We start from the raw sequence: 72,089 nt of genomic DNA on the forward strand, positions 1-72,089 counted from the left end.
GACAACTTCCTCAATTTTGTTCTATAAAATGTTGAAGGCTCTATATTTTGGATCAAATCTCCCCTTATACTTATTAATGGCCTTAGTCATAGATGACTTATCTAATTTTGGCATTACTCTAACAAGAGTAGTCTCCCTAATGTTCCTTTCAATATTCAAACTAAATTTTCATCTTTGCTCAACTCTATTATATAGACTCTTGGGTAAAGAGTTGGCAAGCTCAATAGGGGTACTCTTGAATGTGGCCATCATTTTATACACAGATTCTTCAACCTTATTCATTTTTATTTTACCAAGTTTGTCAAACTCAATATGTGTGAACCTTGATAAATCAACATTATTTTTGATATTATCACACAAGTTGTCCAAATCAGAAGAGGGATTGTGGCTTACCACTTGAAATTGACTATTGTCATCTAACTTGGTCCTCTCCTCATCTAATTTAGCTAGAGGTATATGTTTCCTCCTTTGCCTCTGCTCAAGTTCATCTTCCTTAGTAGTTGTTCTAGCTCTCTTGCCTTTAGGTTTCTCAATTTCTTGAGTCTTCTTAGCAGTAGCTCTTGTGTTAGCCCTGGTGATAGGAATTGTAGGCTTTTTTTGTGAAGGTTTCACAACTTTATTGGGTTTTCTTGCTACTGGCTTCTTTTCTTTTCTATAGCAATAGGTGCTTTGTTCGCTTCTTCTCCCTCAACATCTTCATCAAATTACACTTCTTCTACTTCTTGGTCCTCACCTTGACCTTGTGTGAGAGAAAGTGGTGCTTGGGAAGGTGTATCTTCTTCATCATCTTTATTATCTTCTTCTTCTTCATCTCCTTCTACTTCTTCACCAAATTGTTCCTTGAGATTTTTCACAATTTTGTTTTTCTTCCTCATCATAGAAGTTGTCTTCAAGTCCATTCTGATTTTAGACTTGGCTACATTATAATTTCCAAATGCAATAGCCTTCTTATCTACTTCCTCTACTAGTAAAGCAATGATGGCTGCAGATGCCTCATCCACAATAATTTCATAAGACATTGGCTTGAGCCATCTAACCCTTGGAATGTAACAACTTGAACATAAGTAAATCAACATCAACCAGAAAAAAAACATCATGGAATTGTTTCTCTACTAGTGATACTAGTATTCTTAGTCTTTGTTTCATTGACTTCTTGAAGTCTTCAAAATAACTTGTCATTACAATCTCAAAATTGTCTCCAAGTTGCTCTATGTATTCTCCAATTTGTATTGCAAAAGACCTATTGGTCCTCCAAGAAACTTTGCCAAATGAGGGAAAAATTGTTCTACACATAGAAAAATATAAAAATAATTATTGAACCAAATTTACATTGTGCACTTTTTGTCTTTCATATGGCTCCCAAGTTTTCTGATAACTATTGGAGTTGTACCTCGACAAGGTCATAATAATGCTCCTTCTTTATTGTATTGAAATAACTTATGTGCAATGACTCTAACTACAAATGCAATTAGGGGATTAGTGATGGTATCTATGGTCATCCCTCTCTTGTTCCACACTTCCCATGTATTCTTCTCAATTACCTCTTTTTCATTACTCCTCATAGTCTTTGTTTTGTCTAGGGTAGGATACCCTATTACTCTTTGAATAATCCTCTTTGTGATCTTGATAGAGTTATCTTCTAACCATATAGAGTTGTCATGTATTATGTTGAGAACTATCTTAATCTACTCTGTCTTGAATATGTTAGGAAAATCTAGGGCATGGGTTAACCCTTTTCTCTCTACAATTTTATTTTCCTCTTTCAGTACTCTATTTTCACACAATTTTTTCCATACAAGTCTCTAATTTCCATGTCTCCTATACTTCCTACCTTACAAGTGTAGAAACACCTTACATCTTGTATCATTAAATCTTGTGGTGGTATTAGAGATAATATACCAGACGAGTCTCCTTTGTATGCAATATTAGGAATTTCCTAAACATGTGGTTGTTTAATCTAATTACTAATCAACTATACATTTAAAACCTCTTTTCCTTCCTTAACCACAACAATAGAAGAGCTAGGCACCATTACAACTATCTAGGGTTTGGGTAAATTCAAACAATGTAGCTCAACATATAATAAATACCTTGAAAAATCTAACGTTTGATGGCAAGTAGCAATTGAATTCAGTATGCAAGTGCTTGAATCAATTTCTCCAATTTTTCTTATGCTCTTTTTGCTCTCTTCAATCTTGAATAATTGCAAATGAGTCGAAAAATGACCATATAGCCCTTAAAACTTAACAATAAATTCTTAGTGCTTACACAATTGTAAGCTCAACTCCAATAGTAATTTTGACTCACTCGGCTTCCATGTAATTTCTACCAAGCTTGGCAACCATAGAAAGCTCATCCAAAACTATCAACTTTGATAGCTTGACATCAACTAAACTTTCACTCAACAACAACAATGAAACTTTTCATGCTTGGCAACAACATGAAAACTTACAGATTTCTTCCAAGTTCTAACCAATACTTTACATCTTACTTCATGCATATATGATCTTTTCATAATTGAATCCTTGGAATTGATGTATAATTGAACTTTGAAATATCAGACCTACACATACCTCTTGATTGCCTAATTGGGGGTCATGTGATCACCCGATCTATTGGATGAATTGATCCCATATGCACTTGATGTGCTACAATCTTCCTTTTTCTTCCATGTCTTGTTCACCTGCACTTTGACTTCTTCAACATCAACCTTTTCTTTTCCTTTATTGAATTCATTGCTAGGTGCTTTTGACCTTGTTGGATAATTTATGTTAATGTGACTAGTCTTCAAACAACTAAAATATGTAGTTTGACTCAACCATCTATGGTAGTCACTTCTAAAATGTGTTCTAATGGAATTTTCAGAAATATGTTCATACTCTTAACAATAGTGATAACTATACCTTGTATTGTAATCCCAATTGTAGGTTTTATCCATATGGTTTAAATTAGCTTGCTTGCTTGATGACCAGTTAGGCTTGGATTTGCATGCATATGCTCTATGTCCATACTTCTTATAGTTGTAGCAATAACCTTCAAATCTATGGGTGCTTTTAGTCTTGATCTTGCATTCATGTATTTGATGTTCTTGATTGTTGCACTTATGATAGTTATTCATGAATTTCATCTAAGGGTTATGATTTGCATTATTGCTCCTACAAACATTTGTTGTATGACCTATCTTTCCATAATTATGAAAAGTAGGTTTGTAGTTCTTACCTTTTTTGCTTCTTTTTTTACCACTTTTAGATGATTCTCCTTTTTCATTACTAGTGTAACCCAATCCAGTATTATCACTGTTAGATCTAGGAGATCTCATCAATTTCTCAAAGTACTTGATGGCTTTATTAGGTCTATTGAAACTCTCAACAATTTTTTTTCTCTTTTCAGATCATTTCTTAGTTGTTCATTCTGTAACTTCAGCTTTATTATCTCAATATCCTTTCCATTCAATTCATAATTGACAGTCACCATTTTATTCATTATTTCCAGTTACATGTGAGCAATCCTATTTACTTCTAATGTCTTCTCTTCTAGTCTATTGGTCAGTATCCTTTTGTCATCTTTAATCATGTCTTTGTCTTCCTCAGCTTTCTTTTTCTTCTTAGTCACTTCACATAGTAATATTGATTGGACTTCTTGTTCTATCTTGAGATTTTTGACCTCTTTAGCTAAAGCACCATTCTTTTCCTTCAAATATGCAATTGTTACATCAAATTTGGTTGAGTTTCCATCTACAAACAATTTAGTAGTTTCTTCCTCTTGATAATGTGTGTCATTCTCTTCAATAGCTATCTCTTTTCTTCTCTTCAATGAGTGCTTCAAATCATCTCTTGTTTCATTCAACTAATGTAGGGAAAGCTAGATTTCAATCTTATGATTCTAAATAGTCTTTCCCAACTTGTAGATTTCCATCTTCAAGATATTTCCTCAAAGCTACAAAGCTTTCCTTTCTAGAGAACAAGGCTCTGATACCAATTGTTGGAAATAAAATAGGGAAATAAACTATTGGGGGGTGGTAGCATGAATCAGTCCTTCAAAACATTAACCATAAAATCATTCACCACACATTCATCTCACAATTTGCATGTAAACTAAAATAACAAACTAAACATGTTCATCCATAGCATGAAATCAAATAAACATTCAACACATATATGGCATAAGATATTTGGTTACCTAGAAACCCTCTAATGAGAAGGTAAAACTAGGGTGAAGATGACACTCACAAATCTTCAACACATAGTTGTAAATTGTATCCAATGAAGGTTACAATGTTTGATCATAAACTATGATCTACCCTGTGAAAGATCTACCCTATTAAAGGCTTACAAGATTGTTAGATCTTACGCTGTTAAAGGATTTCAACACCCTATTAGAAGTGTTCCTAATTAAAGAACTTAAACTTATAATGAAGTAAGCACCCTATTAAAGGATTTACAACATCCTTTTAGGACTACTCTATTAAGAGATTTAACTTATTCACCTATTAGAATGTCTCAGCAATGATCTTCCAATTAGCACTTCATTGCTAGATAAAAAATCACCTCTTTGCATGTATTATTGATCCTCTCTTATCAGATGTATCACTTTTTTCCTCTAACTTATTTCCTCTATTCTCCTCTAATTGATTTTACAATTCATATCTCAATTCACAATGCTTTAGCCACCATGAATTCTTTGTCTGTGCATGCAAAATTCTCTTTCCAAATAGACATTATTTGAGGGTTTGCCTTCCTTAAGAAGACTTTGGTGACATAGGGATGATTGAGATTCACCCATTTTTTTGCTTAATCAATTCCTTTAACTTGCATGTACTACATAGGGATCCTCAATATAGATTCATTCTTATCATCTAGAATCACAAAACAATCCTTAAGTTGGCTAAAAAATTATTTACATAAAAGTTTGTGCCATTACAAACAACTATGTCCAAAATTGTTTTACTCAGCACTTGAAGTCTTTGATGCTTGGCGTCCATTATATCTTCAATGTTGTAACTCAACCTTTGAATGACTCAGTATCTATTGATCACTCGGCATCTGAGTAACTTGGCATCAACTGTCTGCTCGACACTTGAGTGACTCTACACTTACTAGTTTCTTAGCACATACTGTATATCTCACTCAATATAGACTATCTGAAAACTTATGCTCAGCATACATTACTTGTTTAGAATGAACTAAGTTCTATTTGATAAATGACTTAAGTGTATTGTCACTCATATGTCAAAACCAATCTGAGATTAACAAAGGCACCATTGAGACATTCGCTTTCCAAAAGAGAAGCATTTCAAAATATTTTCCTTTGCCTTGGCCACTTTTCCTTATATATCTTTGAAATGAAATGTTGACTGTGGATCAATCATTTAGTGATGCCTATCATGGGCCTAGATTAACTTCTTTATAACATTGTGCCTGGTACATACATGAAAGCCTAATATGTCATGAGCACACACAAACAAGCAACTGTTAGTAGCATGTGCATATATCAAGATTTAAATCAAACAAAGAACTACTAACTATCATTGTGTTTTACTACACTAATACAACTAAAAGAAAGAATCCCCATGCAACCTCAGAGCAGCTCAACAAGGGCACCCAAATGAGACCTTGTTGGTGTGCTCAAGATTGAGGGATGTGGATGTGCTCTCCTCAAACACAACTATTGAATCCCAAGATGATGAAAATATGAAAATGAGTATGAACCTATGCTAAATGAGTGAATAACATCTCAAGAAATGGCGATAGAAGCAACCATTCTAGAGAGAATTCAAGGATAATGGAGGTGGATGCAAGAAAAAAAACTAAGTTACTAAAGCAAATGCAAATGAATCTAAATCAACTACCAAAGGTTAGCATAATGCATAAAATCTCTAAAAAGCTCTAACATTATACTAACATGATAAAAATGCAATGGAGGAGATGAAAATTGCTTGAGGCAAGGGCTTTATTTATAGGCTTGAGGGAGACCTTGAGGAGGTGGCATCTATGTGTCATCCACATAGGTTCCACAAGGGAGACACATGGGCTAAAGGAGAAGCCATGAAAAAGTCAAAATAAGCCTTTATAATCTGGGTGGCTCAAAGTGTGCTCACACATGTGTGAGCAACCTTGGGGAAAGGAATGGCAGGACAAGGATGTAGGAGTCCTTTTGGAGAAGTTAATGAAGGGGGGGCTCCTAGGGATTGATTTGTTCACACATGTTTGAGCAACCACTTAGGGGATAAAAAGTGGTTAAAAGGGAGGTTAGGACTAATAAAGAAGATTTAGCAATTGGTAGGCTTAGAAAGATGAGAGTGATGGGTGGTAGGCTGGGTTTTAGGTGGGATTATGATTAAATCAAATAGGATTTAATTTAACCATAGGATTAGAGAATTTAATAAAGTGGAGGAAATTAAATAAATTGAAATTTATTTAAAAAGGGGATTTATGGAGCATTATGCATTACATAAATTTAACACATTAGGGGAAAGTATTGAAATTAAATTTAAATACATTAGGGAAGTGAACCTATTTAATTAAATAAGTAGAGGAACATCATATATATACTTAATTAATATATAATTATTTATAGTGTCAAGGAAAATATTAAAGAAGTTAATATAGGGTTTGGGACAATTTTTAGTGTCTACACCTGGGTCCCATTACAACATGAAATCTTCTGAATAGAGCACGAGTTGTCTTAGCTTCTAAAACACATTAGAAAAAAATTTCTTCTAGAGGATGAGTAGCTAAAAACATGAAGTTTCATCTTGTACACAAAACTAAATTCTAACTTCAGATCTTCGATATGGGAGTTTCTTAGCTTTATATCTTTGCTTCTCTTGGTCTTTTATCATGAATCAACTAGACATATACTTGAAAATGTCATTGTTAATTTGTCCTTTAGACTCTTTCTTAATGAAGTTCTCCAAAGATAGATAGTTAACGAAAATTGTCAGAATTCGTAGGAAACATGCTTATTTGAGGTAGTAACAAAGTTGCAAGAAAAGAAGGACTTTCTTCTCATCGAGAAGATGCTCCGACAACAACCTACCTAAACCTAGATCTTGTAGGACCTTAATGCAATGTAATGACAAGAATCTTGCATGGAGGTATAAGGGGAAGTGGAGCAAGGAAGATATGCAAAAGACACAAGGAAAATCCTTAGGATGTTTAATGAGAAGAGAGCCACCTAAGGACTATCTAGACAAGAAAATGAACATAATTGTAATGAAAACACATCAAGCTAGAATGTCAAAAGGCATGGACTAAAAGTATGACAACAAATAGAAATGGAAAACTTGATGCTAAAAGTGATGAAGACATATTCCTAGGTTATTCCACTAAGAGAAAACATTATAAGTGTTTGAACTCTAACACTAACAAAGTTGTGGAAAGTGCAAATGTGAAAGTTGATGAACATGCAAAAAAGAATGAAGTTGAATGCAAGAAAAAACCTAAAAACTATAATACATTCATATATGTCAATGAAGGTTCTCCTTGCACCCTACCCAAGCAAGAGAACAAAGCTACAAATAAACAACAAAATGGGAATGCCAAGTTGCAACATCTAGTTGTTGAGCAATAGATGGTGGGTGTCGAGCAACAAGAAAATGATGCCAAGGTAAATGTTGAAGGAGATGAGCATCAGGAAGATAATCCGAGCAAGCAGAACCTAAACCTGGACTTGAATCTAAGAGAAAATGAACTTGAAATAATTTTTCAAGATGAACCTATAGAAGAAGAGAGAAGGAAGGAACCTGTACTAGAAAAATATGTGAGAAGACATCATGCACCTAAGAAAATCATTTCTAATAAAGAATCTGGAGTCATGACAAGGAAAGGACTCAGAAGTGAGACATGTTTACTTTTTAAATTTGAACCCAAATCAATAAAATATACTTTAGAGCATGAAGACTAAATTCAAGCAATGAATGAAGAAATTGAGTAGATAGAGAAGAATAAAATATGAACATTGGTATCTAGACCAAAGGACAAAAATATAATTAGAACAAAATGGGTATTCAGGAACAAGTTGAATGAAAAGGGTGAAGTCACAGGAACAAGGAAAGATTGGTATGCAAAGGATAGGCACAAGAAGAAAGAATTGACTATGGGGAAACTTTTGCCCCTATTGCAAGATTAGAAGGAGTTAGAGTTCTACTTGCGTATTATGCTTATAAACCATTTAAGGTATATCAAATGGATATCAAATTCACACTTTTGGATATAATACTTGAAGAAGGAGTTTATGAGTATCCAAAAGGATTTGTAGATCCCAACAAGAAGAACATGGTATGTGAGCTACACAAGGCTCTATATGGTTTGAAACAAGCCCCTAGAGCATGGTATGAAAGGTTGCATAACTATTTGGTGAAGATTGGATTTGCAAGAACTAATGATAACAATAATCTATACTTGAAGACTAACAATAACAATGAGGTATTGTTATCTAAAATTTTTGTGGATGATATCATATTTGGAGGAAAGGAAGCATTCAACAAATCATTTGTTGAAGAGATGAAGAAGGAATTTTAAATGTTTATGTTTGGTGAAATCAAATTCTTTTTTGTTTTACAAGTATATCAAATGAGGAAAGGTATCTTTATTACTGAATTAAAATACATCAAGGAGATATTGAAAACATTCAAAATAGAATATTCAACACCAATTAGTACATCCATGGACACATGACGCAAGTTATCTAAGAATGATCATTCTACTAATGTGAACTAGACACTATATAGATCAATTATTGGAAAGAAACAATATGTTGTTCACAACATACTTGACATTGCATTAGCAGTTGGGATAGTTTCAATATTTTACGCAAGTTCTAAGGAGAATTACATGATGGCAGTAAAAAGGATATTGAGATATCTGAAAGCAACAAAAGATTATGGATTGTATTACAAGAAAAATGATAAGTTTGAACTGAAGGTGTTTACTTGTTCTAATTGGGAAGAGAATGTTGATAACATAAAAATTACAAGTGGAGGAGCATTCTTTCTAGCAAAGAGACTAGTTTCATGGACAAGAAAGAAGCAAAACTATATTTCTCAATCAATAGCTAAAGTTGAATATGTGGCAGCATCAACAAATTGTTCAAGTATCATATGAATCAAGAAATTGTTGAAAGGAATGAAGGAAGAGATCATCGATCCAGTTGTTATCTATTGTGATAACACTAGTTTTTATAAACATATCAAAGAATCTTGTGATGCACATAGAGACTAATTATATCTCTATCAAGTATTATTACTTGAGAGATCTAATTCAAGACAAAGAAGTGAGATTGGAGTATGTAAACACTAAGGAGAAAATTGTTGATATTTTTACTAAAGCTTTACCTAAGGATGATCATGAATATATAAGAGGTAAACTAGGGGTGATTCCCCTAGACAAGGCTACTTAAGCCTAGATGAAGCTCTGCATAAAATGTGTTGATCAGAACATCTTACAAGTTGATGCAGAAAATCCTACTTTAAGAGCTGCCTAAAGTAGTAGTAAAGGAAGAAGGATAGAATGTTGTATTAGTCATACACAAGATGATAGTATTGACATGAAGATATCTACATAATCAAGATGCATGAGATAGATAAAATGTCTTTGGCATTGTTATCAAAGAGGGAGATATTTTTTTTATTCAATTACCTATGCAATGATTAGAAAGAGGGATATTATATCAATAAGAAAGGAAGAGATGTTTCAAGAGATGTTGAAAAGAAGGAGTCTAATTGATTTCATGATTTGATATGATAGAGGGACCTTAAGTGTTTCATATCAAAACTGTATGGATGAGAATCAGAATGAAACTAAGGATATTAATAAAGATCTGATACTAACATAGAGGGAATTTTCTTGATGCAGTACATATTTTGGATTGCATGGTAACTAGAGGTGTTGTCATGAATGCTAAAGATGGAGAATGTTTGAAACTACAATTGGAACAATTGTTATTTTTTCATTGATGGAAAACCTTATTAGTAAAATAGTTCTCAATATAACTTAAGTGTCATATCTAGATTATTGTTGAAGAGTAATTGAGGAGTTGGACATAACAATAACACCTAGAGGAAAGGTTGAATTATGAGAAGAAACTACAATGGACACTTCATTAGTTAGAATTTGACAAGATAAAGTGATTTTTTAATCATTTTACAAGTGAAGATGATCTTTTATTGAGGCCTTTAAGAAGTGATCAAAGATTGACCAAATGTATAGGCTTAATTGAGAAAAAGAGTAGAAGATCTAGGAACTTGCAATGATTGTTGAGTGATGCTAGTGTTGACTTTGGACCAATATAATCCAAGTAGAAATATTGTCAACCAAGTATCAGTAATGATTGAGTGTCAGTATATGTGACAAACAAGAATGTTTGTAGCAGCTGAGTAATCTAGTGATCATTGAGTGTCAAAACACAATGTTGGACAAGACAACATTTTGATAGTTTATGAGAAAATCATGATTTCTAGGGATATGTAAAGCACATTGAAGATAAGGATGGATGACCTATAACATTTAAATAAAGAGAAATCGTGTTTGCATGTTTCTATTCAAGGATTCAAGAAGAAGTTTGGAGAAGTTTCTAGAACAGAAATAAGGAGACAAAATGTTGGAAGGATTTGATGAATCTAACCTAACCCTAAGATCTATGATGGTGTTCAAGTGGAAAAATATCATGATTACCTATTTAAGGAGGCACAAGATCTAAGTTCATGGTGTGAAGACCTAGCAAGGTTGGAGCAATTGTTGATGCTATCGACTAGTGAACTTAAGTAGGAGGCTGAAAAAAATTGTGAAGGGTGATTTCTTGAAGGGTTGCTGCAAGTAGGTGTGAAGACCTAGAAAGGTTGGAGCAATTGTTGATGCTATCGACCGGTGAACTTAAGTAGGAGGCTGAAAAAAGTTGTGAAGGGTGATTTCTTGAAGGGTTGCCAAGGGAATCAAAGATAGAGATGATAATGAAGGCTGGTTACTGGATCAACTTATGAACATTACCATGATCTATATTTGCAAAGTGAATTCTATTTTTTAGATAAAAAACTATTGTTATTTTCTAATCATTGTATCAGTATTGAAATCTTTTAATCAAGGTTGACCTAAAAGTAATATGTAAATACATTAATCAAGGCGGCATTCTAATGAAATGTTCTAAAGTCCTCTAACAAGGCCACTCCTAATAGGGTGATTAAATCCTTTAACAAGGTCACATGTAATAGTTTATTTTGTAACCTTTAATAAGGTTGGATCCTAATAGAGCTCACTTCAAAAGAATGATAAGATTGGTGACATGTTACTGGTGATTTTTCCCAAATTGGGTTTCCATGTTAAATCTAGTGTCAAACTTGTGTGGATGTTATTTGTGATAAGTTATTGTTAATGTTTTACATTTTGCAAGTCTATTACATTTTGGATAGTGGACTAATAGTTGATGTTCGTGATAATCTATTGTAGAGGTCAAGCTTATGAATGTTAAGATCTTAAATAGTTTAAGTGTTTGTTTGTTCAATTGGTACATCTAGAACTTGGATAATTGATTAAGCCCCCTCTCATTTATTCTAAATATTCAAACATATACATGGAAATTGTAATACTTCATCTAAGGATCCCTATACCACCTATATATATATATATATATATATATATATATATATATATATATATATATATATATATATATATATATATATATATATATATATAGGGTACTGAATAGATGCATTCTTTTTTTCTTCCCTTTTTCTTAGAGATGTTATCTTAGTCGAGAAATCCTCTTAGGTGGATGTCTTTTATTAATATTTCTCATCTTGATGATCCTCTTTCAATAAGTGATATATCATTTTCATGATTATTTATGTTCTTAGATTGTAAAAGTTAAGGCTCTTCATATGAATATATTTCACATTTTTGTTTTAAGGATATTTCCTTGTTGTGTAAGTAGGTATCCTCTTTCTCTTCCTTCTCATGTATAGTCTTTAGACATGATAAAGAGGGGGGGATACATACACCCTCGTTGTACATAGTCTTTCTTTCATGGGGTAGAAAATACAAATTTTGAGCATGGCTTGGAGTACTTGAGCCCTAGATGTTAGGTATGTTTTTTAAGTGACTCTCAAATCTATGCATTGTTACTTCATCCCTCTTTGGCACACACAAACACATATGCTAAATCTCATAATGGGTAACATAGAAAAACATGCTAAATCTCATTCGTGGATAATGCATCTAGACACATATATGCTAAATCTTATATTTGGGTAACACATAACAACTTGTCAAGTATTAATATAGTTAACACATTCAAGCACAACATGCTAAGTCCCATACATAGGTAACAAATTTTCACAAGATCGCACCATGGTGCTACGATAGATGTTGATCTATAGATGGAACTTCAGTGGGTTGACTAGAGTTACCACCATGTTAGATGAGTCAATGCCATCTTTTACGTTAACTTTCTTGGTGATTCATAGTAGGTTGTTCACTCTATTGGGCAAGGTAATCACTTTTCTCTCTCTTCTTTTGCTTTCATGCTAGTAGAGATAGATCCTGAAGCTATGTTATTAATGATGTTTCTCTTTCATTTCTTTTGTTATTGCTTATGGTCTTGTAATGGCTTTCCAGACATGATATTAGTGGTAGAGATGTTTCTTTAGCTGAGGTTTCTCTCGCTAGTTGATTTCGACTAGTTTTTAATACTAACCCCTTGATAAATCTTTTTGTCTTTCTTTGCACCCTAGTGCATGAATGTGGAGTTAGGACCCTTGGTCTTGGGGACTTGATCTCTTTGACCAAGAGATGTTATATCTTGATGCAATTCACAACATTCTTCTCTTCTTCTTCTATCTACTTTACACAAGTGTGGGTTGATCCATGCTCTTAAATTGGATGAACTCCAATTTAATGAAGGTTTTATACCTATTTAATGCAAGATCATCAATCTTCTTGCATCTCTCCTCATTTCCTCCCTTTTATGTCATTTTTCCTAGGTGGAATAGGGGTAAAACCTAATAGATCCTCTTTTAAAAGCTCACCTTTTCATGGTGTTAAGCTTGAGGTAGGGTCTATCCTCCAAGGTTCCCCATTTCTTTCATCTATCCACTTGGAATCTACTCTCTGCATTGAAACAACTATATTTTAGAATTTGTGCCTGATTTAGTGGGTTTGAGGTTCTGGGCCTTAGTAATCAGGGTTGTAGTACACCCCTAATTGGGCCTAATTTTTGGTCCTCTATTTGGATCTCATGTCTAGTTGGTTTTGGGGTGCAAACTTCTAGGCAAGTTAGCCTATGGGAGTAAGCTATTATGAGTCATTTATAAACCCTTCCATTTGCTCCATTTCTCATCCAAAAACATTCGATGATCAAGAACTCATGCTCAAACTCTTAAGTCTTTAAGAATTAATGCTATTTCTCCATTGAAGATCAAGGATTCATGCATTCAAGCTATTAAATGAGTTTATGCAAGATCTATCATTTCATCTTTCAAGATCTCCCTTTATATAGTCAAGATCCTTTGTCACATCTTCTACATTCATCCTCTCAAGATCTACATTCATCTACATTCATTCATATGGAATATTTCAAGAACATTCATACATGAAGGCTTTGATGTCACTTTGATTTCCTTTCTAGGGTTTTTTAAGTTGAGTTAGAGCTATTGCATCTACATACTTGATTACATTCTGAATTCAAGAGCATATTCATAGATTTATATTGCTTTTATGTTAGATCTACCATTACTACTTGCAAGTATTCTATTTTAATTATTTCCATTCAAGGTTAATTCCTAAACTAGGGTTTGACTGAAGTAACCCCCCCCACCCCCCAAAAAATAAAAAATCCTTTATTTTGCAAGCTTTAGATCTTAGATCAATGAACAGGTTGTAGATCTTGATATCCTTTTTGTCTTTTATAATCAGAATCAACATCAAACACATTTTATTAAGGTCACACTACACCCCTAATCATTAGCATCATTGCACCTCTGATGCTCTAGTTTTCCATTGATGCAACAATTCACTCCTAACAAACTGTTAAACATTTTTTGGGTTTTGTTCATAGCATAGTTTTCGGTAAAAAAAATTGAGAATCAACCCTTGTAGAGGCCATTTGATAGCTCATTTTCTAGTTTGTATCTCACAAGGTATTTCATCATCCTATCTTTAATTTCTATATACTTCATCATTTTGTCACATCTTTACATCTTAGCTCTATGGTGCATATCTTCTTTCTTAACCCCTCTTAAGGTGGATGTGAGAGGGAAATAAACGCGAATTATTCATTCCTTTTGCATCAGGGTTTACATTGATACTTCCTTTTGTATCGATCTAACCTAATCCAAGGGGCAGATCTGGGTCTTCCCACTTCTAAATGTGCTATGTGGTTGATTCCATTTTACTCCTGCACACCCTCAAGTCCAAATATTTTGATTGTGAAATCCTAACCCAAAGATACTTTGGTTGAGTGCACATGTTCCAAAGTAGCTTGACATCCAAGGCTTCATTTAGAGTGTTCCAATTTTTCAATCCTATACCACCTTCATGTTTGTTAGTGCAAATTTTATCCCAAGCCAATAAGGGAAGCTTATCCTGATCATTTGCTTCATTCCATAATTTTTTGTTCAATCTATTTTAAGATTTTTTTGGGAAGCTTTAAACACATCGTGTAATAGATTGGTAAAGCCAAAATTAGTGACTCTAACATTAGGATTCTACTAGCTAAAGATAGACATCTACTCTTTCATTGATCTATTTTCTCACATCAATCATTAATGAGATTCTGCCAAAGATTAGATTTCCTTGCACCACAAAAGAGTGGGATATTTAAGTATTTACAAGGAAAAGATCCAACTCTTATCCCCAAAATCCTATTGTTTTCCCTTTTTTTTTTTGTTGGGGTATAAAAGTATAAAATAACATATTTAATCCATTTACTTTATTGTCCTAATGCCTGACTATATCTATCCAATGTTTGGTGTATTATTTGTGTTTCTCTTAATGAAGAGGCACCAAAAAGAAGAGTAACATCTGTAACCTATAAATGTGAGATGATTTCGACATCTAGAGCCTCCTTAACACATTTCCAACTATCCGATCTTCTTTTTCTGGAGACTAGTTTTCCTAAAGCCTCTTACATAATCATAAATAAGAAGGGAGAAATAGGGTCACCTTGTCAAATACCTTTTGTTCCCTTGAATAAACCTTAAAGGTTGTCATTATTCAATACTAAAAAGTGTGGAGTACTTATACATGATTGGATCCAATAAACCGCTAGTTATAAAAATTGATACACTAAAGGACCTCTAATAGAAGAATTTGATTAATCTCACGATATTCCCTTTTGATGTCTAATTTTACCAACATAAGATCTATGCAGTCTTTGTTGAATAGAATGAAAAACTTCATGTGTCACAATGAAACCTCCATAAATGGATTATTTTGGTGCAAAACCACTTTGTTTTGGGGAAATAATAGAGCAGAGAACCTATTTCAATCGACTAGAAGTAACTTTATAAATGACCTTATAGACTGTATTGCATAAGGTGATTGGTTTGTAGTCCTTAAAGATTTAGAGGTTCTTCTTTGGGATGAGAGTTATGAAGGTGTTGTTCAAGTCTTTTAAAACAAAACCATCTGATCTAGATTCTTCAACAACTTCCCAAATACAATAGAAAAAGCCATTTGGAAATCCATCAACATCTTGAACCTTGTCCCTACCAATACAAAAAAGAGGTTTTACTTTTGTTGATGTCACAAGACTTAGAAAAATTCTATTTTGTTCTTCATTAACACATGGGTGAATGTTGTCAAGCACATTAGTATCATCTACATCTTGAACCAACTCATGTCTAAATCTTTAGAAAAAAATCTTCCCCTTTATGATGAATGGCCTCTTTATCTATGAGGATGTTTCTTGGAGTTTTTATAATGGAAAAACTACAATTAAAAGTCCTTGTAGCTTTTACAAAATTATGAAAGAATTTAGTGTTTTTGTCCCCTTCTTGTAACCAAGTTTCCCAAGATGTTTTCTTCCAAAAGATTTCCTCCTTCTGTAATGTCTCAAAATACTCTACATTTAATCTCTTCTCTTCTTCAAAACCAAAATTATCCATATCCTCCAAAGTCACTTTTTCATTCAAGGATTTCAATTCTTGTTTAATTCGCATCTATTGTACAAAATGTTCTTAAACACAATTGTATTCAATCTTTTCAATTGTTCTTTTATGAATTGTAATTTTTTGAGAAAGATTAAACCTTTGATACTTTCTCAATGTGGGGCCAATGTCCAACAATTATGAATTAATTCTTTGAAGTCCTCTATCCTCAACCACACATTCTCAAATTTGAAGGGACACTACTTAGCTGTTAGTCCTTCCATAATGTGTAGGCTAATTGGAAAGTGATTAGAGATACTAGTAGGAAGAATTTCAACACTAAGGTCCCATGACATTATGGGCCAATTACCCATAGTCAAGAACATATCCAATGTTTTTGCAGTGCAAGTGAATCTTATCTTCTATTTCTCCAGGTAAAATCCCCTGAGTGAAAGGTCATTTTGAACAGATCATCACTCACAAAGTTACTAAAATTTATCTACTTTGTACTTTCCCTCCCTATTCCACCTTTTTTCTATGGCAATCTAAGGAGGGAGTTAAATTTTCCATCAATCTATTTTTTTTTGTCCTTCTCCCTTTTTAAAATGTCAGACAATCTATTCCAAAGATATAGTAGGCCCAACATAGCTATCAAACCATAAAAATTAATCAAATATGAATCACCATTAAGCTACTTTGAGAAAATTTGAACCCACTTCCATGATTGATCAAAGGCCATTATATTATTTTCTATAATCTTAGAGTTCCATATAAAAATCCAATTTTTGAAAAGCTCATTGAGATTCAACAAAAGAACACTCCCAAATTTGAAAGTGTCTAGAAAACCTAATAATCTCCCCACCACTTAACTTGAATACTTGTAAAAGAGAAATCCCTAGGCGTGTTTCATTAAGGCACCACTTGATCAAATAAAATTTGTAGGGGTGCAACCTCAAATCCATGAAAAGACCTTCATTGCTCCCGAGCCTCAATCTCAATTTGGTTTGAGCAGATACACAACTAAGTAGCTCCAACTAGGCTATGACTAACTTTCTGCCACACTTGTTCTTGTCACCCCCGTTATATGTACCTTTCTTAGACAAGGATTGAGCAATAGACATTTTGCTAGAAAAGTCTACTTCAACATCTAAGCCCAAGAGTTCATCTCCACCCCAACCCTCATTTGTAATGTACTTTTTTGCATAACTATTGCTCTCATACTTTTCGACAACATCCTCAACATCCTTGTCTAGGTTGTGCTTAGGTGACAAAAGGACATCCTTGTAGATTATTGAATCTACTAGACCACTCTGCAGGAAACCCAAATCTTATAGTGGGGGTTTAAAAATATTGGAAAAGGAAGGGAAAATAATCCTATTCATGTCCATTACCTAAAACTGATATATATCCTATGCACAATTGGTGGCAAAGAGTGGGGGAAAACATCATGTGGAATAAACACCCTAGAATGGACAAAATTTAGGGTTAAGATCTTTAGAGAAGTATCAAGGATCATAGGATACCACATAGTAGTGTCAAGGACAAAGAAGCCATTCTAGATAAACCAAAATGGAGACAAAGACTCAAGACTAATAAAACTAAAGGGAATAACTAGTGGAGGAGAGGAGACCACCATAGATTTTCTATAAAAAAACCCATTCCCAATGGTCAAATCCTAGGGATGAGCAAGGGAAGAGTCTTGGGTCGAAGATTTAATCTACCAATTCCCAACCAATTAAAATTCTTCCAAACATTTAAGATGGTCCTTTGGCACACCAACCTAGTGATTTTTGTTTGAACCTACCATTATTTGTAGGAACTTATGATCCTTGTGTCAAACCTCCCCCTCTCTTTTGGTAATGGTTTGACGTAGAAGCTCACTTTGATGGTCTTTTTCTTTTGTCGTTATTGGGCACCCCCCTAAACAAAAAACACACCCATTGTATACTTGACAATAATCCATGGATTCTTTGGCTTCCACATATTATTTCCAAATTCCATCCCTAGTAACAATTTCTATCTTTTTTGGAAGATAGTGAATAGACTACCATAAGATACAAATTCTTGCATACATGCTAAATATTTTATTTCAATTGCTTTATTGTCTTCACATATATTTTCTCAGTTTGTCAATAATGACCTACAAGATATTCTCATTCTAGTTTCATGAGGCAAGTTACACAGTCTCACCCAAAGATGAACCTCATCTATTTTCATAGTTTTTTGGGTTGAAGTTCGGAGTCCAATCCTTAATGTATAAGCCTTTACCATCCATCGTACATGCTCCATTTTCTAGGTTGCACTCTTTTTCCTTTCATTTCATTGTCAGGTCTAGATGGTTTCCCAATTGAGTTGAGCAGTTGGACTATGAAACTCTTCCATTTCATTGTCATCTTTGTCGAGAATATGGTCATTTGCAGCGAAGATGCCCAAGGAACAAGCCTCAGGATTCCTAGTTGTCATAGCCTATGAGTAATCCTCTTGAGACAGATAAATGGAAAAACATTTCTCCTAATGTGGTAGGTGCTTATGATGGCTTTGTGCCAGTTAGGGCTCAAAATAGGAACAAGGGTCGAAAGAGGCCTCTTAAAGAAAGGCAGGACAATACCTTTAATAGATTTGAGGTTCTAGATGAGCTTAGCCAATAGGAGGTGAAGCCAAGTTTGATCAACTTGGATCATGGGCTTGTGGGTTTAGCTCAAGAGGATCCTATTATTGATTCTATTATGGATCCACTAGGGGATAGTGTTGACAATTAGATGTAGATTAGCAAAGGGAGACTTCTGTGGTGCAAGAACCCTTGGCCATTGTTACAATAGCAGGTGTGGATTCTCCGTCTATTGGCAACACATTGGTTCAAGCTCGACAGCGAAGGTTAAGCCTCCTCCCAAATTGGACATTCTACACAAAGATATCAAGAAGGGTGGGGCAGAAAAATTTGCTAAACTTGGCCGAAAAAAGGATGTGAAAAAGATTAAATTAGCTGGTAAAAATTTGGTGGAGTTGGGGGCAATTAAGCCTCTAGATTTTATTTTTTCATGCCCCTTGAAATGATTGTTCTATCATGGAATGTGTGGAGCTTAAACATCAGCCCTAAATAAAAAGTAGTTCATGAGTTAGTCAGAAGGCAAGGTCTTGATGTTGTCTTTTTGCAAGAAACTAAGTTATCTATTGAGAGTATGCAAGGTTTGATACCTAGGCTGTGGAGAAGTGGGGAGTGCCAATGCATTGGGGCTCATGGTACTTTTGGGGGTTTGGCTTGTCTATGGAATCCTCGAAAAATTTAGCCTCTTTGGTGGATTTCTTCTAAATCCTCTATGTCCTTGATTGTTACTAGCCTAGAGATAGGGGACGTCATATTATTGTCCAATATTTATGCTCCTACTAATTTCCAAGGAAAACAAGCTTTGTGGTCCCACATCAGGTTGATTCATAGCATGTTGCCCTTTCATTCTTGGATCTTGGCTGGAGATTTCAATGCTATTTATGAGTTGACTGAAAAGTGGGGTGGTACTAGAAGATTGGAGCTTTCTACACTGCTGCTTCAAGACAATATCAATACTTTGAATCTTATGGATATTAAACCTAGCAATGGTCAGTTCACCTAGAACAATTAGATGAGTTTTTGGTTTCTGGTTACTAGATTGGAGGGATGTGGTCATCTTGCTTTGAGATCTTAGATTGGAGAGGATCAGACCATTGGCCTACTAAACTTTCTATAGAGTCAACTCGGGTGCTTCATAAGCCTTCTTTTAGATTCCAACTTATGTGGCTTCAGGACTCATCTTTGTATGATTTGGTCTCTAATTGGTGGAAGAAAAGTAGACCAACCTATGGCACCTCAATGTATATCTTTGGTAAGCTTCTTCAATATGTTAAATTTGAGCTCAAACGATGGAATCATTTTCACTATGGGAATTTCTTTCATGAAAAGGTAGGGGCCCAGGTTGATTTGGATGATATCACAAGAAGGATAACAGAGGAAGGGGTAACATATGATTTGCTTCAGGACAAGGCTAGGGCTATGAAATTGCTGGAAGAATGGGAATTGCATGAGGAAATGTATTAGAAATAGAAGGCATGAATTGAGTGGCTTTAGGAAGGGGATAAAAATACAACATTTTTCTTCAACTCTGTGAAAGCTAGGAGACATGGTAACTTTATTTCTGGGTTGGTGAATGATACGGGAGAGCATCTTTCTTCCTTTTTGGAAATGTTTAGGGAGGTAGTGTAGTACTTTGAATCTCTCTTTAGAGAGGACTCGCAAGGGGGGTCTCCGGAGGAAGCCTAGGTTCTTTCATCTATCCCCTCTCTTGTGACTCAAGATATGAATCAGAAGCTCATGAGGGATATCTCACTTGAGGAGCTTGAAGGGGTTGTTTTTAATATGAAGAAAGGGAAGGCACCAGGTCTAGATGGTTTCCCAATTGAGTTTTTTCAAGATTTCTGGGATATCATCAAATTTGATCTCCTGGCTATGGTTCATGTGTCTCAACACAATAAGTAGATGTTAAGGGCTCTAAATGGTACTTTTCTTGCTCTTATCCCCAAGCATGAGGGGGTTGATAGGTTGAGTCAATTTCAACCCATCTCCTTATGTAATGTTATCTACAAAATTATTTCTAAACTTATTGCAAATAGGTTGAAGAAGGGGCTTGTTGGTTTGATCTCCAAGGAGCAAAGTGGTTTTGTAGCTGGCAGGCAAATTTTGGATGGGATTGTTATTGCAACTAAGGTCATCCATTCTATGGCCAAATCAAATGAAAAGGTGATGTTTATCAAGTTGGACATGGCCAAGGCTTATGAAAGAGTTAGGTGGTCCTTCTTGTGGTAGGTTCTTAGTGCTTTTGGCTTTGCGGAAGATTAGATTCAATGGGTTTGGAGTTGTGTTACTTTAGTTTCTTTCTTAGTGCTTATTAATGGGAGTCATTCAGAGCTTTTTGGGGCTTCAAGGGGCTTCATCAGGGAGACCCTCTCTCCCCTTATTTGTTTATCCTTTTGGTTGAAGGCTTGGGGAGATGGATTAAATGAAATGTGGAGTCTAGTTTCATTCAAGGTTGGAGGTGGGGTGAAGCCTTACCCCCACAGACTCACTTGCAATTTGTAGATGATACTACTTTGATGGGGATGACTACAATGAGGGAGGCATCTTATCTTCAAAGAGTCTTGGATGTGTATCTAGTTGCTTCAGGATAGCAGATTAATGAGGAAAAATCTTCCATCTACTTCTTCAATACTCCAGACCCTATTCAACATAGGATTGCTCACACTTTGAGATTTCAAATTGGTAATCTTCCATTAAAGTATCTTGGCATTCCTGTCTTGGTGAGTAGGCTTCCCAGGGAGTCTTGGCAAAGTATTTTGGACAAGGTTTAGGTGAAAGTTAATCACTGGACTCATCATTGGTTATCCTTTGCTGGACATGTCTAGTTGATTAAGTCAGTTGTGTAGGCTTTGCCCATTTATAGATGCATGCTCTAGGTTGCTCCTATGGGCTTTCTTAAGGATCTAGATTCTGTGGTGTGCCAATTTTTATGGGCTGGCTACTTGGAGACCTCCAAATGGAGTTTGGTTAGATGGGAAGTGGTGTGCAATCTAAAACAATATGGGGGACTAGGCTTGAGGCAGTCGGCTGTGACTGGGGAAGCGTTGGCTACTAAACTTTACTGGTAGTAGTGTAATGAGCAGGATAAGAGCTAGGCGATGATTATTTCTTAGAAGTATCTCCCAGGGATCCCTCATCTTGATATTTCTAGGTATCCTCTTGGGGGAAGGGATCTGTGATTTGGGATACTCTTAAGAAAGGGGCTAAGCTTATTAAGGATGGATTATTTTGGATTTGCAAGAGAGGGGTGGAGGCTCAATTCTGGTCGAATTCTTGGGATGGATATTCCCCCAATCACTTCTTAGTTTCTTAACCTGGTGATTCTTTGTTAGTGGTTTTTGGAGGCTAGTTGGTCACTAGTGAGTGACTTTAAGTCCTTTTTCCCTTGCAATCAGATGGATATAGCTAAGTGGAAGTCCCTAGATGAATGGTTGGTTGTTGATTTACAGGAGGAATGTGCTATGCTGCAAAATATCCTCTCTAGTAGAAGATGTTGTTCTCTCTGGGAGGATGATGTGCTTGCCTAGTATCCCAATCCTAAGGGGACATATATGATAGCATCTGGGTACAATAGGTTGATGTCTCATAAGATGGTTCTACCTGAAATGCAGTGGTGGAAGATGGTCTGGAACAAGCTATCTTGGCCAAAATATAATTGTTTTATTTGGATGTTGGCTTGAAATAAGTGTTTGACTTGGAAAAATATTCAGAAGAGAGGATTCCACGACCCTTCTATTTGTGTTATGTGTGGGGCTAATAAGGAGGACTCTACCCATTTGTTCTTTCATTTCTCTTTCACCTTATAGCTTTGGCATTTTTGGTGGGGTGTTTGGACAACTCCTTGCATCCATGCTTCCTCCTTGATTGAGTTTTGGCAGGGGATGGGTTGGCTCCCTTCTATGGCTCCCTTTCTGTAGGAGGTGTGGTTTGTGGGGCCTATCTTCTTATTATGGGAGATTTGGCTAGAGCGCAATCGAAGGATTTTTCATGGCGAACAGAGACTAGTGCTACAAATTTGGTAGAGGTTATTGGGCATGGTTCAAGAGACAGTGGAGGCTAAGTGTGAAGTGGAATTACCTTTGGGGAAATGAGATACTGAGTTGGTGGAGAGATTGGGGACTTTAGGGTCTTCTTTGGCCTTATCCAAGGCTAAGAGACGACGTCATGAGAAGCAAAAAATTGACAAGGTTGGAAAATGGCAGCTTCTACCCTATGGGGTCTTGAAGATCAATACTGATGGATCTTTAAGGGGCAATCCAGGTCTGGCTTGTATTGGTGGGATTGGTAGAGATTCTCTGGGCTTAATGATTTTTATATTTTCAATCTATGATGGGATTCAGACCATTAACCTCGTGGAAGGATTGGCTATTCTTAACACTCTTGAGAAAGCTCATGCTTTAGGGTAGAGAAGAATAGTTTGTGAATCTGATTCCCAGGTGTTGATCAACCTACTTATTGAACAGAAAGTGGCAGATGTTAATTGGCAGTTGGCTAGGATTCTGCAACAAATTTTGCAAATTAGTTCTTTGATGGAAATGGTGACTTTTGTCCATATTCCAAGGGAGTGGAATAGGGCAATTGATTGTTTGGTGAAATGGGCTTCCGAGCATGTTGAGGGATGGAGAATTGAGGATTGGGAGTTGGCTCCTCGGGAGCTCCGTCTTGACTTAAGGGGCATTCTTGATGAGGATATGGTTGAGAATGATGACAAATGATGGTGTTGGCTATTTTTATCTCTGTTTGGGGTTGGGCTTTTGTTTTCCTTGGGACCTTAGGTCCTTGATCTCTTTGTATTAGTGCTTTCTGATCTTTAATAAAATTTTTACCCTTTTATTTTCAAAACTATATAAATAAAAAATATTATATTGTAATATTGATTAAAAAATATAAATTCAAATATAAACTATTTTTCTTGAAAATATTATTTGTTTGGACATATTATATATAAACTTTATAAGATTTAATTATTATAAATGAACTTAAAAATCAAAGAAAATAAAAAATATCTAATTATATTTTTAAAAATTGAAAAATTGAAATAAAATAATTAAGCTGAGAGGCTCTCTATAGTGGAAGCATTCATCAATAAAAACATTTTGCCATTTTGAAAAAAATAACGCCTGTCTCTAAAATCAATGCTTTTAATATTTCTTCTGCAATTGATAGTTGAGACAATTGCTAAGTGAAGGGTCAGCTAGCAAAATGTAATGAACACAAAATAGTGGAAGAGTCCAAAAGCTCTTGAATGCATTTGGCTACCTTCATCTTCTTCATTTATAGGAGATAACCAAACGAAACGGAATTCATAAGTTTTAATTCAACATATTTTACCACCATCACACTTTTGAGAATTAGTGCAGGGATCATAGTGGAAGAGTCCAAAAGATCTTGAATACATTTGGCCACCCTCATCTTCTTTAGTTACTGGAGATAACCAAATGACATAGAATTCGTTAGTTTTAATTCAACATATTTTACCACCATCACACTATTGAGAATTAGTGCAGGGATCATTCCAGAGGTCGAGGGCTATTTTAGAGGAAAAATATTTTAAAAATATAATAGAATAATTAGAAACATTTGTTTCTAATTTTTTAATTTCTAATAGATTTTTCTTTACAATAGACATAAAAAGCTATTTTATAGAAAAATATTTTAAAAATATAATATAACATTTAGAAACATATGTTTCTAAATTAGTAAATGTCAATATTAAAAACTTACACAATAATGAAATTTGAAAGAAAATAAATCTTCAAAATGATTTTATTTGATTTTATATGCATGTTTAAAGAATATAAAACATATTAAATTAAATTTAGAAACATACCAAAAGTCACATCAAATTTAAAATAATTGTCATCTTAAAGTATTCCTTTTAAAATCAAATTTAATTTACAAACATACTAAAATTTACATGAAGTGAATATTAATTTTTGAATTTAACCTTTTTTATAAAAATATCAAATTTAAACATTATTTCATAATAGAAAAAGACCAAATGAAAACTATAATAAAGAAATAAATTATATATTTTTAACGATATATAATATAAATATTTAATCAGAACTATAATGCTTAAACCATAATAAAATCATATCTTCAAATTAATATCTCTTGGTTTATTTTACATAAAATTTAATTAAAATTTTAAGTATGCTAGTTTTATATTAGATTTGTGGATAAAAAGACATAAACTATATATTGAAGTAATCATTTTTTATTATAGTAAAATAGAAACACTTTAAAAGAGATTTACAACAAGATTTTTTTAGAAAATTGATATATTGAAAAGAAAGTCAAATTCTGTGTCAGCATTCTTTGTACCTGTGTGAAATTGGCGCATCCAACCACATATTTTTCTAAGGTAACAACTATTACATACATTAAGAACTTATAAATTCTTTGTATCAACTCATTGTTGAATCGATATGTTGGCATTTAGCCTCATTAAAATATAGGATAAAATCCTACCTACAAGGGAAACGTTTAAACATTTTACAAGTTGTATGTCTACAAAAATAAAGGTTGCATTGAACCGATGAAATAAGTAAAGATTGTGGAATAAAATAAAAGCGACCCTATCAATAATAACATCGTCACTACAAAATAGAAGAAACTTTAATAAGTACACCACTACAACACAACATAAAAGTCTTTTCAGTACACCAACCATAACTTACTGATGAACGAAGATAATTATACAATCATCCTAAAATAATAGAAATTCACAAATCCAAACATATTAAAAGAACTAATCTAAAATTAAAACAACTTGCTTATATGCAGATAAATTATATCTCTTGAGAGCAACTGGTAATGTTTTTAAGCACTTGAATCTGTTTTGACCACTAAAACATATAAAACAAAAAAAATTATTCAAGCAAACAACAAATCAGTTTATATCTAAACAAATAGAAACTCTTATTTTATAGTTTGCATTCCTGCAACTTGATAGAAAGCTTGCTCACCAAGCAAAGAAATAACTTTCAAATTCTTCACGAGGTAAGTGAGAAATCATTCAAATTTGAAAGTTGTTCTAAAAAATTTCATGATTAAAACGAGATGATTGCTTTCAACAAATCCTTCGCTAAAAATGAAGGCAATATAGTGTTATAAATTTAATATTTTAGGGGATTTTATTGTTGTTTTTATTGTCAAACTATTAAAATTAGAAGCTTTAAATGTTTTGGTTATTTTTCGATTGTTTCTATTGTCAAACTATAAAAATTAGAAACTTGTTTCAATTAAAATTGAGAATGCCCTCTTGCTTCTCATCGTGCACACTCGGGGAAGTGGCCTTGCCTGGACCTAGCGATTTATCCTCTGCGACCAGAGGTTAAAAATGCGAAGGCTGCCACTGTTGCTGCTGCTGCGGATGATGGATAGACTGTTCCCAGCTCGTCCCCCAATCCTAAAGATGATTGGGGTTTTCAAGACAAAGATGATTCACCACCCTCGGCTGGCACTGCTTTGGCAGCGTGAGGTTGCCTTATATATATATATTTTTTATGAATAGTTTCTGTTTTTGGCTGCGGTCGTGTTTTTAGTCTGGGTTCAGCCGTGTGAACTCTTTCGTGGGGTGATCTTGTATCCCCCGACCCTTTTTTTGTGAATTGTAAATTGAGTATATTTTATTAATAGAAAAGGTCACTATTCATCGAAAAAATAAAATAAAATAAATAATGCTAAAATCAAATATAAAAGAAAGGAAAGTTAACAATAAAGTTCTATTTTAATTAAAAACTAAAAATAAGATTTTTTAAGAATAGAAAGAATTTAAAAAGAAATAAAATAAGATTTTAAAAAATTAATGTAATTGGAAAGTAGTTGAAAATAGTCGGAAAAAAAAAAAAAATTACCGTTGGACTGACAATTTTCCAGTGAAATATTATAAAATCTGGGAGCAAAACTCCCACATATAAGCCTATCGGCTTAATTAAATATATAATAAATAATATAAAAATATAATTTTTTAATTTCTAAAATTCATATATTATATTTTAGTTTTTTAAATTAATAACAATATATAATAAAAATATAATTTTTTTTAATACTAAGAGGCCGAAGCCAAGATTAATTATTATTTTATTAAGGCACAGGTAGATTCGAACCCAAGACCTCTTCGTAAGAGGCTCACAATTTGCCATTGCGTTGTAGACTCTTGCCTAAAAATACAATATAAAAAATTATAATATATATTTATATTATTAAATAAATTATTATATTATTGTCAATTTAATCAGCCAATAAATTCTAAATCATAAACATTCAATACAACCCTCGAATACAAACAATAAATTGATGGATGCAAACAAACTATGTTAATCTTCAATAAGAGCGGTCAATAATGAATATCCCTTTGATAATATAATATTACCATTGTCCTTCATTAATAGAATATTAATAGAATAGAGTAACAGTTCAATGCCGAAATCAATAGCTCTTTTAAAGTGGCAATGTCTATGCAGAGCCAAAACGCACCCAATCAGTCAATGTCATTTCGTTTAATTAAATTAATACAAATCACAATACAGTTATTTCGCTGAATTTGCGAAGGATTTTAATTTGCCAAAAACCTTTTCAATCACCTTGATGTGGGAGACTTCGAGTGGACGTGAGAGGTTGAGGGATCCTCCTTGTTTCCACATCGGAACAAAGTGAAAGAATAGAATCAAATTGAGGCTCGACAGAAGTTTCCCCCACCGTGAAGGCTGCGGTGGCAAGCTTCAGTCCACACAGGGTTTCCATGTATACAAATTCTACCATATCCCTACACTATCTAATTCAGCTTCTAGACTCATACACTCAATTATAGTATCCCTTCCACCAGTCTTTTTTCTCCTATAATTAAATGGTTCTGGGTCCACCTATGGTCTGCAATGCCTGCCTTGCTCATCACTAGTTCCAACCATCTGTGCAAGGCACGTTTGTTGCAATGGCAGCCACAGCTATTGCCGCATTCAATACTTGTTCTCTTTCGACTAATAAAAAGAATGCCCATCTGATTCACAAGCCTTCTAAAGTAAGGGCACCCAATTGTTCAAGTAAAAGGTTTCTTTCGTTTCCTCTGAACCTAGCTAATGGCCCGATTAAGAGCAATTGCAACAGAAGAAGACATGGTGGGTTTAAAGTGTCTTGTTCAAGTGAAGCATACACTGGAAGAGTGGGCACAATATATTGGAAGGGAAATGCTTCATTGGCCTCGTTTGGGTTTAAGCACAAGAAATTTCCCAAAGACATCAGGATGGATTTTTCTCAGTCTTTACCTGCAATGCTACCTGTGATTGTCGTAGGAACAGCAGCTGCAGCCCTTATCAATCCTACCACCTTTACTTGGTAATACTCAAATTTTTTCAAGCTGCTGTAGCATAAACCACGTTTCCCTGTTGTGTATTATGTGTAATATGATGTCTGTTCAATCGGTTTCTCTAACTCATTGTAAAGATATAAGAGGATTTTTTGGGTTGTAGTCCGGCCAACATGCCTAGTTGCGGTGTGAAGCCTACCTTTGGGAATAGTTACTCTTTAACCCAAGTAGGGTTGCGGTATGAAATTGGATGCTTGGTTTAATAGGGTAGTATAAAGTTATAAGTTCCTTTCAGGTTACAAGAGAAGGTTTAGAAGTCTGTTGTTGAGGAGTCTGAATTGTCTAGTGATTCTAGGATAGAGTGCATGATATTTTATTCTTAATTTCGACTCCAGCTTTAGAATCCATCTTAATTTCAGATGTTTTAAATATGGCGGAAAAACAAGTTATTGATGATTGTGCCGATTTTATACCTGAAAATGGAAATATTGATGGCTTCAATGAAGAATCATATAAGTACTTACAAATTGACTGTGAATGGATACCCCTGCTTAAGTCAGTAGAGTTGAAGGTTTTCAAGCCGCATATGGCTGTGCAAGTTAAAGCCAAAAATATTATTATCTTTTATAGAGATGTAGTCTTTGTCTTTTGAGGCAAACACGCCAATTTTGACTTCTTTAGCCTTTAGAGAGCAAAATTAGTTTTAAATGCAGTCAGCTGATGTGATTTCCATATTCTATGTTCTTATACAAAATTAATTTCTTTAAAAGAAGTTGTGAGAGGGAATCTAAGAAACAGAGGTAGTTTTTTATTTAATCTTTAAGGTTCTCAGTATTGACTGATCAAAGTTTTCTTAACAGGGTTACCAAAGAGTATTACGCCCCAGCTCTTGGGGGGATAATGCTCTCCATTGGCGTCCAGCTTTCTGTCAAGGATTTTGCACTGGCATTTCAAAGGTACTCTTTTTGCTTCCCTGATGTGCAGATTGATCATAAGCATTGTTATACAAGTAATAATAATTAAATACATAAACGGTATTAAATATTTCCGTCAGCTATTCTTTTAAAGACTATATGTTCGGGAGCCCTGTGGCCTTTTTTGATTCAGTTGTAGTAATAAATAGTTATTTTAGCTCAAAGAACTATGCTAATTTTATTTACTTCATTTTATTGTGCAAATTTTATGAGATTTACTCTGCAGGATTGATTCTTTTTACTTCTTTTAGATTTTCTAATTGCTAAAACTATGCCTGAAATTGTATTAGAACAAAAGAAATTAGGTATAAACTCAAAGAACTATGGTGTCATTTTTAACCCTTTATTTTCATGATCTATTATATGGTTTTTTCCAATTTTGTGAAATACAAAAGAATTACGTCTCACTTTTTTAGGGAAATGCAGTATTACAACAATGGTCATAAGCAGTTTTGTAGGTTCTAATTGTTCCATGGATTTTTGAATTTTGACAGGTTGAATATCTTGTATGCAGGCCTTTGCCCTTGACAATTGGATATCTAGCACAATATGTAGTGAAACCTGTATTGGGCTTTTTGATAGCAAGAGCTTTTAGAACACCACCAATATTTGCTTCTGGTTTCATTCTCACTGCTTGCGTTGCTGGTGCCCAATTATCAAGCTATGCTAGCTTTTTAAGCAAGGGAGATGTGGCACTAAGCATCGTTTTAACTAGTTTTTCAACAATAACATCAGTAATTGTCACCCCATTATTGACTGGTCTACTGATTGGTTCTGTGGTTCCAGTGGATGCTATAGCAATGTCCAAGTCAATACTGCAGGCATGCTTCCTGTGGCCATGTTGTTTATTTTCTTATCATCCACATCCTCTTATATATGAACAAACTTCCTAACAAAATTTACCTGCATTTTCCAGGTTGTGCTGATTCCTGTGTCAATGGGTCTGATTCTCAATACTTATGCCAAGCCATTAGTAAATCTAATTCGTCCATTCATGCCACTGGTGGCCATCGTTTGCACGTCACTGTGCATCGGAAGTCCACTTGCATTAAATCAAAGTCAGATAATATCTATGGAGGGAGTTCAGCTGCTGGCACCAGTACTGGCATTCCATGCCTCAGCATTTATGATTGGCTACTGGGTATCCAAATTGCCTCATTTAAGGTGATTCTCAGACATATTATCATTCTATTGATGCAAAATTCGTTCATTGGATTATATTTGTGTACTTCCTTTTGCTCTCATGATTAGGACTTATCCAATAGAGAAAGCTACGGGGAAGGGTTAGCTGTGTGTGCATGCATGACTAATCTATTCTACAACGTGCAATAATAAGGAGATGAAATGTAGACCAGAAGTTCAAGGGCCAATGCACATGCAGAACTCATTCTGATAAAAGGCATGTATGATACAAGTCTGATAATTGAAGGCTTCTGATTGTATAAGCTGAAAACTCACGTGGCTACTAAATTAAGGGATTATTTACTCATTTGTATAATAGTTTGAATTTTATTGATTATGAGGGCTTAAGGATCATGTTCAAATTGTAGCATCAGTCAGATATATATTATCAGACTATGACTCAAGATGTGTTTAACAGACTAATACATACATACATACATACATACACACACACACACACACACATATATATATATATATATATATGCAAACATACCTTACTCTGATTCACTGACATATTGATTCGATCTGGTTTTGATCAATGATAATCCTTTCATATCTCAGATTGCATGATGTCTGAATATCCATGACACCTGATTATGTTGATCTTCAGACTACCATCACCATCAGCAATCAGATGTAAATCAGGATCATCGATTGTGACCAGTATTACATGTCTTAATATTGCCGATTAGAGAAAATGAATATGTTAATATTGTATTGGTTAAAGACACGATTAGTTTAGGATCATTCATTGTATAGACATGACCCTACGAGCCCAAAAGGGCACGTAGAGTCATGTCTATACAATCAGACATGACTCCTCCCAATACTATATATGTTGAAAGAGAAGATTGATGGAAACACATCATTACAACAAATGTTTTTACCCTCGATCTGATACATCTGCAATCACCTGTTACATGCAACAAAGATCAGCACATTGACTCGAAGCTTCAGAATACTATTACTTGATTAAAGATTCAGAATCAAAGCCAACTTTGAAGATCAGAAAAACGTTATAAATAATTCTGCAATTGATTACAAAAGAAGATTTCATAGGCATCTGAATTCACAGTAATTAAATCTACCTCCGATCTATATTTCTTAACAGATCACACAAGCAATCTGGTCTTATTCCTTTTTCCTGGGATCTCTAATGCTACTAGATTCTACAAATTCTGAAATGAGATATCCACTTGGCCTGGTGAGAGAAATCTGTCTTTGGCAAAGAGATATCATGTGTGGGGACTTTGGTGTCTATCCACTTGAAACAAAGCAGAGGATTTGGAATGATGACTAGTGTATGAATTAGATTATTAGTGGTACCAAAGTAGAGTGATTTTACATTTGAACACTGTGATGAGAAGGTAAATCAAGATGGAAGGCTTTCTTGATGATAGTAGATGGACCAAATCTGAGAGGCTCAACCTTATGGTAAGCCTATCTTGCCCAAGTAAAGCCTAATATTTTTACGGTCTTGAAATTATTTGTTCTTTTTTAATCCATTAGTTCCTCTTCTGGGTTTGCGTCTAAGATCAGAATCAGTAGTAGTAGGAAAGTGGATGGTGATGTTTCATGTTTGACCAAAACTTCTAAAAATTTGGATAGTGTACAGTTTATCATTTGCTATCAGTTTGAGGCTTGAGAGTTATACATAATTATAGTAAATTATCTACAAGTTTCCACAATTCCACAATTCCAAACACTTAAATCTCAACTGGATGGTAATGTTTTATAAATATTTCTTAAGGTTTGGACTAGGTTTGTAGTTTACCAGTTGGCTATCAGTTTGAGGATTGAGCATAAACTCAATTTAAAAGAAGTATCTTCAATCATAGTAAATAGATTTCTGCAGTCTGTTTTGATTGTTGGTAGTTTCTGGATTCATCTGTGTAAATTTTGTTTACATCAACATTTTGGATCATCAGGATGAGAGAGCTGTAGGAGAAAAATCTTCAAGTTTCCAATTCCAATAAAAAATGCATAAATTCAAGTATTTTTTTGAAGTGATATTTAATGGGAAGAAATAAGTTTCCCCAAATCTTGTCAAAGAAAATATGTACCAATGTCAGGTCATTATGATCTTGGAACAAGGTTTGAACTTGATCATTTTACCAAATTGATCAACCATTTTTAGACTGAAATTGTGATTTTGCAGAGTCCTTACAAGTTTGCCAATCAACTGCTGATATGGAATAGCAGCCTTGGGCCATTTCCCTCTTCCAAACTCACCTTTAAGTTTAGCCCTCTAAAATTCTCTCTCACCTGTGCTTATCCCTGTTAGCTAGAATTAATCTTCTGTTAATCAGCCATTTGAGAGCTCCACAGATCTGATTGCCTAGAAGTTAACTGCAGTTATATTTTTCTTCAAGTCTCATTTGTGCTGCGTAGAGCATCAAATCCCTTTCTTTGTGTTGGTCAATGATTCATAGGAGAGCCCTTATGATTATCAAATTTAAGACGGCAAAAGAAAATTCCCATTGAAGCCCTCTAAATCATTGAATAGATATCAAAACAATAACTTTGACCCAGTCAAAACTATCAAAAAAATTTACAATACTCCATGAACAGAATATGCACCTCCTTTTCCCCAGGGAACATGAAGATGAATTGTATAATAGAAACCTTTCCAAACGTTAGGGCAATGTTTTTAAATAACATCTTCCCCAGCAATTAGCAATTGCAAGGGAATCATTCCCCATATTTTTCATAATTGTTAACTAAATAATGAACCACCCTGTTAGCCCCTTTAATGTCTTTATTGGAGAAGCTTTGATGAGGAAAATGGATATACTCAATCTTGCATTTTATTTGCCTGTTGTTGAGGTTCTGTCAACTTTCAACAGAATCCACAAGCAACTTGAATCTGCCTCCACTTAGATATCCTCCAAACCAGCACATTGTCAAAACTTGGTCAAATATCAGTATATTTAAAACTGGCCTCATTACTTGAGGTGATTCTGAGCTGAAACTGGAGCCGTAGATCATCTCTCTCAAATCTTTATTTAACTGCACATCAAAGTTTATTCCATCTCCCTCTGGAGGGCTTGTCAAAGAGGTGTAGTAGTTTTTAAGGAATTAAAGGAAAGTGAATTCCACTTATGAAGGTCTGTATTCCAGTAGTGGACCAACTTCAATTTAAATTATTCTTCATAAACCTTAGAATATACAAAACCCAAGCCTTCTTTTGATATGTGCTAGTCTTGGAAAAAAATAATATGATGGGTTCTTTTGTTCAGCCTGAATCACTGGGAAAACAAAGAGACTTTTATGAATAAGAATTACTTGAAAGAAATGACCACCGCCAAATCTATGAAGATGGGGTCTCATCACTCTAATGACAAAAAATTATTCCTAAGAATAGGGGTGCTCTAGCTGTAACATGCTAAACCATAACAAATTACTTTTAAACAATTTCCAACCATTTTATGGATTTTTTTTTTCCCTTTAACTATCTTATAACATAAATAAACTGTTTCCTTTTCACACAAATATGAATCCTTGCAATAATTCATTTGACCACCTTCTAATATTAAGGAATTCCGATTTATAAAAAGCAATTGCATTCACATGACAATAGAATAACTAACAGTTTAAAACTGAATCATCTGAATGGAAATTAATTGAATAACTAAATTAACTACCTATGCGCAAGAGATAACAAAAACCTGTCATAGAAGTGAGTAATTGTGCTTCGATCCTTTCTGGTAATTTGTGTCTTTGATGTTTTCCTGAGAGAGAAGTAGAGCGTCATCGGAGGCTTTACCGCCCATCTGTTGACCTTTAGGCCACTTGCACAACTTCCTTTTAGAAGCAGCCCAACCCTACACGAGAGGTGCAAAAATGGAATTTGGATTTTACCATTGCCATTCAAGTTGTTGGTGTTTAGAATCTACAACAGTCTTAGTCAGTCGCACCCTATAGACTTATTGACATCGCCTATGAGAATGATTTCCCATGATTAGATGTGTATTTATCCCTTGATTCACAGCACAATGTATCAAGGAATAGAGTATAGAGAATATATCTTCATCATTATGTAGTACTTAAACTATATGTGAGTTCCAATCATAGAAGATGTGGAGTATGGGAGCATAGTAAGGTGCTGTAAGATCACAGTTCTCCTTCCATATGTCTTCCATTCTTCTATAGTTGGAGATAACTATGAATCACCAACAGTCCTCTGACATAGGAGTTGGGAAGGTGCTTGCAATAAGGTGCCCTCATAGCTGTTCTCCCATTACTCCCATTGCAATAGGGTGCCCTTAGCAGTTTTCCCTTTCTTAGTGCAGCAGGGTGCCCTTATAGTTGTTCTTGCTTAATTTCCACAGCAACAGGGTTCCCTTAGCAGTCACAATGCGGTAGATTGCCCTCATAGCTCTTCTCCTTTAATTGCCATTGCAATATGGTGCCCCCAGTGTTTCCCCCTTAATCACAGACTACCAAGCATCATCTATTATTCATATACATATAGATATAATCATACCACAATTACTTGTAATAAGGAGAGATGGTGAATATGGTTGATCTGATATAGTATTAGCCCATCGATTCAAAGATAATTTCCTAGGTGTAAATGCCAATCAGTGACGATGAATCAATCTTTTCTCTTTGTGCCGATTGCTTAAATAATCCTTGATTATGTTTGCTAATGCAAGGGACTGCTGTATGTATTAATTGTTGGATGATCTGCTCATGCCTCATACTCCGATCTTCCCTTTAATGAGTACTGATTATTTATCCCTTGATTCACAGCACAATGTATCCCTTTCAATGCTTGTAAGAATCAGCCTTTATTACTGTATTAGTGGAAGGGTCACCACCTTTAATAAGGCTTGAGTCACCACTTTTCATTGGTTGCCTTGGAGAATATAACATACCAAATATAGTTGAATATAGAAAATTGAAATATGATTCACGAACCATAAGTTCAAATTTGAAACTTGAAATTTCATAACCAATGACCATTGAACTTAGCAACATACTCATCGTAAAATTTTTAAACATAATAATGATAATGATAAATAAAAAATATAAATCATACATAGTACCATGTAAGTCAACCATTGACTATAAAATGACAAAGATGAAAGATTCAAAATTCGTTGTTCAAATTCATAAAGATGCTCATGATTACAATGACCAGAGTAGCATGAAACAATGAAATGAAATAATATATCATGGCTATATCAAAGTGAGTACAATCAACAAAATGTCAATAATGAGAATGTCAGGGTGAGAGCTCTCTAATCATCCCCTATACTGAAGTCCTCATCACTAGAACTACCAAACTCCTCATGGGTATGATTGTCATCCTCCAAAGGAACACCAACTAGCCCTACATCAGCTTTTGCTGCATCGTCATCCTCATCAATTTGAGTAGGATCCTCTGGCTCTACATCCCATTGTGCTTTTGGGCTCTTCTTGTATTCATGTGTCTTGAGATCTTTGAGCTGCAAGAAACCATGTACAACAACAAAGTTCTCTGCTCCTTTAGAGGTAAGTATGTTTCTCTTAACGGAGTGGATGAAGCTATAGGTAGACCAGTTCCTCTTTTCAGTTGAGCTAAAAACCTGGGATAACAAAATTGGAAGTTACAACTTACAAACAATCATTCATACAATTTGTGACAAATGATAATTGATAAATCAATGAATCATAAATTAGTAAAGTAAAACTCTTAAAGTTAAGATTATGAAGGGGTGGAACTACAAACCTGAGAAAGGAATCGAATGGCTAGTGAGGTGATCTTTGACTTCTGTGGTCCATGACATTTCCACCACAAAATGGGATTCTTCTGTGCCATTGTTTTGAGATCCACCTTTGCAATATCCGAGTATCCTACAAGTTACAAGTTTACAACATAATATTAAAATAAGTTATAAGTAATAATTAAAAGAACTTATTATTATAAAGAACTTAGAACATTGAATCAATAATTAAGGATTACCTATAAGACTAACAAATTCTGACCACTCAGTGCAAATCTCACTATGAAATGTCCCCTTTTCTAATTTGATATGGTATTTCACACCTCTAATCAGATTTTCAAAATCAAACAACTGATATCACAAAGATCCACCAATTTCTCAATGAAACCCCAAATCGGGTATGCTGAAAATAGTGTTAAAAGCTTCACAACTTCACAAATTATTAATAAATCTGAAAATGGAAATTTTTACAGAACTTTCAGCAGCATAACAGCCTACAAATTGACATTTCCAGATCTGTATAGCCTTTACACAACAGCTCAAAAATGTAGGACAAAAACTATGCTCATCGGGCTCACAAAATTAACACAAAAATGCCCGGAAACACTACAAAAACACTAATAAACTATCTCAAAAGTTTAATCACGTTCCAATACATATATTCAGCTCTATTTTAACAGCTTAAAGTCTGAAATACAGCAGCAACCAAAACTGATATGAAATGCTCAATTGAAAACACCAAACTCATGCAAAAAACACACCCAAAAACCCCCAAATCTACACTGTTCAGCACAAAGGCAAACTCTGTATGAGCATGCACATGGAATGGCTTCAAACTCCCGTCCTTAGCCTTCCTGGAAACCTGCAAACTCCCGTTCTTGGGTCTCCCTGGAAACCTGCAAACTCCCGTTCTTGGGTCTCCTTCTCCACAGGTTTGGCAGCCTCTGAAGAATAACAAAGAATGAGCGAAAATCAAGTTCTGGAATGTGCCCAAAATGCCTCCAAACCCCCTTAAAAGAGGGCATAAATGTAACTCACATCCAAGAGAGGTTAATGAAACATATTTTAATAATAATTTTCATTTATTAGTCCAACGGTTTCCAAAGATTAACTCCCTTTTTCCGAAACTTCACTTTCTTGGGCCTAGCCTGCCTTAGCAAAGATTATTATTTTTTTAATTATTTGAAAAGGGGACATGACAAGTCCTCCCCTCCCAAACATTGCTTGTCCTCAAGCAATGGCTGAATAATAAACCAATCAATCCACCTGGATCCCAAATGTAGTCATGAACTATACTACTACCAATTAACACAGGCTCCTGCAATATCCTCTGCAACATGACCAAGAGGAATCCATAATCAAACTGACAATTATAGCTCAACCAAACTCCAAAATCACAACTTCCACAGTTAGAAACCCACGAGACACAAACTCTTAGAACATCAAAACCCAAGTAAAGTGGACTACCAACACAGTAAATACCATCAACGCATTCCACTGGCCTATACGGAATGTACAATCCAACTCTGCAACAATGGTGAATGCTCTCAAATGAAACTATACCAAGTATGGAGAATCCACACACTGTACAACTCCTGCAGTCAACACAACTCTGTAGATCATCAGCTACTGTCTCATAACCATAACTCCCATGCACCCCTGATGGTGAAAAGCCATCACAAGATAAACAACAAGAAATGGAACCCAAACCAAATTTTCCCACCATCAACTCCTCAACACAAGGATCAATTGCTAACTGATGTACATACCCTGCAATATAATGTTGATTAAAAAAACCAACCTCATTCAACAGCTCACCATGAACAAGTGATATAACCCACTGTGACTGATCACTAGCTAAGTCAGGAGATGTCATAGCCAAAGGAGTAGAATCAATAACAACACCTGCTGAAGCATCACTCCAAAACTCCTGCTCTAAGTCATGTATTATCAAGCTATCAACTGCAGGACCTATCGCCATGTCGTGACAATCACAACTCTCATCCCGAGGCATCAAACTATCCCATGACTGATGATAAGCACTAGGAACCAAAGTACATCTCTGTATCATAATCTCATCAACATGGTCATCAAAGGTAAATTGATGAGCGTACCTCATAGTGTAATGCCGATAGAATGCGCCAATCTCAGTCAGTGGCTCAGACTGTAATCCAGATGAAACTAACTGCAATTGATCATTAACCATGTTGGAACTGACTACTACCTCCAAAGATATCACCAAGGGAGTAGTATTACTAGCAGGAACCATGCCAACTGTCGACTCACCAACATCACACACGATCTTTGATACATCTCTAGTCTCTGTGCCATCAGTACTCGAGGCCACCACCATGTCAGGCATACAACAATCTGCTACAACACCCAACTCAACTGAACCTGACTCTAGTGGGAATGAACCTGATATGCCAATGTTAGTATCAAGGATGGATGCATCCCCATCTCCACTATCTCTGACAATCTCGGCCATGGACATCCTCGGATCACCAAACACCACAGCTTGTGACTGTATAGAATCAGGTAAAGACTGTAGCCGCTCTAACTCCATGGTCACCTTAGCTAAATGAAATTGTGACTCCTTGAAAGCCAACTGTGTACTCTCAAGAATCTCAGAAGTCACCTCAAGCTGCTCAGTAAGCTCACTCACCTCATCTTCCTTGGCCAACAATGCATCATATGCTATACTGCCCCACTCCATAAGATAATCTCTGTCAGCTACCAACTGCATATAATTCTGTCTCAAAATCCGAATAGCCTCCCATAAAGAGTGGATCTCTGTCAAGGAAAGATAACTACCTTCCTGCTCATCACTAGTAGGAGAACCCCATCCATAAACTGCTAACAACTGACGAGCAACATCAAAATGCTGGCAAGTGATAGCAATGTCTTGGTCACTGACTCTTAACTGATTAGACACATGATGGCACTGGCTTGACTGTCTCCTACAAACCTCCTCTGATGCACTGTCTAAAGGAGTATCCTCAAAGTTACTAGTCTCTAGAGTATTACCATCCATATCCTGTGAATCAAATCTAAAACTCATATCAACATACAGAGTATCAAAAACATTAGCATTGCTGTCCAACTCCTCTATACCCAAGGAAACTAAGTCTTCAAAACTGCCCACTGCATCCTCTTGGATGTCATCAATGCCAATATGATCCTGAGACTCATCTATACACACTGCCAAATATGAAATATCATCAACACATTTCAGCAAGTATGGTCGACTGGATATATGAACAAAGCCCAACATCGGTGTATAAAAACTAATACCAACATCAGACATATAAAAACTAATACCAACATCAGACAAGATACTGGCACAAGAAAAGACAATACCGCGTAATCTGCTAATCAAATCCATGATAGCACCCAAACAAACACTGCTACCAAAAAGTGTTAAAGATCTCCAGTCAACTGAATCCCAAATTCCAATATAACAATCTCGAGTCCATATCCGTAAACTAGAATCAACTGGTAACTCAAGCAAACTCCTCACCTGAGTAATATGACCAATACCAACTAACTCCACATACCTGTCATGATGAGATAATGAAGTCACAATACTATCTTTGTTCACCTTCAGCTGGCTGGACAAATCATGTGAAGTACTACCAGCCTCAACCTCATGTGATGAAGCATCTAACTGTGCCTGGTACTCTTTCTTAGCAAAGTCATGAATGCTCAATGTCTGCTCATCTCTACCAGATGTCTCACCATCCTGCACAACAACATCCTCATAATCCTCATCTGAACCCACTACACTGTAGTCACTGCCTGTTGTAACTATACCATCCTGAATACCTGTGGCATCACCCTTTGACGACCTGTAAACAATTGTCTCAATTTGAGTATCAAGTTGACCATTACTATCAATCTGTGTAATATCCTTTCCCACCACCTCCTGTGGCAGAGTAGAATCTGAGACCTCTACCTGGCTATCAGCTAGTTTCTCAAACTCCTCATGCAAGTTCTTGGGAATTGTGTCATTTGTCCTGTGAGAAAATCTGCGAAATAGAAATCCAGTCAACTTATCCACCTTAGCTGGGTCAGATAACATGTCATTCATTATACGGTGGTGCTCAACCAACTGTTTAAACATGTCATGGCTTATTTTCATAAGTTTATCTCGAATGTCTAAATAACCATCCTTTCTACTGTTTTGACTCTGGCTATCAATTGTCCAAGATTGTTTCCTCTGAGACTCTATACTATACCTGTCCATTCTGGATAAAGTAGAGTGTAACCCCAATAGGATATAACTTCTTCAAACACGAAGAATTAACATGCAAATGATTAGAAGTAGCATGCAACCATAGATTTGGACATGCAACTGATTAGAAGCAACATGCAACCACCAAATTATGACATGCAAAATCTGGGTAGTTGTCAAAACTGACATGCAAGATCTGGGTAGTTGTCAAAATTGACATGCAAACTTTTACAACCACCAAATTCACCAAGAACTAACATGCAAATGATTAGAAGTAGCATGAAACCATAGATTTTGACATGAAACTAATTAGAAGCAACATGCAACCACCAAATTATGACATGCAAGATCTGGGTAGTTGTCAAAACTGACATGCAAGATCTGGGTACTTGTCAAAACTGAAATGCAAACTTCTACAACCACCAAATTCACCAAGAACTAACATGAAAATGATTAGAAGTAGCATGCAACCATAAATTTTGACATGCAGCTGATTAGAAGCAACATGCAATCATAAATTATGACATGCAAGATTTGGGTAGTTCTCAAAACTGAAATGCAAGATCTGGGTAGTTGTCAAAACTGACCTGCAAACTTCTACAAACCCTCAGGCTGGCAAGATCATGGCTCTGATACCACTGAAATGTCCCCTTTTCTGATTTGATATGGTATTTCACACCTCTAATCAGATTTTCAAAATCAAACAACTGATATCACAAAGATCCACCAATTTCTCAATGAAACCCCAAATCGGATATGCTGAAAATAGTGCTAAAAGCTTCACAACTTCACAAATTATTAATAAATCTGAAAATGAAAATTTTTACAGAACTTTCAGCAGCATAACAGCCTACAAATTGACATTTCCAGATCCGTATAGCCTTTACACAACAGCTCAAAAATGTAGGACAAAAACTATGCTCATCGGGCTCACGAAATTAACACAAAAATGCCCGGAAACACCACAAAAACACTAATAAACTATCTCAGAAGTTTAATCATGTCCCAATACATATATTCAGCTCTATTTTAATAGCTTAAAGTCTGAAATACAGCAGCAACCAAAACTGATATGAAATGCTCAACTGAAAACACCAAACTCATGCAAAAAACACACCCAAAAACCCCCAAATCTACACTGTTCAGCACAAAGGCAAACTCTGTATGAGCATGCACATGGAATGGCTTCAAACTCCCGTCCTTAGCCTTCCTGGAAACCTGCAAACTCCCGTTCGTGGGTCTCCCTGGAAACCTGCAAACTCCCGTTCTTGGGTCTCCTCCACAGGTTTGACAGCCTCTGAAGAATAACAAAGAATGAGCGAAAATCAAGTTCTGCAATGTGCCCAAAATGCCTCCAAACTCCCTTAAAAGAGGGCATAAATGTAACTCACATCCAAGAGAGGTTAATGAAACATATTTTAATAATAATTTTCATTTATTAGTCCAACGGTTTCCAAAGATTAACTCCCTTTTTCCGAAACTTCACTTTCTTGGGCCTAGCCTGCCTTAGCAAAGATTATTATTTTTTTAATTATTTGAAAAGGGGACATGACACACTAGCAGTCTCACTCTCATACATCTTAGCAATGCACCGAAATAACCCATACTTCACCTCATCATCCTAAAGTGGTGTGACTCTACCAGGCCTAGGCATGTACCACTTCGGGTTCAATGCATAGGTAGCCATGTGCAAAGGAACGTTCACCTTCTTCTACTTGCGGTGAATGATAGGCTAAATGTTCTCCATATACAATGGTAGAGTGGGGCCTCTCTCACGCACAAGAACTCTCATTTGCCCAAGCATGGAATCAATGCACTCATAAACCTCTCCAAGGCTAGGTGTATCTACAAATCCATATCTAATCACTTGGAACGTTGGACTAATGATGGAGACTATGTATTTTGCATCACTTCACAATTGATCACTCTTCATTGTCTCGTTCACCTTGTTTCATTGCTTTGTTCTGGACTTGGGCCATCAATTCCATTCTTGTACCATAACCATGAGTTGCAATGGCTATTAAAACTCAATCATTCTCTCCAATAAAATATAATATGAGGCATATTTGGTCTCAACTGGTTTCAGGAACTGCTTCTTTGTGAAGCTCCTGAAAAGTACATGTCATGTATGGTGATTGCAGATAAACATTTGCACCTCTCTCCCATCATTAACCACCTTTCTAATCTAGTCAATTTTCCCCATGTCTTTGAGTGCATTGTTCATGGCATGCACATGACAACCAAATATGTATATTGACTGCCTCAACAAGCCTCCCTGCAGTTTTGCACACATGTGCTACATCTGTCACAACTTAGTCCACATTTTGTGGCCCAACCTCAATGGCATTCCTAAGCACTCAAAACTGAAAATCAACATCTTTACGATGCTTTGAACAATCAACTACCCTGAAAATGTATGGGCTCTTGGTTCATGTGACCATAATGTTGACGATGATGACTAATGACCATCCATCCATCTATGATAATGCTGCAACTTGACTCCATCCAACATGCCTTCATCTACTTCATCAAGATCCCAACCTTGTCATAGGCCCTATCCAACACTGTGGTCCTCAACTTGTGGTCACCTAGTGGCAAATATGATTGCCCTTCCTCTTTCACCACCATGGATATCGTTGTCACAAAATAGGGAGATCGAGCCACATGCATTGGGATGCCATTGGAAAAGAAGAAATCACCAACAACACCATCTAATTGGTCCATTGTGTGCAATGGGGTTACTACCACTAGGACTTGCACTTGCTTTCCATTTCCCTCTGCTGAATTGTGTGTAGGTGAAGGAAAGGATGGTGTAGGTGACATAGTCCCTGTTCTCTGATGCAAGATATGTGTAGATGTATCTGACTACCCCTGTAACTGCTGTATATTTTGTACCTATTTCTTAGAAACCAAAGATTTAGGCACTAAGACTGCAGTATCGTCAGGAACACCCCATAGTTTGTTCACTTCAATTCTCTATTTCAAATTCTTGGAATCTGCTGAGAATAGGCATGAGTTTACACCATAACCAGTCAGAAAAGGGTGTACATTAACTCTTGTAATGCTGCCAAAGCATTGTGTGCCACATATATTAAACTTCCATTTCTGTGTGCCACCACTTGCAACTGTAAGGAGTGTAGTTCTCATAGCAAATTGTTTTAGAGGGGAATTTGGATCATAAGGACCCTAGCAAACTCTGCCAAAATCTGTGAAGGGCAATCGATAGAAGGCACCCCTGGTCCAACATAAGGAGGCTTTGAGTCAGATTGGGCATCTAGATTCTACATGAGCCCCATGATCACTTTCCTCAGGCTCAGGCTCATATTCAAATGCAATTCCCTCATTAGTTTCCATGTCTTTTACACTTTGACTGGATGCCATTTAGAATATGCATTTGAAAAAATAAAAATGATTATGAATTAGATACATTCAGCCTAATTAATTAATAATTATTTTAAAAAATATTAAAACAAACTAGTTTCAGCCTACTTAAAACTTTAATTTAAAAAATGGTAAACTAAATACGTTTCAGCCTATTTTATAACCAAAAAAAAGAAGAAGCATAGAACAATTTCAATTATAAAATTTAGAAAACAATAACATAGAAGTTTAGAACTATCTAGTACCAACAAGATTCAAGAATCAAGAATGAAACACTAAAAAATTAAATGCAAAGCTGAAAGTAAATACTAAATATAAATTCTAGAATCTAAATTTCTAAAACAAAAAAATAGTAAAATAAAAATAACCTACCTTGACCTTGATGAATCACTTGCAAAGTCAATTGTTCTTGCTCCTCTTGGTCTTGCAATCCCTTGCAAAATCACTCACTAAGTGCTTGTTTGGTTGCAAGCATAGGAATTGGAAATTAGAATTAAAAATTAGAATGGGGATGGGAATGGAGAATAGGAATGGAAAATGGCAATGAGAATATGCTAATCTTGTGTTTGGTTGTGCATAGCCGATATTAGAATACAGAATAGAAATTTAATTTATTTAAATTTTTTAATAGTATACACCAGACTGCCGTACACAATGCCTTCTACCAATTGAAATTGCTCTGTGGAAATACTCTATGCTGCTCAAGACAAATACATCAGCAGAACAATGTGGCATCTTGTTGGGGCCAATTGTGGTTAGGCTGTAAGGCAGCGCCTGAGAAATGCCAGTCAACAATGATTTGGAATAGCAGAGTTACAATGAAGGGATTGACGCTGTCTTGGCAATTAAAAAGGAGGGCACGATATGTCATTATATCTGTTGGTTGGAATGGAGATCACTATTTGAGGGGGGGTGGTATTTAAAATACAGATGGACAACCTACGCTGTTTTATATATGAGCATTGTTCTTCCTTTGAAATGACTGTATTTTGTGAGCTGTTTGGGCACCATGATTTTTGAATCAAGATGTGAATCAGTATTTCTGTATAGTGCTTGGCCACCATTTTCAATCATAGCCAGTGATTTTCCCACCATTAATGGGCTGAGCACACGATGTTATCAATATACATTTGGTAGCAATGGAGTTCCATTATTGCTAGCTGTGCAAGCTCAATGGGAGCATGAAATTGGGGCCTGTCACAATGAAGTGGATTTGAAATTATTATCAAATAAGACAAAAACAAATGTGAATAGGATTGGCCTATTCCAATTACAGGTATTTTTTGGAATGGAAATGACCCCATATTGGGGTCAAAATGGGGATACGTATTCCTATTCCTAATTCTGATTTGATGCACCAAACAGAAAATACAAAACAAATTCTAATTTTCTATTCATATTCCTATTGTATTCCAGCAACCAAACAGGCCGTAAGCTCTCACAAACTCCACCCTCTTTTTTTCACTATTCTCCTTGCTGCTCTAAAACAATGAAATGGAAATGTGAAATGAAAATGAGGTGTATTGACCTTATTAAACCTTGAAAAAGATCTCATGGGACCCACACCCAATTAGAGCTCCCATGAAAAAAAAAAAAAACACCAAAAGACTTTGTTATTTTTTGTCTTTTTCATCTTGCCAATAGAGTGCGCCCTCGCACCTAGGAAGCACCCATGTCCCTGCGTCGATCCAGGTGTGGCAACTAGTGCGGCTGCGATTTGGCAGCAATGGTGGAGCGTGGGTGCACGATGTACCTACATCTAGGACATACGCGCACTTGGTGCGACATAGATTTACCTCGGCTGTGCGCACCCGAGTAACATTGCTTCTTCCATACCCCCTTTCAAATGAACTCTCCTTTTATATCTTATGTTGAGGGTGTCACAACTTTTCATTATGCATCTCTTGACTTTTCATCAACTTAATTATAAATTATATTATATTATATTTTATTATTAACAATTTATTTATTTATTTTTATATTTTAATTTATTATTAAATCCTATTTCAAAAAGGGGGCATTACATGTTGGCCTATGTTACCCAGAAACGCGTTTCCAGTCCTAAGCCTTGAGTTTCGGAAACCGTCCCCGTTTCGGGGACTTGGGGACAGCCAGAAACGTTTCCAAGTTGTCCCCACCCAAGCAAGAAAATCATAAACCCGTCCCCGAAACTTCGGAAACGCTCAATGCATTTCCAGATGGTGTTGACCGTCCCTGGGACTCCGTAGCTGTTTCCCATCCGTCCTGGGGATTGCTTGAAGTTTCCAATTTTAAAATAAAATTTAACCTCAAAAAAACATTAATAAATGGTGATTTTCTGCCCATTCGCTGGCACCACATTAAAATAATAAAATATGTTAATATAACCCATGTTGAAATATTTTTTTTTGAAAGCCATTACAAACTTAGCATCCAACTATGACTGAAAATTAAAACTTCAACCCCATCCGTCCTGGGGATTGCTTGAAGTTTCCAATTTTAAAATAAAATTCAACCTCAAAAAAAACATTAATAAATGGTGATTTTTTGCCCATTCGCTGGCACCACATTAAAATAATAAAATATGTTAATATAACCCATGTTGAAATATATTTTTTTGAAAGCCATTACAAACTTAGCATCCAACTATGACTGAAAATTAAAACTTCAACTTTTGTTCAACAAACCAGACCTGAAAAATGATTGTAAATCCGATTTCTATTTGATATTCATATTGCAGACCTGAAAATGATTGCTGCTGGGTTGAGGAATACTCAAATTGTTTTCGGCTTTGATAATGCTTTGATAGCAGCAATAATTGTGATGTGAATATCAGGATTTAACTGTGTGATTTTGAGTCAAACTCGATGACCCATGTTTTATGAGTAGTGATTCAACATGAATCCATCTCTCATGAGAATAAATGGAACAATTAGCACTCATTGGATCTAGGTGATGCTCACAAGGGTGAAGCACCGGGACTTCCCAGGAGGTCACCCATCCTAGTACTACTCCAGCCTGAGCGCGCTTAACTACAGAGTTTCCTCCACAGTTAAACCCAAAGCTTGCAACCCCATTTGCAAAACCTTCACCAAGTGTTGTGCCTTATGAACCATTCATTAGAAAGCCCCTTAAGCTCATCAATTGATAAGTAGGAGATGATTTCCACAGCTAGTCAAATTGTGATGTGAATATCAGGATTTAACTGTGTGATTTTGAGTCAAACTCGATGACCCATGTTTTATGAGTAGTGATTCAACATGAATCCATCTCTCATGAGAATAAATGGAACAATTAGCACTCATTGGATCTAGGTGATGCTCACAGGGGTGAAGCACCGGGACTTCCCAGGAGGTCACCCATCCCAGTACTAATCCAGCCTGAGCGCGCTTAACTACAGAGTTTCCTCCACAGTTAAACCCAAAGCTGATTACTGCCCAAACAAGATGGCGGCTACCCGTCTAGGGAGATTTGGCACAACAAATTTGGTTTTCCTCCAAAACCCACAAGAAAGGGCTCTAAAGTCTAATCTATGGCAGATTGATTCTCTCATTTGATGTCATCCTATGTTCCAATTCTTAGACGATGATTCAATTTGATGCTATGTTCTATGCTGATTTGATGAATGAAATTGGTAATTTTAAACTATGTTGCTATGATGAATGTGACAATGCTGTGTCATTCTGATATTCATGAATATATATATAGCCGTCCCCTGCCGTCCCCTGCTGTGTTCTAGCAATAATTGCCTAGAAATAAATTGTTATAGCTGATTACTGCCCAAACAAGATGGCGGCTACCCGTCTAGGGAGATTTGGCACAACAAATTTGGTTTTCCTCCAAAACCCACAAGAAAGGGCTCTAAAGTCTAATCTATGGCAGATTGATTCTCTCATTTGATGTCATCCTATGTTCCAATTCTTAGACGATGATTCAATTTGATGCTATGTTCTATGCTGATTTGATGAATGAAATTGGTAATTTTAAACTATGTTGCTATGATGAATGTGACAATGCTGTGTCATTCTGAAATTCATGAATATATATATAGCCGTCCCCTGCCGTCCCCTATTTCAGCCAAAAAAAAAGTCCTAGAAACCCGTTTCCTCGTCCCCCTGTCCCCCCATCCTAGAAACTTGGGGTAACATAGATGTTGGCATAAGCAGACATATATGGTTCTTAAGGGTTCATGTATATGGTTCTTAAGGGTTCATGACAAAACTAAGGGGAGCCCCCTTCCCTACAGTTCTCAGCTGTGATAAATCTGTGAGTATGATTGATTTTTTTTATCCTTCCTGTATTTCCTTCCTAAGATATGCAATGGAACCCTTCCCAACCTCTACTTTTCATATCGTTCTCAGCTGTGATAAATCTGTTAGTATGATCGATTTTTTTTATCCTTCCTGTATTTCCTTCCTAAGATATGCAATGGAACCCTTCCCAACCTCTACTTTTCATATCGTATTTCAAAACTTTACTGGTTAGATATAATCCATTACATTCAAGTAGATGTTTCAACATTCCAGTAGATAATGTTCTGTCATAATCATAAAATGACATAGGTTCACTCAACTGAGGAATCATTTGGCACTTAAAGAGTATTTCAGTATCGTTACACTCTTAAACTTATTAAAGTAGATTTGATAATTGATGAGTGTTATTAAGCAGACAAGGCAGCCTGAGTGAGTTTAGGATGTGCTGGATAATGAAAGGCCAAAGTGTTGACCAAAGTTCCTCTAAGTATTGTTTGACTGTATACAGTTCAATCTAATTGCAAAATAATCTGAGATACATGGATGATATAAATTGTATGCAGATTCATATTTCAAAATCAGGATCACATCCGAAAGACCACTACATTTATGATACATACTTATAGAGTTTCGAATCATCAAACATGCAGATTAAGTCACAGTATTGCTGACTATATGATACATGGTTCCATACTGATTTACAGTGTCTTGAAAGGTGTACAGAATTTACCTTAGGTAAATACAATAAACATGCAGTTTCATTTTATCATGGATAATTCAGATATCATTCTTATGCAGAGCATGTCTGCTATCATATCTACCATACGGCGTGAGTTCTATATGCAACTCTATGAGTTGTAGTCAATGCATTGTAATGTTTATAATGAACCTAACCAAATATGGGATGCAAGTAAGATATGTAATGCTAATTCCTCTTACATATATGTGCTTCAATGGTCTTCGATTGCTGCAAATGCTCTTTAAAAAAAATGAACTTATACATTCTTTCACTCAATTGAGCCATGCATAGCAGATTACTTTATTCAATGAGGAATTATAAACTTTGATTTCAGATACATAACTTTATATTTATAATGAAATGATAATTTATCTGATTAAGCAATGAAGAATGGAGGCACTCAAGGATTGAATCCCTTAACCATTGCTCGATAAGAATGCAGTGCTAAGCACAATAACTGATTACACAAGCTCAAGACAGATTACCTATGCAGAGCAATAGAATTGGTGGTTGTATTGCAGAACACCAAGTTCAAAGCCAAGTATTATATATGAAAAATATTGGAAGTTAACAGCTAATGTGAATACCATCCCAAGAAGAAGTAAATGTAAAAGGAATGAAATATTACAGAGCTCCATAATCAGCACTTGATTCCAGAAGTCCATGACCAAACACAGGGTGTCATCCCCAGCTTGCTCTGCCAGGAGTATGAAGATCGCTGCATACCTTCCCTTTCTGATTTCTGAAGCTTTCCTTCCCATAGAACATAATGAATTTCCATGCCAGAAATTTATTGCTTCACTCCCCGCTCTTGAAGAACAGAATCATGATATGGGGATGTCCTTCTGATCATAGCGACTCCCTCATCAATGCCTCTTCAAATTACATTTTTCCCTGACAAGAAACTCCCCTGCAAAATGCAAAAGCCAGCATGACTAAACATCACCAATGTGTGTTATTTCTATGTTGAACGATTACCATAAAACACGTTCATCTTGGTCTGGTTTACATCCCTTCCCTCCTATAACTCTCCAAAGATGATAAAAAGAAAACAAGGAGAGATAACCTCCCCTTCAGAGAGTGATATTTCTTGGTTGAAGGAAAAGAAAATAGCTCAATAGTTTTTCAGATGAAGATTTGCATCCAAGTAAGAACTTCCCTAAAACCCTGTCAGCTCGATGCATTGGTCTCTCGCTCTCCCAAAGGACATGCCACTGGCAAAAATAGAAAAGGAACCACGAAGATGGTAGATGAAAGAATCTCTTTCCATTGATGGTTTCCTATATATATAGATAATGCTAGAATGATTGATTGGGAAATATTATATTACACACTTAAGTTAATTGCTTATAAGATTGATTGAACATTTCAAACTATAACCAAATAATATCAAAAGAAATTAAAATTAGGATTTATAATTATTAAGAGATAATATGATATATACATATATATATATATATATATATATATATATATATATATATATATATATATATATATATATATATATATATATATATATAATGAGAGAATCATGAGGTTGTTCCATTAAATTGATGGAATTAAAAGTGTTATTCAGACACTTGATTCAATTTTTCATAGATATGAGGATGCAGTTCTCCTTAATGAAGATTAAAAAACATTTTTAAGTTAACGATAATTAAGGAAAAGACCTCCTATTCCCATCCTGACAACTGGTGACTAACAACCAACTTAACTCTAACACCTGGTGACCTGCTGACCAAGATACTTATCTATAGGTTCCAACTTGGTTGGCAATTTCAATGTTTCTCCACACATCTGTGCATCCTCTCTCCCAGATGACACTCTCCCTCCTGTCTTCAAGGGTGACCATTCTCCTACATCGGCTGACATATGAATAAGTTAGCCATTAGTTACTTCTCAGTCAAATAGAACATCTTAAACATTTCTTGCCAGCATAAATCATCTACGTTTAGCAAATTTCATCCAAGTTTGTAAGTATACATCATTATCCATCCACAATTACATTATGCCTTTAAACAGCTTCATTATTCAACAATTTCCATAATTTCCATATTTTCATATTAACATCACTCTTCCAATCTAATAGTGAAAACAGTTGTTTGAAAAGACCACAAGAAAGAAAGTAACATAGCTGGTGATTCTCATTCCGCATCATAACTGAGTATATTTAAGGGGTATGAAATATCAGAAAATTAAGGCTTTCTGATTGGGAAAGCTGTTGGAATAATTATGCTTGGTGGAGGCAGCAATCTCTTCAAATGTGGACTGCATATTACAGTAGCAACCCAGAAGTACGGAAGTGGTATCAGTGCAGAGTTAATGGCCAAATGATGCAGCTAGGTACCAATATGATTGAATACATTGCCCTGTATAAAATGAAAAATTGGAAGGCTGCCAAATCATGGGATTATCATACTCAATGTTACAATATATAATTTGCTTGTTATTTGTAAGGTTCTTATGACCATACAGAGAAAAATTTCTTTATCAAATGAGAGGTCATTTGGTAGCAATTGGGAGACATAAAAGCTAAATATCATTTATTATTTTATAGGTTTAAAAATTGCTCGCCTGAAGGTTTTTAATTTTCTTTTTAACAGGCAGGAAGAGAATGTTTGCAGAACCATATCTCTTTGCACTGGAATGCAGAGCTCTACCCTTGCTGGTCTCTTAGCCACACAATTCCTTGGTGGAAGTCAAGCAGTTCCAGCAGCTTGTTCTGTGGTGGTTATGGCTGTGATGGGTTTGAGTCTTGCATCATTTTGGGGCAAAGGATTCAAACTCCGAGATATACCTGCCACTGCAATTGGGCAAGCAGCTTAATATAGAAAAGAGAAATCATTTCTGCTAAAGAAAGATCAACAAGGTGAATTATACATCTACCATCAAAGTTCAACTTGTCAAAATGGTAGCATAGCCAGTCTTTGTGTCTCGAGCTTCTTATATTGTAAAATTACATCACCCACATATCTATATCTGGCAATCCAAGCTAGTTTGTAAAATCTTATCTTATAATAACGCCTTTTGTATGGAAAATTTTCATCGTTACAAGAGAATTGCAATGTTCTTTCTAGTACAGAATACCTGTTTATTCATTTAATCAATATAAGTTTGGTTCATTGTAAATTCCTTTCTGAGAAAACAACTAATGTTTTTCTCATACATGTATGCTGTTTTCAATTACAATGAATAGAGAAAAATAAATTGAGGATTGACAAGTTTCTAACATGGTGTTTACTGTTAACTATTTAATTTATTTATATTTTTAATAGTTTACATCAGATTCAGACAAATGGAATTTGGATGATGCTAGTAAATTAGCTTGTCTCTGGTATATGATTTGTTGAGACACCATGTCATATAATATGTTGATGATTTTGATTTGAACTCAAAGATCAAGAGGATGGAAGATGATTGCTAAGAAAATATTCTGTTAATTAAAGTTCACATGTCCTGTCTACTCTCAAATATATTTATTAGTTTTTTTTTCCTGCAGATATTATCCCTATTTTTATTTCATGTGTTCAGAGTTGGATTTGTTGCTTGTGTCACTTGTCTGCATTTCTGTTTGTTGCTTTTACATAGACACGGGGCATGAAAATGAACTGTGGGCACTCTTAATAGATGTATTTGGTTGATCTCCTTAACTTCTGATTGAACAAAATAAAGTTCACAGACAAGTCTCTCAGAGGTTACCCAGGTTTTGTCATATTTCAATTTTCCAATGATCTACATAAGCCCCAGACAATGCAGTCTGGTTGTTCTTAGCAAACTAGATAGATTCTTGTTAGGCCACTATAAAGAATAATTAAAAATATGTTGAATATTTTCATTTGATCAAAGAACACTTTACATAGATGAGAGAGTGATTGCTAAGAAAACACTATTGCCAAGAAAACACTAGGTATTGAAAGTCAGATAATGTGTATGCTTGTAAGGATATACTGCTTGCCTTTCATTAACAAATTTAATGGGTGAAACACTAAATGGATTAAACTCTAGATTCCTCAAAGGAGCTGAGACTGATTAACATGAATAAAGACTTGAGTAGGTCAACACAAAGGAATAGAATTGCTGAGATTGATACAGGGCTTTGTGGATTGTGTCGTGATGCCAATTTTCATGGGTTGGACTAATTGAGACTGCAAAAACTGGAACATAGAAGTTGAAACTGGATTAATGAATAGGAGCTTCTAGCAAATGAAGTCTGAGATATTTGAGGCATAAAACTAGGTTGTGCTTTCAGGGTTGTCCTTGGGCACTTTTCCCTTGTACAATTATGTTTGCCATTGAATTTTACCTTTGCACTCACAAAACCTGTGCCTTTGTTTGCACCCACGCCTGAGAGTGTTTGGGGCATATTATACAAAGGAGACCACAGGTTAATAGTAGTATATCTTGCGGCAGATGTAACATGCTTGAAAACACACAAAATATGTTGATGCTATTGAGGTAACAGAGACTAATGTGATACTATTGTTTTGAATGTCGATGCAAGATAAATTCCATTAGTATTTATGATTAAAATGACTTCGGATGATGTCCTTATACATAATTCCTAGACACACTACTTGAAACATTTCAACCACAAATCAATAGGTAGAAGTTAGATTTCTTCATCAACTTGGAAAGTGGGAGCTTTGAGCTTCAAAACTTGGAGATCAGACTCTAAGTGCAAGCTGGTGCAAGGAGACAACAGCCCTAGAAAAACACCAATATTGTTTTTGATAATAAACAATGGCAAAACGTGGGTGCTGTCCCTTACAAAACCACAGCCGAAGAGTGTAAAAACCAAATCAATAGCACACTAACATGAAAAACAATATAAAAAACTGCTAACCTCCAACAATAGAATGTAAGCAGTGCTCAACAGAAGAGTCAGAATAACTAAAAAAGTGAAGCTGAACATAGCCAGCTTTAACAAACAACGGACTACAAGATATTAAGGTGTTCTCCCTGTAATCATAGTCCAGGACCCGCAGCCAGAAAGGAGAAATGACAAGGAGCCCTTATGGGCAATTAACATCAGACGCATACAAAAAGTAGGAGCAACTATGAATTACCAATATGCTTGGGTCACAGCGAACTTGAAAGAGCACAACTCCAATCCTTTGTAAGGAACTTGAATAATTCCTTATAGTTTCCCTCCACATAGCCAGCTTTAACAAACAACGGACTATAAGATACTAAGGTGATTTCCCTGTAATCATAGTCCAGGACCCACAGCCAGAAAGGAGAAATGACAAGGAGCCCTCATGGGCAATTAACATCAGACACATACAAAAAGTAGGAGCAACTACGAATTACCAATATGCTTGGGTCACAGCGAACTTGAAAGAGCACGACTCCAATCCTTTATAAGGAACTCGAATAATTCCTTCCCTCCTTGGCATCTTTACCCAACACAAATTTCTACATGATTATCAAAGAGTTATTTGAACTATGCATCACACAAAGGCTGAACTTTGTGACACTTCCTATCTTGCTTTCCAAATCGAGAACTTTGAGTTTCAGCATAGTTAACTTGGTCTTCAGTGCCACCATCTCCGTGGCCATTGTTTTACATCTTGTGTAGCTCCTATTCATGGTGGATATGTTGGCAATCTCTTTTTCCTCCATTTTATCCTTTTTTAGATCCACCGAGTTTTCAAGTTGTCCAAAATGTGAATGGAGCTTCCATTTGAAGATTTCTTAGAGCCGTTCCTTTCATTCCCTTTACTTTCAAAATTTTCTGCTTCACCCTTAACTGCAAGTTTTCACTCCCTATATCCAAGTTTCAAGTTGTCCAAAATGTGAATGGAGCTTCTATTTGAAGATTTCTTAGAGCTGTCCATTTCATTCCCTTTACTTTCAAATTGTTCTGCCTCACCCTTAACTGCAAAAACTCCCTATATCCTTCATCTCCACCAAGTCCTAAAAGACCAAATGGGCTTTCTTATCCTTATCCTCAAGATGAGTCACCAGCTTGGAGGATCTATGCAGATTGCACCACCCATATCACTAATCACTTTTTGAATGAAGAATTTGTGCTTTTTGGTGGTGGGGGAAGGGTTTTCCATTTTTCTCTTTGTGGTTGTCAAAGGGATGATCTGCGAGCTGCCCCCACGCCCCCCTCCCCACCATCCGCGCCCTTGCGCACCCCCACTATATTAATTTGCCACCACAACAGAACCAAAAATGAACTTATTATGCAAGACTTATGGCAAGCACCCACCCTTCCCTTCCAAATTCAAAATTGCTAGTTTGAGTGCCTTTGAGTAAAACAGCAGGAGAAAACCATAAATAAAAGTGGAAAAGGGAGCCATTTGAACTAGAAAGGGCATAATCAATCTTTGACCCCCTCTTGACTCTTTGCTCATGTAGATAGTATGTCGTCTAGCAAAAGAAGCTATTAGGTTAGGTTCCCATGGTAACTGGTACAATTGTATCTTCAAGAGTCAAGATAAAACTCTTAGTTGTGCAACACCACATTATTTTAAAATTATGTCGTCACATTAATAATGGGTCCATAGTTTTCATGTAGCCCATACACTTCATCTCCCACCATGATCCCCATTTGTCATTGCAGATTTTGACATGTCTTCTCTACATCAATGACAAGTCCACCTTTTCGAAACCTACATCTACATCATCCAAATCACATCCAAATTCTCAGTTAAGTTAGTATTATCTTGTCTCAAACTTACGAGATGCTTTCATCTATGTCCCCCTAACCACAACATGGTTTTGTACATTAGCACACACCATATCCAAGGGTGAGACCTATCCATGATTACAATTAGTGATTGTTGAAATCTCTTGGAAGGAGAGTTTGGACATGAAGTGGGAGGGAGTCATTATTCCTCCAACATCTCAAACCAACCAACCAACTAAAGGCCTATCATTGCCATAACATCAATAATCATATTACCTCGTAAACATGGTCAATATAAAAAACTATAGTCCCACGAGAAGTTCATTGATATCACTAGTAATCCCCTCAACTAACCATTTAACCCTGGCTAGGCCTGTTACAACATTAACAATGAGTTTAGAGCTACCTTCCATAGACAAGGTAGGCTTTGATCACTAATTGAAAGGGGATTTCTGAGACCTCGAAACAAGGCCACACCTTTTGCTTGATTATTAATGGTCACTTCAAGAGTACTAGTGTAGGCCACAACCATATCTCCCAAGTTTGTTCTTATTTCACCCCAACTGAATATTACCGTGGGTCCTTCCTGCAACACAACCACAATTTATTTTTAGGACACCATTTAGTATTTTGTTAATTTTTTTCCCACAATCAAATATAAATAACAATAAAAGAACATAAACAATACACAAGAGACTTAATAAATTTAACCTGGGAAAACCCTTCTACTTAAGGGAAAACTCCAACCACACTAGTAAAATATCTCTTTTATTGACAATAAAATGTTCTAGCACAAAACTTTTTACTTGATTGCCTACAACACACTGAGCAATCACATAAATGGATTGAAATGAAATTCTTCATATTACACATGAAGGTCTCTTCAAATTTCAAATACAAGACCCTTTATATTTTTAAATATTCAATAATCCATATTTCAAATACACAACTCTTTGTATTTCCATGCCTCAACACATGTCAAATGGCACATGTCTCAATTTTTAATATTACAATTTTATCATAAATGCCCCCTTCAACTGAAGGTGACTAGAATGATAATAACACCCATATTTTTGAAGATAAATATGTTTATCACAGCTACAATCTTCAACTCTCTCTCTTAACAAGAGAGAGAGAGAGCTCTTGTAAGGTAGATACACATAGCTGCCATCAAATTTATCAATGATAGATTTACATTGCATACATCATGTTATCTCAGCATAACATAATTCACCATAGTTACTTCATAGGTGCATAAAATTATTGTCATGGAGTCACACACATGAATTTCACCATGCCTACTCACAGAGGGTGATCCACCATACCTACTTGCACAATGTGGAACGAGAGCTTTCACCTCAAACTTTTCCCAGAGACTAATGCATTTCCACCATGCCTACTCGCAAATGGTGGTCCACCATACCTATTCGTAGAGGGTAGAGTGAGGGCTTTTACATCAAACTTATCTTATAGAAGAATGCATTTCCACCATGGCTACTCACAGAGGGTGATCCACCATACCTACTCACAGAGGGTGGAATGAGGGATTTCACCTCAAACTTCTCCTAGAGAAGAATGCATTAATAACTGACATTTTCTCTTAACAAAGATTCTCTCCCAGTAGGGACAACTCACCACAATAAGATAGCTGACTATTGTAAAAACTTGCAAAGGGTTGGACATCTCCCTTTGTCACATAACATCCCTCTGAAGCTAAATAGTCTCTCATGCTAAATATGACCTCCCTCTTTTAATAATGTGCCACTAGTTTATTGTCAAGACTGCAAACAATATTGCACAATCTCTCACCATCCCATTGCATTTTGCAACCAAGAGATTCATAAGATCCATTTATCATAGAAATCAATGCAAAGATATGTTATATTTCCAACTATATACAAGCATCATAGAATACTTATCTCTTGAAGATTGATCTCAACATACATGCACAATATTTGAATAAGCGCAAACCAACATTCATATGATAATCATAGACCTTGACGAACAAAATGTGTTACTCAATGAGAATGTTACCATAAAGGAAAACGAGAACCATCATCTTCCAGAATAACCTTCTAGTCTAATCAAAGGCTTTTGCACAATGTCAAGTCAGCATACACATGATATGTGTGTGTGTGTGTGTTTGACGTACACAAACACACACACACACACACGAGATAAAGTTGTCACACATCCTCATAATTTCATCAAATCACAGATAATTTATATTAATTATTTCTCCAAGTCTATAGCCTTGAAGTCATTTTAATAACGTATCTAGAGGTCATAGGTTCTTGCATTATTTCAAGTTAGAATGTATGATAAGCATGTATAAATAAATCAAAAAACCAATTAAACATACTCAATAAATACCCCTTAATGAAAAGCGATAAAGAGGAAACAAAAGAAAACTTTCCTGATGTTGATGACAACAAATAGCATTCAATCAACTATTTGATATTGCTATACCTCATTCATTACTTTGATCTCAGACTCCAATGTTTCATAATGACATCTCTTGAACTAGAATTTGATGTTATACAAATGGCTATGATGTAGAGGAATATGAGTAGCCAAGACTCATTACAACTCCTCATGGCCTAACATGACATATATTAAGCAACAAAAGTCTTGAAAGTTATTTCTAGGCATAACATGATAATTTATGATGCATGTTGACATGTCAACAACCACTGCAAACACTTACAAGATCACCCTCATAACCACAACTGCTCGGGCAACTTGCAAAAGCTAGCTCAATGTCATTGAGTACTTAAAAACTTATAGACTTCCATGCAGGCTCAATAGAGATGATGTCAAAACATTATTGACATGAAATCCAAGAAGACAAGTATATATTATAACATATATACTAAAATCTCAAGGACACTAACCCTATTACTGTTAAACCTTATTGATCATAATTTTATGAACACAAAATCAATATTCCCAATGACATGACATATAATGCTATAAAATATTTCTCATAACTAAAGATATTATGACAAAGTACTTATCTCCTTGTTGTCTAGATTCCTTAGATGTTCAATCACGGTAAACATCAGTTGTTCCAAACAATGCATCCAACAATTTTGCAATAATCAAAAGTATAAAACATATAATACATGAAATTGAGAGTTAGAACAATAGACTTTGAGATTCATAGATAATATAAGACTCAAAACGGAATGCAATCTCATCAGCCAATTGTTATTGACACTTAAAATTTAGTTACAAAATACTTAAATCTTTGAAGTCTAAACTCAATTATACTACAAATATCCATACAAAAACAAGACTTTTGTCTTAACAACTAATGTAATGTACATTACCTAAATATCAAATGTGGATACCACACATTATGCTTGATAATGTAAACAACAATAAAAGATTACCCAAGGCGCAATAAAACTTATGATATGTCGAAATTCAATCATAAGGTTAGAAGAAGAGAGCTGTCATTATGATGAGATAACACTTCCACCCTATGCTGCTGTACTACACATTGCAGTATAGCATTGTCCATTAATCTAGCTTCAAGGAATCCTCCCTTTCTTATTGGTCGCAAAACCTTCCAATTCTCAACAAAATAGGGTTCTTGTCGCCAATAAACCAACTCCCGGACACCTCGATTGTCTGCAACCCAACGGAAAAAAATTCTACAGGATTCCCTGTCCCACTTCAAACAACCATAGAGAAGAGTGAGATTGGTCAAGGAATTTGATCAATGTCAGTCCCCATGAGAAAGTTCGTACTTCGAGACTAAAAATAGAGCAAAAGCATTATAGAAAGGAAAGTAACTGCCCTTCAAACACCATCTCACTGCAGTTTCTTCCTCTACGATCAAGTCTAAATAGGTTCAAAGATCTCAGATTTTTCAAAAGAGAAAGAGGATGAACAACCAAAGTGTGTGCACGAAAGTTGCACCCAAATGCCCAAAACCTTTATTTTCTTTAATGTGATTTGTAGCACCAATGCGATCATCATCCCCCTCAAACAGTTGCAATGCTCATTTGAATCTTTCTACCATCTTTAGCGCCCTTGAATCATTTAATTCCTGTGATTCTAAGGATCTCTTTTAAACACAAGATTACCATAAGATTCCCATTCTTTCGACTTTGATCTTGGTGTTACATATATGATAGAAGGAAAACTTGCACAAAGAGAGGATCAACTTTGCATGGGCATAATCGTTGGGCGGTTGCTAAATAATCCAAATGGACATCTTGAGGTAATCCGATGTTTTGAGCATAGACGGAAGAAAGAACCAATCAAAGCCTCACATGCTTCCCCAAAAATTCAAAGTATAACAGCCCCTCTTGAGAGCCCATAATCAAAGAATGGGTGCTTTGGCTAGGCCCCATCATAAGAGTCTGAATGTCAATGTTCCAAGATCTGTTTGAGAAACTATGATAAATATTTTCTGCCTCAACAATTTTCTCCATGGTACAAATACACTGTGCTACATGTACGTTACACCAATATCATTGCTTAGAATTCCTCTGCTATTGCAAATTATGACTGGCAAGACACATCACAATGATGCTATATTTTTTCAAACACCACTAGAATGCTTCTCTATTCTTGTTCAACAATTACAAAATTATTTTATTGCTAGAAAGGTAAGTGCAAATAATGTTAGAAATAGTCAAAAACCCATGCCAGTCAAATCCACATCAGCTTCTATTATAATCACTACAGATTTTTTTGCTAAAAGGATATGGATGCTGTCCTCCAGAATAGGTCATACAACTCTATAAAATCCACATCTCCTTGTGGACTAAGTCTTACAGCTCATGCAGCAATCCACTTGTCAAAAGCCTAGAATTTTCCTCTACTGGTTTTATAGCTGGAATCCTCTATTTATAGAGGTTATGTAATTGGTTGTTGGGGTGCAGCTAGATCAATATGAATATTGAAAGTTATATTTCTTGTGATCTGCTGTCACCATTTTTAGTTGATTCATAGTTTTAATTTTCAATATGGTATCAGACCCTAGTTTAGCCAGGTTCAGCTGGAGATTCATTTAGAAATTCAATTAGAAATATTGCTAGAGGGTTTTGTTGAAGGAAAATATATTGTTGGAAATGGTTTGTTTGCAGGGCTGATTTTTTTTGGAGTGATATTTGGGTGCAGGGCTGTTATGCTGCTGGAATATTGCTAGATTTGTTTGAAGGCTGATTTTTTTGCTAACATGGGTTCTTCAAATGAAGTTTTGCCTATCTTTGATGGAAGTGGTTTTGCAGATTAGAAGATTGCAGTCAAGAATGCTCTAAGAGAGAAGGCTTTATGGAGGTTAGTAAATAAAGAAATTGGGGAATCTCAACACACTAATAGAGAAAAAGAGTTGTGGAAATGCAAGTTGGAGCAAGCTAGAGAAGATATGTTGTTGTCAAATGAAAAGAAAGGCTGATCATTGAAGTCAATGTTTGCAATATGAAGATCACAATAGTGATGGTTGTAGCCAGAGGTGTACTATCGATTGTACCCGACACTGCAAAAATTTTTACTATATTGATGAACCATGTATCTGAAAAATATTCCTAGAGAACTAGCGAGCACAGCGGCTGGGTACCCATGTGACTCGGTAGATGGATTATTTTTCATATGGACTCAATATTAGTATGCTAGAGAAAAGTTTAGAGTTGGTTTACCTATCATTGGATCAATGGTTTTGTGAAGTTTGAAGGGTTTGTGGTAATCCAAAACCACTTGTTTAAGTAAATCTATTGAATGGTTTGTGGTAAGCCAAAACCACTTATTTAGGTGAAAAACCTAAAAGTCTTGAAAGGTTTGTGGTAAACAAAAACCACTTGTTTGGGTGAAAGATCCTAAAGCATTTTTTTTCGAAGAGTTTGTGGTAAGCTAAAAACCACTTAACAAGAAAAATGAATTTTCTATGTTGTAAATGGGTACCTCAAAAGGCTTAATGCCGGGACCTATCATGTTTAAATTTCTTATTGTAATTTCTCCCATTGAAAGAGTCTTTAGTGGTAGAAATTAAGGGAGGATGTTAGAAATAGTCAAAAACCCATGCCAGTCAAATCCACATCAGCTTCTGTTATAATCACTACGGATTTTCTTGCTAAAAGGATATGGATGCTGTCCTCCAGAATAGGTCATACAACTCTATAAAATCCACATCTCCTTGTGGACTAAGTCTTACAGCTCATGCAACAATCCACTTGTCAAAAGCCTAGAATTTTCCTCTACTGGTTTTATAGCTAGAATCCTCTATTTATAGAGGTTATGTAATTGGTTGTTGGGGTGCAGCTAGATCAATATGAATATTGAAAGTTATATTTCTTGTGATCTGCTGTCACCATTTTTAGTTGATTCATAGTTTTAATTTTCAATAAATAAAGAGACATAAGAACCAATGATGAGCCGACATTGTCGGTAAGGATAGAACCACATGTATAATGCTTAAATGTTAGCCCACGGTGATCAAGAAACGATTGAGATGACCATTTTTCATTTTCTAGGCAACGTTGATACTGTTTTTGACTCTCTATCAAATTCTCATTATGCCCCTTTGATCGGTCATGTAATCTTCACTGACATTGCACTTAGTGGTGTCCACGGGAACAACTTTCCAGGTTGGTAACATCGATGGTCTGGTTACCATTGCTTTTGACGTGGGGAGAAATTCACACACAACTCATCGAGTTTGCACTGATTGTAGCTGTGTGCGAACTTCATTCCCAGTGAGTGGGAAGGGGCCCAACATGTGCGCAATGAATTCATCATTGAGCATCGAAGAATTATTTGCAATTTTCAACAGGTCCAAGGCTATAGATGACACCTCTGTGATCTCTAGTTGTTAGTATCCCAGACACCACTAAATCTCATGATAGAGAGATCCACGCAAAATTTGACTATCATATGATTGACAATATATAATCACAAAGAGAAACAAAAGTATAGAAATACAAGTTGCTGAAATTTCTTTCTCCATTCTATGAGGTATAGCACGCTCAAAAACTCCACTAAAACTTTAACCACATCCCTTTCAAGGAAAAAAAAGGCTCATATGTAGCTGTAAAAAAATAGATAATACTTATAAGAAGTCTTGAAACGTACAACCCCATGACATTCCAAGCTTCTTTGCTTTACCCTGCCTTATATAGAAAATCAATTAATGGATGCAATTCTTTAGATGTCACATCTAATTTTTTTGCTTTATTGCCACTAGACTTAGACATTCCTTCCCTAATATCATTGTCCCCCTCAAAACATCAATGGAAAAGAATAGAATGAAAGAAGCACACTTTGAGTTACAAAGAATGACATCCATATCAACCGATAAGAATTTTTTTTGATTCTCTAATCCAAAAATCATATGAAACTCAAACCCACAGATTCAGATAACACTCCAAATAAATAGTCCATATAGACATATCATCTCAGAAACAACCAATAAATGAGGAGGATAGTATCACAAATATAAATACAGATAATGAGATATATACCGAAGCTTCTTCTTTCACACCAAATTTTGATTGTTGTTATCCAAACTAAGCTTTGATACTATGCCAATTTTTCCCCTAGAATTAAAGATATATAGCAATAAAAGACAATAAAAAATACACAAAAAAATCAATATATTTATGCTGGGGAAACCCTTCCACTTGAAGGGAAAAACCCAACCACACTAGCAAAATACCTCTTATATTGCAAATAAAATGTTCAAGTACAATTTTTTTTGCTTGATTGGCTATAACACACTGACCATTCACATAAATAGATTGAAATGAGACTCTTCATATTACACACTTAGGTCTCTTAAAATTTCAAATACAAGAGCCTTCATATTTCAAATACACAACATTTTGTATTTCCATGTTTCAACGCATGTCAAATGACATGTCTTAATATTTAATATTACAAATTCATCATAAATGTCCTCTTTAGCTAAAGGTGACTGTAACAATAATAACACCCATATTTCTAGAGATAAATATCTCTATCGTAGCTACAATCTTCAACACATAATGATAATAAAACCCATATTTATAGAGATAAATATCTCTATCACAACTACAACCTTCAACATTTGTTGCCTAATTCTTTTTGAATTGTCAAAATCGGCATATGTGCCTAGAAGGCCCTGGTTGCTGGCAACTATATCACCAAGATTAGTAAGGGGGAATATGGACAAGGCTAGACTATGATAGAGATTCCCAATGAGCAACTTATAAAAAAATATCAAAAATTCCTCAATCAGATTTTGTATATGCTAAAAAATTCTATTATTATGCTCCTTCCATAAGCACCAACTGAGATGAGGGCGAATTAGATTCCACAAATGTCTAAGAAGAAGATTATGTGACAACCCTATCCAATCCATATCTAGATGTTGGATCTCCCCATTCACAACCCAACTAAATTCAAACTTTTGCAATACCATACCCTAAAGATCTAAAGAAAAATTCCAGTGCAACAATATGTAGGGAATATCTTCATCCTCTTGTTTATATAGTACAGACCTATTAGGAAACTGAAACTCATGGGTTACCAAATCATTTTGGGTGAGAATTTTGTTGTACATAATAGTCCACCTAGTTCATGCAAAATTACAATTCAAAGACTAAATGCAAGTCTAGGATGAATGCAAGCTACAATGATAGCCACCTTTGATCTTGTATAGCTATTTTTATCATCATCGAACATTTTGGAACATTGCAGTTAGTACAGTCCTCACCTATGCCAATATGACCATGAGAAAATTAATATGACATCTATTGGATGAGATGTGGAAAACTAACATATGCATCAAGGGATTAGAGCCAAAATGACATTAGTATATTTTCTAGTTGCTATTACAAGGTTACACTACCATTAAGGCATTTAGAGTCGAGATGACTATGAGTGCAGTCTTACATCTTTATAATAGTTAAGGAGACAATCCTAACCTCTCCTAAAATGTCCAATAAATTGGGTGTCTATGATAAGAGCCTCCATCTTGATTAGAATGCCCCATATACCTCAACTCATTGATGATTGGCACCAAAAATGTGTGTGTGAATTAAGGTGTAACATATAATACACCAACACTTCAATAATTCATTATTTCTATAGGCTAGTAGCATTAGAATTCAAACAATAAAATACTAAACCTAAGAGGAATCTACCTGTTGTTTCCTAGTTAAGGAAAGTATGGTCTTCATGATTTTTCCCTCAAATTAGCATACCGGACCAGTGAGTAGACCACCTTAAAATGGAAGAATCAATGAAGATAGGATGCAAATATTGCACTCACTACTCAAAATCTTGTTATCAAATGCATATTAATCTAAGAAATGATTGAGGAATTATAACATGATAAACAACTAGGCAAAGTTATGAAATGAAAGATACAAATGCAAGCTAACAATAATAATAAAAACCCTAGACAAAAATGTGCATTATAACATTGCTATGAAAATTCTAGATGTGAAGAATTTAGGATATGCATTCTTTTATAGTAATCCCATGGGAGTTGAGTGACATAGATGCAAAGTGTGTAAAGGGTTTTGATTTTACCCTTCTTGATCCATGCAAGTGCACCCTAATGGTCCTATTTCTGTTTCTTTAGTGTTAGGGAATAAAATGAATTAACAATTTTAGAATTATTTTTGATGAATATGCCCTTTCTACTAGAAGATAACATAAAGTACATTTTCACAAAAAAGGCTTAGGGATGCAAGATCACCCAATGAAAGTCACATGGCCAGAGGACTGAAGTGGAATACATCAACTATTCATAAAAAAACATGGGAAAAACCTAGAGTAAGCCAACTTAGGTGTCCAAAGATATGGAAACTGAGGGAGGGGGATCTTGGTGATCATATTTCCCCTATACATAAGTGGGGCTAGGGGTCAAGTCTAGAAGAGACCACATGTCTTCAATTTTCTTCTCTCTATCTTCTTCTTCCTGCATGGGAGGAAAAATCACCAAATTTAGGTGAGGAAACTCTTTGGAAGAGGTGGTATCAAGACATGTAGATTCTCCCTTGACATTAGGCCACCTGAAACTAATAAGAATATAGTGAGTAGAAGTAGTCAAAGACTACCCTATGGTAGAGATACACCATGGAAAATTCTAAAGACACCTCCACCCATCACTACTACTATGAGAGAGTGGTGAGGAGACTAGAACCATAAAGTCTAGGACTGGTGGGAAGAAGAGCTATGTCCACAACGATAACCATGAGGCATAGTGCAGTTAACATAAATAGAGCTTGATGACAATCTACCAACTATACAAGGGACATTACCCCAATTTCACACTACCTCTTGCTGGTGAGCCACCTCTAAGGCCACTTTATTGGCCCAAACTTGAATTTGCATCATAACATTATTTACATATGCAAGATTTAGTATACATAGATAGATTTATATAATCAAGATGCAAGTAAAAAGAATAATATTCCTATCCTTCTAAAGAGTGAATAGAATCTCCATCTCAAAAGTATGCCAAATTTGAGGGAATTTGAAGGAGATTCTAGGTGAGTCACCCATCAAAGTCATATGCCAAGAAAATTTCTTAGGCCTAAGTTGTTTACAAAAATCATAAAATCCAACTTTAATATTGTTGAGCTTGTTGGAAAAACCAAAAAATATGGAGAAAGGTTTATGGTTTCCCACAAAAATAACATTTGGCATTAAAAAACCTTAAATGCTTTAGTTTGGAACCCAAGGGAATCCCTTGGAAAAGAACACAATTTTCAAAATGTGCAATCTTGGGTTATGTGGTGGAAAACCAAACAAAAAAAACCTAAGTCTCTAGGCTTTCTACGAAGAATACAATTGCTACTACTAGTTGAGTGGTGTGACCATAGGGAAATGTAACACTAACCAATGATAAGCCATCTTAGATTTGTAAGTAGAAAGAAGAGTCTAAGGATACCACTTCCAATCCTTCCACCAAGGTTTGATGAATTGGATACACAACTTGTGAAGACAATTTTAGGATCTAATTTCCTTTTAATTAGAAATTGTGTGCACATGTGTTGAATGAGCTCATTTAATTAAAAGTGATATGACTTTTAATTAAATAACTTGGTTGATGATGTAAATAACCTTGATGCTTAGAATTGATTTATTGATTGATTAATTATACAAGTCAGTCAATTTATTTACTCACATAATTATCTCTAATATATTATTTGGGTTAATTATTTGAGATTAGGGGATTACAGTTTACTAAACCATTTTTAGATGATTATAGGTCCCATTAAATATAGGGATCTCTTTCTTATATATTGCCATGTTAGGATCTCTCTCAAGTTGTTAGGCTTCATTAAAGGCACAACAATCTAATACTAGTAGTTGGAAATAACAATAAGCAATGAGGGGTGGGGAGGGGGAGGGGAGGGATGGATCATTTTCTTCTGAAATAGATAAACTAAAATCCCCTTAATCCTCTCAAACCAACAAACCCTTAAACATATAAACTTCATTATTGATTTGCATAATTAAGCCAAATAAACATAAATTGGTAAACACCATTCATCATATAAAGACAATTTTTAAATCATCTAAAAAGCCCAAATTGGGTGAAGACCATGATGGGGTTGAAACCCATAATAAGAATAATACCTTTTTAGAAGTAGAGATTATTGCAATACAAGGAATGCATTGGTATTTAGGCACACAACCTAGAGTTCACTACTCAATACAAGTAGCTTAGGAATCCACCCTATGAAAGTCTCACTAACTTACACTCACAATTATAATTACATACATAAATAATGTAATGACATCTCTCTATGCTTGGTTCAGTTCCATCAAAGTACATTAAGATCCATTGCTACAATTATTTCTACTAGATCCAGAAAAATAATTCATTCTTCAATGGATCTAAAAATAAACTCTAAAAACAAAACTTTGGTGTCTGCAACAAAAATTTCATTTGCTAAAGTCACAAATTCAAACCCTTCACCATCATTTTTATCGATAAATAGGTTATAAAAATATAATCTTCAAACATGCATATCATAGTTCCAAAATTAACAATAAGGATCCCTGCACACTCTCCAAAAATCTCTTGAAACATTTTACTGATCTCTCATAAACTATTTTATAATATTCCATTAGCATGTTCTCTTAGAACATAAAAGTAAAATACAACTAGGTAAATCTTCTTACATCTTCCAAATCAATCCATGCAAGCTACCAAATCATTAGGAATATAGTTATATATCATCCTAAGGCATCATTAAAGATAAAATAAATAATCAAATCCATAACGCTTTTCTAAATTTTCCAACTATTCTTCCCTCCCTCAAGAACACTATCACCACTTACTAAAATACTTTTGATTTCCTTATAGATTATTAGATCACAAACCCTTTGAAATACATACACATAATCATTTCATAAACATATTCTCAAATGTGTTACAAAATATATTCTCATACATGTTCTTGAGAATACTCAAACTCTTCAAAACCATGACTCTGTCAAACAATAAATAACCAGTCTTTGTCTGAGACACCACAACTTAACCAAAAAATAATGTTAGCATCTATCTTTTCATAAATCATGAAGACAAAATCTAGATTACACCATGAGAGTGGTACTCCCCATCTTCAATAACATTCCTATGCAGCTTATCAAAATATTCCTTGTTACTGGCATAACAAATAATCATACGTTATGAGAGACATGTTACATATATGAATAGAACTCTAAAATTTATGATAGACATACTGATATCAAATGACATACACATTGGTATAAAAGACAACACATCCAAATTTCTAACACACACCATCCTAGTCCTTGTATTCTACTATCTCTATGTGGCCCTTTTCCCATTTGAGACTCAATCTTGAAAGAATATTGGATTCTAATTCCTCAAATGGTCACAAGGACATCCATTTTTCTACTGAGTACTTCCTTAAATGGGTTAAATTCATCCCTCTTACTCACACTACTGGAAATTAGATTTTAAAGTTCATCTTGAATTACCTTATTTATTTCTAGGGCTTCCCATAAGACCTTATTGATTAATGGATCCCCTTTCAAGGATAACAATGTAATAAAACTATGTAAGAAGTTTGACATTACATACCATTTTTCCTTCAGATACTACCCACAAGATAATGGTCAAGATGAGGATATGAGTAAAATCATTATTAAAATCCTTAAGAAGATAATCAATGAAGCTGGCTACAATTGGCATCTATGTTGGAATCCTATCATATGGGTTTACTACACTTCCATCTACATACCCAATAGAGCCACTCAATTTTCTCCTTTTTATGGCACTAAAGCCATTCCCCCCATTTATATCAAGATCCATTCCCTTAGAATATCCTTGAAGAATCTATTATCTGATGAGAATTCCAAGTTTCCCACTTGAAAGAGATTTAAATACTTGATTATAGATTCCTCAATGTCCTAAATGATCTCTTTATATATCAAAATCATATTCCCTTATAGTATAAAAAGAAGGTCAAACCCTATGAGTTTGGAGTTGGTGACTTTGTTCTATAGTAGAATCAAAAGAGCCTACATAGTTGTGAAAATAAAGGAAAGTTTGAGCCTAACTGGTTGGGCCTACTTGTTTTCTCAACTAAGTTAGGATTTATAGCTTATTAGTTAGCAACACTAGAAGGAGATCCTCTTTGAGATCCTATGAACATCCTCCATTTGAAATTATTTAATGTGTAATTTCTCAATGAGTCCCATCCCATTAAATCATAAAATACCAAAAAAAAAAAATGTAACGAGAAATAAGTGTCTAATGGTGAAAACTTGGTAATCAAGTTCCCTAGTACCATAGTGAAAACCTACCTTAGGGACCTTGTCTATCAAATTGGATCTACCATATATCTTCTTCACCATTCATCCCTTCCACGTACCTCACTTTAAGAAATTCATCTATGCATTTTCTCCATACATCATTACATTTTCCTCCGCCCTTCCTGTATTTGTGTGAGAATCCTACCAATCCTAGTTTCACATCTTATTGACCCTATTATTTCCATCACCCCTTTATAAAAAGACATTTTTTACCCATATTAGAAACAAAGGATCCATCAGTCACTTTATCATCATAAAAAGCTTGTCATGGACACTTTGACCGAAAAAGTTTTATCAAAATCAAATCTTGAGATCACACTTCCTAGTTATTGTTCATTTCACATAGATTTCATGTCAAGAATCCATTAAATCACATATATCAATCCTTGACATTATGACATATCCTTCCCTAGCTAACTTATCAATCCATAATCTCATGATCCTATTCATGGAAAGCAATTTGAGATGAATTACCACTTGGCCACAATGGCTCTTATATGATTTTATCTTTATGTCTCAATATAAACTACTCAACATTGTCTTGATCTTTCGTATCATGGTGAATTTTGAGTGGTGTATATTGTTACATGTTTTTTTTGAAATGATATATTTGTGGGTACATTTAGTGCATTTATTTTGATTAAATTTTTATGATTATGTATGTCTCATAAGAGGTATGGTCTTGTACACTTTGATCACATCCTTAATAAAGACTTGGGCATAAAAAGATCTCATATATTTTTCTACATTAGTTCCAACATCACTGATGATATACATATATGTTCCTAAATGTACTTGTTTATTTGATAATCTAGTCCATTCAAAGGAACCATTTTCATTTATCTTATGTATAATTAACCATTACGTCCACATCATATCATATTGCATTATCCATGCATCACATATTATAAGTATCACATTTTACACTTCTACTATATCAATCAAAATAAATAAATCCATCATCTCATCTGTTACATAATTATATAATCATCTATACAAATGCATAAAATACACATCATATATCGAGTAATAATCACATATCATCATATAATGATCCATGCATCCCTACATCACACAAGTTAGCACCATCGTATCATTTATAGATGCATCTCATGAGTACACACATCCCACATTACAAAGCATTAGTCTTGTATTAGAATTATACATCATAAACATCACATCATCTAGGTATTGTCATAATAAATCATCCATGTATATCAAATAGACATTATTTAGGAAATTAAACTATACCATATAATAATCATCATTACAAATGTTTATGCATGTCATAATGCCCATAAAAGTGTCTCATATAGAAATTATATAGAAATAATCATCACCACTCCATCAAATAGATACACAACAATTGCAAATGAATATATGTTGCTTTTATATGTGTATCATCTCAAAACTAAAATGTGTCTCTAGGTGATTGGTAGGGAATGCTATCATGGTATAGGCTAGGAACATACCTCTCCCCCATATCTATGTGGTGGCCTTGATACTATCATCCTCACTTATCCAAATAGTCCCCCTTATAGTTTGAGGTTGTGTCTTCTCTAAGAACACATGATAATGTTGATCTTATGAAATAGTTGAGTAATATAAGGTCATTTGGTACTTGAACTCCCATGCCTATCTTACATTTTCCTATGTACAAATATTTATCCATCACTACTTGTGTCATGCATCAAGTTACTATTGAATGTTGGCATATCTCACTCTTCACAGTACTAAAAATACTCTCTACGAGCCTTATCTCTCTTGATAGTTAGTTGTTCTATTTCCAACTATGTCCTATCTTGCATAAAGGACCTTTTCCCCACTGATCTTTGTAGACCACATAGTAGGGCATGTGTCACATCCCTATTCTACTATATAGATACTAGAGTCATCTCTAAATTGGAAGCTTACAACCTCTTTGTATCTAGCAAGACCACATTTGAATGGACCATTAGCCTTTTCATCTACATACTATTGGTCTTGTCTTTCTCTGATCCTTATCCTAGTTGACCAAATCTAGTCCATCATGAATAATTTCATGCTAGGCTCTCAAGATGGTATCTTCTAGTTCCCATTACTATCCTTGTGGTAACTATATTCGTGGTACCTATCCTAATTCCTCTACTTAGGGATCCTATATATGTTCACCTCTATCCTTAGCTGACACCTGTGCCTGTGTGTATGAGAGTTCCCTCTTCATCTACACTCAATAGAACTCTCTTTCTATGTGCTTGATATCTTCTTGCACATAGCCCCCCATACCATCTATATCTACCATCTCTCTTATCCCTTCCATCTCCTTACTCTTCAAGATCCATTTCATGTCTTAAGTACTCGTCTATTGCTACATGTGTAAGGTCTTTCAACCATATTGGTAGTTGTAATTCCCACCATGTCTCATGGATTATTGTTATCCATACATCTTGTACATATGGCTTCCTTATCCATGAAATTAGTGTTATATCTTTTCACACCATTTTCACTAACACTACATCAACATACCTTCCACCTTCCTAGTGACATGTAGATGCAACAACATATTCTCAACCACGTCTTGAGATACCCTGAATATTATCATCACCTATTATGGCTTGTATCACTCTATTACCCATGAATGGTCCACAATTATTTTTAGTACATGGTCATGTAATAATACACAAGTTTTGAACAAGAATCATACCTTATAGACATTCCATTGTCAATATTAACTCTCTCAGTTTTCTTGTCACATAAGTTCTTGGGTTGAATAGACTTGCGAACTTGAACATTGAACACTTTGTTTGGAATTCAAGGTTCAAGGTTCATTGGGTACCTTAGTCATTTTAAGGAAGTTAGTAATGTTCAGACACTAATGCTCATTGCCAGAATGAACGTGAACATTGAACACTTTGTTTATTTGTTCAAAGTTCAAAGTTCACAAGTGCATTTTTGTTACAGGTCAAGTCATGAGAATAGTTTCCAATATTTTGCGACCTTTGAACTTGAACATTGAACTACCTCATATTTCAATCATTCATGTTCACCTAGTCATAAAGATGTATGCTCTTAGTGCCACACATCTTTTAGATAGCTCGACAGTGGCACACGTTTCTTAATCTATGGAAAAGATCTACATTAATGAAGAGTTAAGGATAATAATGAAGAAGTATGTGGTGGTGTGTGTGGAACTTGGGTGAGTTGGTAATGATCATAACTCCTAT

At 35.2% G+C, this 72,089-nt stretch overlaps 1 protein-coding gene across 1 annotated transcript; it reads left to right on the top strand.

Moving 5' to 3' along the window:
* Positions 1–27,567: 27,567 nt before the first annotated feature.
* On the top strand, positions 27,568–51,584 carry LOC149557392 (putative sodium/metabolite cotransporter BASS3, chloroplastic). The gene is made up of 5 exons (XM_089832048.1): positions 27,568–28,025; positions 28,857–28,952; positions 29,485–29,791; positions 29,887–30,134; positions 51,059–51,584. The coding sequence occupies exons 1-5, from the start codon at positions 27,625–27,627 to the stop codon at positions 51,279–51,281; spliced, it is 1,275 nt and encodes a 424-aa protein (XP_089688174.1). The 5' UTR covers positions 27,568–27,624; the 3' UTR covers positions 51,282–51,584.
* Positions 51,585–72,089: the final 20,505 nt, after the last annotated feature.

This window comes from Cupressus sempervirens, chromosome 5, assembly GCF_028749045.1.
Source record: "Cupressus sempervirens isolate cs-2001-9-10 chromosome 5, ASM2874904v1, whole genome shotgun sequence".
NCBI classification, from domain to species: domain Eukaryota; kingdom Viridiplantae; phylum Streptophyta; class Pinopsida; order Cupressales; family Cupressaceae; genus Cupressus; species Cupressus sempervirens.

What these genes read in the sequence shown, in the direction of transcription:
- LOC149557392 (XM_089832048.1), top strand. Translation starts at nt 27,625, where the DNA reads ATGGCAGCCACAGCTATTGCCGCATTCAATACTTGTTCTCTTTCGACT. An exon ending in AATCCTACCACCTTTACTTG is followed by an intron (nt 28,026 to 28,856) that starts GTAATACTCAAA and finishes TTTTCTTAACAG; the next exon opens with GGTTACCAAAGAGTATTACG. An exon ending in TCCAAATTGCCTCATTTAAG is followed by an intron (nt 30,135 to 51,058) that starts GTGATTCTCAGA and finishes TCTTTTTAACAG; the next exon opens with GCAGGAAGAGAATGTTTGCA.